The 72,089-nt window shown below is 36.6% G+C and overlaps 1 long non-coding RNA gene across 2 annotated transcripts; it reads left to right on the plus strand.

The window, feature by feature from the left end:
* The first annotated feature begins 9,591 nt into the window (after positions 1–9,591).
* LOC148940094 (uncharacterized) lies at positions 9,592–45,558 on the plus strand. 2 transcript variants are annotated; one of them, XR_016143467.1, is made up of 4 exons: positions 9,592–9,676; positions 30,547–30,665; positions 43,016–43,141; positions 45,135–45,558. It is a non-coding gene; the product is annotated as an uncharacterized LOC148940094 (long non-coding RNA). The 2 variants fall into 2 exon arrangements; XR_016143468.1 differs by lacking the exon at positions 9,592–9,676 and adding an exon at positions 24,985–25,063.
* The last annotated feature ends 26,531 nt before the right edge of the window (positions 45,559–72,089 follow it).

Below are 72,089 nucleotides of genomic sequence, written 5' to 3' on the forward strand. Positions count from 1 at the left end.
CTTTCAGTTAAAAAAACTTGTTTTTTTTATTTAATAATATAAGAGGTCCCTAACTCAGTACAAAAACAAGTTAAGTCTTGACTCGCTGCAATTTCCAACTAAATGCTGACTCGTAAAAAAGTGCATAATAAAGTGAAATCAAAGTTGTGGATTGATTCATTACAAAGGAAGGTGAATCTTCACTCTGTGCGAAAAAAGAATAGCTGGCATCATCAATTCTATTAAACTAAATTACTGACGGGATTATGGTATAAGCCTTGAAAAAAACGATGACATTGTTGTCATTTTAACACAAGAAACTATTGCGGACATTGAATAAGCGCAAAATGGTATTTCAATAGTAGAATATTCCCAGAAAGAACTAAATATGATACTGCGAGTAGCAAATTTAGTGAGTAAGAAAGGTCTTACGCTTATTATTCCCAAGGCCAAGTTTCTTTAAACAAAAATCTGGGGTCACGGAAAAATGTTAGAGATGGAGCTCAATATGAGATACAAAGTGAGATTAACAAAGATTGTTCTCTGTTTGCTCAGATCTGAAAAAAATATTATGGATTAAAAGGGAAATCTAGGCTCGTGACTAGACTCGTGATCTACTTAGCAGAAATGTGTTTTTTTTACATTAATTTAAAACCTAGTCTCTCAAGACACAGAAAACAGGCCAGCTTGATATTTTTGACCAAAAATTTCTTTGGTTCAGTTGTAGCACGACACTGTGACCAAGAATAGGTAACCAATGACTCATGCAAATATGGTACCATATGCTAAGATTTGCACTATAGTCCAGAAAGGCCGTTTCATTTTGCCAGGCTATGGAATGAGGCACTTGGAAAGGATCCTGGTACACCAGACACTGCAAGCTACCACTTCTTGTGCATGAAAAAGAAGATGAGTAGAATCCTTATAGACTCATTTATACACTCATTTATTTTATAAACAACTATCGTAGCTGTGGCCGAAGCTGTGACTAAATGGCGCTGTTTAGTACATTGCATAAAACTGGTCACTGGCGGCTTAAATAACTGACAAAAAAATCACGAATGAATTGCTGTGACCGGCTGTTCGACACTTTGGCAGATTTGAAATATACTAAATGTATATTTCAAATACATTTTACAAATGTATTTGAATAAAGTAAAGGTAACCCCAAAGCAACATGGCAAGTTGTGAATGATCTTCTAAAAGGTCCTATGAAGCCATCGGAGCCAAAAATTGTGCTAAATAATAGGACCTTGGAAGAAACTGTGGAAATCTGCAACGCATTTGGACATTATTTTTCTGAAATTGGCTGCAAGATTCAAGAAGAAGCAAGGAACTCCCATGTTTTCGAATCAAGCAGTTTTGTGGATGAGCGAGGAAAAGACTTTCAAATGAATTTCTAGCCTTGTACTGAAGAGGAGGTACGAAAAATTGTTAGCACAATTAAGTCAAACAGTGCAGGAGCTGATGGAACGAGCCCTAAAATGCTCAAGTTGGTACTGGTTTATTTGCTTCCTGTCCTCGTATACCTTATCAATATTTCTATGGAAAAGGGGATGTTTCCGAGTGTGCTTAAAATAGCTAAAGTTGTATCGTTGCACAAAGGTGGAGTCAAAACTGACATATTTAATTGGAGACCAATGTCAATTCTCCCGATTTATTCAAAAATTTATGAAAAGATTGTTCATCACCGACTTTATGTGTATCTGATGAAAATTGGTGTTTTACACGATGGTCAATTTGGCTTCCGGAAAGGACATTCGACGACGCAGGCAGTCCAGCATCTTCTGGAAAATATTAACTCAGCACTTGAGAATGGCGAGCAGTGCATGGGCGCTTTTATTGATTTTTGAAAGGCTTTCGACACTGTTGATTTTAAGATTTTATTGGAAAGGCTGTATTATTTAGGCATAAAGGGTAGTGTTTTAAATTGGTTTGAATCGTTTTAAGTGAAAGGAAGCTACTAGTGACTTTGAGTAACAAATCTTCTCAGCCGTTTCCCATAAAGTGTGGTGTTCCACAGGGCTCAGTTCTTGGTCCTCTCCTGGACCTGATATTGGTAGATAGAATGAGATTCTACATTTCTAGGGCTTCAGTTACTTTGTTTGCTGACGCCATGGCTCTAGTGATAACAGCAAAGTCGCTGCAAGAGCTCTTGTTCAAGGTAAATAAGGCGGTTGATGGCCTACATAAATTTGTTTCTTCTAGCCTACTTAGCGTCAATGCATCAAAAACTAACTTTATGATGTTTACGAGGACTGGTTCTGCTCCCACTCTCCCTGGTGCCATTATTTACAATGGCCTACCGCTCTCACAAGTCGAAGAGATCCGATATCTGGGATCCATCCTGGATCGAAACTTGAGTTGGAGAAAACACTGCGACATCAAAGCATGCAAGCTGTCGCGGGGCCATGGAGTTCTGAACCGTTTTCAAAATTTTTACCTTTGAAAATTCTGCTTTTATTGTATTTTTCATTAATTGCGCCTTATATAAATTATGGTTGTTTGATTTGGGCGAGTAATTTTAGTTGCAATTTTAGAAGAGTTCAAGTTCTGCAGAATAAGGCTATAAGGTTGATTGGAAGGTATGATCGTGGTATTGATAGCACTGAATCACTTTTCAGAAAGTTTAAAATTTTAAAGATTGGTGAAATAAGGGATTATCAAATTGGAATATTTGTATTTCAGTGTCTGAATGGTCTTGCACCGGATTTTTTTGTGAATATTTTTAAGCCTAATTCGTTTTATCACGATTATTCAACTAGGAGTGCAGATAGTCTTGCATCTGAGCCACGGAACACAACGAGAGCGAGTCAAATGACCAGACACATGGGCCCGTCAGTTTGGAATTCGTTCCCAGCTGTTTGTCAAGCTGAAAGTGTGCCGCAACTTCAAACACGTATTAAAAATCATTTCTTTTCAGGAATTTGGTAGTGTTAAAGGTTCGAGAGAAGGCTTTTGTTTTTTTTTTGTTTTTTTTTTAGATATTTTATTTTTGTTTTTTTATATTTTGTGCCATTATATATTTATCATTAATTTCAGTTATTTTTATTGTTATCCCCCTTTTTCATTTTATTTGGTATGTTGAATTGGCATGCATGATATCCAACCGGTCGCTTTTTCAAGCATCTTCATGCTTTAGTGCGACTTGTTGTCACATTGAGCTGTTTTTTTGTTAATAAAAATGTATTAACCTGAAACCTGAAAAAAAAACCTTATGGCAGATGTTGGCGGTGATAGGCGCAGGTGGGGGAAGCAACAAACGGTGTTTCTGGGACGGAAAAAGGGACTGCCCAAAATTGCACATCAACTGCAAGCACCTATCACGCAACGTTGGCAGTTGTGAGGGCCCACACAGGACATGCATACTCTAGGATAGGGCGCACATATGTGACGTAAACCGTCTTCAGCCGACTTTGTGAGAAACCCAGTCGGCACAAGATAATTAGCGACCGTAGCGCGCAACTACCTTTTTTCACCAGACCGGCGATGTGCACGCTAAATGAACAGTCAACACTGAAAGTAACCCCTTTAATCACTGAGGTTGAGGCGGTAGGATACAAAAGATCCGGGCATGAGAGGTCACGCTTAAGCGGATTTAACCTCATGACTTTTGTTTTATTCACATTAAGCTGGAGGTCATTAATGCTACACTGCTCGAGAAAGGATTTACTGATCTCACTGTTGAACTGGGAATACATGTCTGACCATTTCTGGGGGAGATTGTTCCTTTGGGTCTTATGGTTGGAATAACTGGATCTTTACATGATCATCCGTCTTCATTTTTTTTTTTTTTTTTTTTTTTTTTTGACATGCACCATGGCTGATTGATTGCACATCTGGCATCAGTTATTTTTAACAGAGATGATACAACAAGACTATTCGTTTTTTCACAAACGAGGATCCGCCCCGCCCCACCCCCCCCCTTTTTCATATATTACAATCGGAAGGTAGTTTTTTATGAAGCTAAATCCTTTGAAGCAACCTTTCCCCCTTTCCCAATAAGTATTTTTCTAAAATTTATCATAGAATTCGTTCTGGAACAAATAGACTAAATTTTCTTGCATTCTCATATAAGTTTTCTAATTCAAGTGGTTCAATTCCCCTGTCCCCTCTTTGCAGGCATTGTAATATGAATAATGAAACAATTGACCATTACCTATTTGAATGTAATATGCTGACGTCTGCACAACATACCTTGCTTTGTAAACTGTTAAAATGCTTCAAACACCACAAAATCTCACTATCAGCCAAGAGCCTAGCCAACTATACCTGCACACAGAGCACAGAAATTAATATCTATCATCTTATATTTGAACTCCTTGAGTCGAAAGAACTACTGAAAGATATCTGGGAATATCTAATAAATATGAGACAACCAACCCAGTAGCTCTGTTGCCCACAGAGTGAAGCAAAAAGAAAAGGGCTAAATAGTATCAACTGAATAGCCTGCCTGCTGTGAATTAGAAGAAGAAGAAGATACTTTTTTCTTTGGAATTCAGTACTCTATCCAAATATGATGATTATTCCCAATACTAATTTTTTGAAATAAGTTTAAAACTTTATTTGTTGACCATTATATCTCTTTCTACTTTAAATTGCACGCATTGCATAAGCCTTAAACAGATAGCCTTACAAATTTGAAAAAAAAACTAAACAAAACTCTCCAAAGCAGAGTTGCCAAGGGTATTACCAAATTACTACTTTTAGTACTTTTTGATCAAAGTAGTACTTCTTGAATACTTTCTGCATAAGCAGTACCTATTCAATACTTTTTTTCAAAATTAGTACTTTAGACCGAAAGGGGCAATTTTACAGGCATATTAGAAATGATAACCAACAATGATAACCAAGATAACAAACCAGATTTTTTTTTTATTGTTAAATTTCAATAAAAACCGATCTTAATAAATCCAGCTTCTTAAAAAGACCCAAAAAATCATTTTTAAATGCTCCCTTTCCGTTAAATTTTTTAGAGTGGCTTGGTCTGAGTCTCACTTCCTCCAGCTTTAAATTTGCATCGCTCCAACATGAAGATTTGAGGAGTTCTGAGTGACAGAATTTTTGTTTTGTTTTTATTTTATCAAACAAAAAATATTTCAATCATTTTTTTCAGTTCCTTTACGAAACATCAGTTATTTTACATAAAATGCCTTTTTTCCGTTTGTAATTTGAATCATAACTCCCAACCAAAAGAAAGCAAGAACTACAAGAAGATTATTTCTTCAACCACACAATTCATCCTTAAGAATACTAACCTAAAGCTGTTTTGATGGGTTTCACAGGTCCAGACGTACAAATAATTTTTAGGGGAGGAGGTCAAACAATAAAGAAAAAGTTAAACTCATTTTCAAAATGAACTAAAAAGTAGAGAATTATTTTTTTTCTCAAGAATATATGAATATAAATGAACACGAGGGGTACAAAAAGCATTGGATTTTACATAACATAAACACCAAATTTATCTAGGTTTTAAATTTATAAACGAAAAGTAGATGCATTGAGGAAAATAAGTAAAAAAGATCAAATTATGCAAAAACGAATCGATTTTTTGCCCGGGATTTTCACTTATGTTTATAGATTCTGGAAAAAAAATATTTTCAAATTTTAAATTTTCCAGTTAAAAAAAAAAATATCTAGTCTCATCCAAGATTAAAACCTAAGTTAACACAGCCTCAGGAAATGCTCTTACCGTTGTGCTTTACTGATAAAAGTGGAAAGTAACTGAACATTCGGGAGTGGTTGAAAAATAATTCACAAATTAAAAAAATTGTGGTACAAAGAAATAAATGGAAGATGGAACAGAAAGATCAGTGAGTTAATAAAATCGAACTGCAAATGATTTAATTAAAAAAATTAGAGGGGGATGATAAAAACCTATAATTTAATAAAGAAATGCCGAGAAATTCGAAGAAATTTACGTTTTCAGGTGCTTGGGGCTCCAGCCCAACCTACGTAGTCCCTATGAATCAGTCTTTAAGTAAACTTTAAGCCTACCCTAACAGACACAAGAGTGTTATTTTCTCCATAAAAATTGGCACTAATCTAGTTGTCTTTTTCTAATGCCAAATATCTAGTGATTGTCCTTTTCTGAAGAAAACACGTTAAACACACAAAAGCAGTACCATTCAGTTCTTTATTTTATACTATTTCCAAATATCATGACCCCTTTCTGAGAATACACCCACCCCCTGATGGTCCGGGATACAGCCCTAGGAATATATTAAAAAAATCAACCAATCAAATTCTCACTTTACAATATGAAAGAACATGTAAGAATATTACAAGAAAGAATGTCATCACAAGATTCGACACAACGATGAAATGTATTTATACAGTTATATATGGGACCTCAGAATGGGAGGGGGTTATAATGTCAAAAAAGTGACCATGACACTTGGAAAAAGTCTAGCATGAAATTGAAAAGTCTGGCTCAGCTAGCCCAGTTTTAATGTTTTCTTTAATTTAGCCCCTGAAACATCCTTGTCAGGAAGCAAATAATCTCTAAGAGCAATATTATGCAGCGAATATTCAAAAATTTTTGAAATTTAGGCTCTAGAGGTTTCTTTATCTCTTTTATTTCTCTTTCTTCCTCTCTTAGATACCTCTTTTAGAGAAGCAAATACCCATAAAAACTAAACTTGTGCTGCAAAGGGCCCCTACGTGTCCCCCTTAGTTACGCCACTGGTTTGATATATGGAAAATCGGTTAGAGTCACTGCTCTTATACAGATTCTTTATCTAGCTAATGACTCTGGAGACGAAGCCAATAAACCTGAAGCTAGTGCCAGCGACTGTGAAGAAACTGCAAATGACATTGAAGGTGAAGAGAATGAACTATTGAATATGAGAAAACGAAGAATCAGCAGAAATAAACCACCAAAGCCAGTGAAAATGCAAAAATTAAGTGCAAAATGTATAGAAGATAAAGACTCGCAGGTCTGGCTGCAAAAATATCGAAGGGATAGGACAAAATCTTGGTGTAGGTTTTGCGAAAAGATCATTACTGGTGGCCTATCCCATTTACGTAGACATACACTGAGGGAAAGTCACATATCCAAAGTTGTTAGTATGAAGAACCAAGTGCGTATTGCTGATGACCAGACCAATGAGTTTACTTTATCGGGAGTAGCAAAGGAAAGAGAACTAATTAGCCAACAGGTGACAGCTTTAGAGTTGGCAATGTCAGCCTGGGTAGCATCAAAATCCAAGAAGATGAGTATTATGGACAGCTTGCCCGAATTGCTGAAAAAATTTATCCCTGATACATCAGCAGTAAACCTTCTTGCATATGGAAAAACTAAAATCACTGGGCTAATCAAAAAAGTAATTGCCCCATACGCCAACAGCCAGCTGAGCTCAAGATTGTAAAAATCGCTCTTATCGCTGATGGTTGATGAAAGCACTGATAAGTGTGGGACAAAATACTTAGTCATCATCGTTCGCTACTATGACAACACTACATGTGGAATCAAGGAAGACTTTTTGGCCATTCCAGAAGTTGGGGATACAACAGCAATGGGCCTTAAAAACTTGGTCTGTAAGACTTTAAGTGAGAAGAAGATGACAAAAAAAACTACATAGGATTTGCATCTGATAATGCAAATGTGATGCTTGGGAAGAACAACGGCCTTGCAGCCCTCATAAAGAAAGATATTCCCTGGCTGGCTATTTTCGGATGCATCTGTCACAGTTTTGCACTATGCTCTGCTAGTGTTTGTGAGCAGTTACCTACAGAGATCGTCAGATTTAGCATTGATATATACACGTACGTATCGAATAGTGCCAAACGACTCCGTGAGTATAAGGATTTCCAAAAGTTCTGTGAAGTAGCCGAGCATGCACTCCTGTACCCATCTGCAACTCGCTGGTTAGCGTTTGAGGCCGTCTCTCAGAGGCTGGTGGAACAGTGGACTGCTCTGACGTGGACTGCTCTGACCTGCCTTGTTTTTCGCCTTACCTGCGAATGAAGCTCGGGATCAAACGGCAGTGAAGCTTTATACAGCTTTGATCGATCCCGAAGTCAAGCTTTATTATCTTTTTCTGAATTACGCTCTTCCTATTGTAAACGGCCTGAATCTTGAATTCCAGAGCACAGAAGTGAAAGTTCACAAACTTTTAAAAAGCGTGGGTAATACTCTCTCCGAACTGGTAAGGAATTATATCAAAGACGAGCTTTTGGCAGTTCGTTCAGTCTTCGAAATAGATTTTTCAAACCCAAGAAACTTCAAAGCTATGGAGACGGGTATGCATTTTGGAGCCGAATTTGAGCTCTTTGCAATTGATCAGATTGAAAGTCGGAAACTTCAAGACGAACAGCTAGCTGCGACAAAGAAAAATTGCCTTGCGTTTTATATCAAGCTGTGCTCTGAAATAAAGCGAAGAGTAAACAGTGAAGACCTTGCTTCGAATACTAGACTGGTTATCTCCGGAAACTGCTTTATCCGGATCAGTTCCTTCTATAATCCCTCTTTTCCGCATATTAAAGGACTGTTTCAATGGTTCGCTGGAAGTTGAAGCCCTAAACAGAGAGTGGAGGTGACTACCATTCTTGAAAAAAGAGCTAGGGGAAGGGAAAGTGTCAGTTTTGGAATTTTGAAATTCAGTGTCCGCCCTCAAGGATGGTGCTGGGGAGTCTGCTTTTGTTCACCTACCTATATTCATAAAGGGTATTATATCGTTGCCTCATAGCAGCGCTTCGGCCGAACGTCAGTTTTCGCTGTTAAAACTAGTTCGGACCTCCTCCGGAACAGACTACTGCCAGAAACAATATCCGATATTATGCATGTCAGGAGGAAGTACTGAATCCAGAGACTTTGGATATTCCAACAGAGCTGGTCAGGAGTGCAAGGAAGTGGAAGCGTGAGCTTAAATAATATTTTATTACTGTAAAGGTCTGTAAATAAAATTCTCTCACTGAACTTTTAGGGTCACGCCTTTAGCGCGTTGCCCCCGTTTAGTCCCATTTAGGCAAAATGAGACAGAAAATGATAGTGTGGACTGCTTTTCCTGAAAAAGTGCCAAAAAAGAAACAATGAGTGATGAATAAAAGTAGATTTTAAATGTTGTAGCTCTTAAACAGAAAAAAGGTTAATTGTTTAACTGATGATTGATTTTTTTTTCAGGTTTTGACTTAGAAAAAAACAGGCTTGATACAGATAACTGATAAACTTGTACAGATTTGTTTCAAAAAAAACTGCACATCTTGACTACTTTTCTTGCTTTCAGTTTTCTGTCCTTTTTTCACCGAAAACGGATAGTCTGGACGCCCTACTACCCTACTAGGCAGTTACGGAGCATTCATAGTGAACATCCAGACATAACTTCGATAATTTTGATTGTAGTTGCTTCCCATATCAGTGGCCCTTTTTTGCAATATCGGAAGTCAGTGTTCGACTAGCTATACAGAATTAACAAATAAAATTACTCTGGCTTATATGATAAGCCAAAGTGAAACTACGGGGCTAAAATACCGCGTGTTGCGCGAAACGCAACACGCGGCAAGTTTTTAGGCAGGGAGTTAGTACTTTTCTGTCGTGGTAGTACTTTTGAGCTACCCTGGCTAGTACCAGTAGTTTTGTTGAAGTGGCAACCCTGCTCCAAAGACAACCGCAACCCGGATGTAACCGCATGGTAGCAATTTATATATTTACTAAATATATTATTGTTGGAACACCCAAAGGCTTGCCTTTCATCAAGTATTATCTTTGTTATATTTACTAGGTTTAGTGCCTTTTAGATATATTGCTTTTTTGTGACTGATGTCCAAACAAGATCCACCTGACCCCTCTATGGAAGGGAACCAGGCTATTCCCTGTAGTGATGCAGCTATTTCTCCTCCCCATACTCCAGACCCTATAAACATTGAGAATCAAAAAATTGTAACAGCCACCTCTAGACTACCATCAAGTACATCTACTTCTAGTGATGGTACAATGATCTCTGTAGGATCACCCCAGCAGAGTGACCCAAATTGTCAACTACCAGGTAGTGTAAACCATCTGAAATGGGATGATTTCCAAGTTATCCTAAAACATAAGAAAAAGAATACCAAAAAACATAAGGATGACGGCCTTAAACTATCCGCAACTTCAGATGATTCAACAGCCCCAACCCCTGGTAATGAAATATCCATCCCAATGTTTGCTGTAGTAATTTGACCAGCTAAGACAAATACAAATACCCCACTCCCAAAATTTGAACCCAAAAAACATTGATTTTCTTAGAATGAATATTTTTAAGAAATTTGACCTATTCATTAATAGAAATGGAGAAGCTGAGTTATATGCAAATGATGCAGCTTGTCTGACCCCTTTGCTGGATCTGAAACTGATTCGTAACATGTCAGTAGGCCTAACCTGCAAACCAAAAGAACAAATTCTTCAAAAAGAAACTAGGTTAGTCATTTATAATGTATCAAATCTATACGGGGATAGTGATATCCAAGAAGGCCTTACTGATAATGCCCTTTCGAACTACCAATTAAAGTCAACAACAAGACTTAAGAAAAGAAATGATAAAAATGAACTAGTATCTAGCAACTCAGTTCTGTGTGTATTTGAAGGAGATTATTCACTAAAAAAGTTATTCTTATTTGGGAGAAGAGTTGCCTTTAGACACTATGATGAAAAACCAATCCAATGTTAGCATTGCTTAAAATTAGGGCACACACAAAAATTTTGCCCATTTGCCACAACTGATGTTTGTAAAAATTGCACTTTGAAGGGTCACTTGGAAACCAATTGCCAAAACCCTACAAAATGCCTAAACTGTGGTGGTTCACACTTTTCTGAAAACAGAAATCTATGTGTCAAATACAAACAAAGAAGTCGGATTATAAAAATAGCTCAGGAGAAAAATATACCAGTAGCCTACCTATAATTGCAAATGCTATTAGAAAAGGGACTAGACAACCTCAGCTAAACTTTTCCAACACACCCTCCAGAACATCAACTCCTGCCCAAGATCAGAAAAGACATCCACAGCAAGTACAGAAAAAATACCTTCTACTAGCTTTAATGAGACTTACTCCCTGTCAACTACCGAATTTCCCATAAGTTTGGCAAGCCCTTCTTTCCCCAGACTTGACCAAAAAGTAGGAAGACTTTCAACAGGTCCATCCTCTATGCAACCAATAAGACCTACCTCCTTATCTATTAGAGGCACTGAACCTCCCAGAAGAAAATTAAACCCCCAACACCCACAATTTTAGTTGGTAACCAACTTAGAAATTTGTCAAAATTCATTATTACCCAGGAACTTATTTGAACATCAAATTATGACATACATATGAAAGGCTTATTAAGTGAGAAAGCACTAGAGAAGCACTTTCCAGAGTCCTTGCTGAAAGAGTGACACATGAATTTATGGAGCTAGTTGCTATAGTTGCTGCCCAAAATGTTCAAATCCCCCAGTGATTAAAAAAATGCCCACCCAACTGACTAACAAGATTAATACCAAAGACAAACTGATTGCACTGCAGTGGAACACATTCTCACTGAATAAAATGAAAATAATGGAACTCAGCTCATATTTAAACAAAGAGAAAGTGTATGTAATTTGCCTCCAAGAAACAAATTTGAGTAATCTTAAAAGAGTGGCCATACCAGGATATAAATGATACCGCAAAGATAGAGATTCTGGCAGGGAAGGAGGGGGGGCTATTATTTTTATAGATGAGTGTTTAGTTCATTCACCATTACCATTAATGCAACATGATCACGAAGTTGATGTGGTGGGAGTATCAATTACTTTAAAATCAGGTGATACACTACAAATTAAATCAATGTATAACCCAAAGGGTGATGTAGATGTGTTTAATATTTTATCAACAGAAGTAGAAGGACAAACCCTCTTTTTTTGGTGACCTAAATGCACACAGCCCACATTGGGAAGATGTTGAGCTGGAAAAAATGTGGAAAGACTGTTATTGGAAAATAATCACATAGTAGTTCTAACACCATATAATTTACCAACATATTACAATTCCAAAAATAACAAACATTCAACCATAGACATCCAACTAGGTTGTGCTTCTGCTATTGATCAGGTGTCAATTAGTAGAGTAACAGATCTGCATAGTGATCACTGTGCTGTAAAGACAATTGTCTCACACATGTCTTGTGAAATAAAACCTTGTAAAAGGAAATTTATTAACAAGAAAGGTAAATGGCCAGTGTTCAAGCAAATGCTGCAAGAAGCTGATTATACTCTGCTGGAAGACTCTTTCCTAATTGATGATAAAGTGAAAATCCTAACAAACATTATCATGGATGCCGCCCAAAAAACAATCCCTAAGACAAACAATAATGATTGGACCTCCCCTGGCAATAAAAGAACTAAACACTTGTGGAATGATTTATGCACTGCTGCAGTGGAAGCTAAACACATAGCAAGAAAGGCATTCTAAAGACATCCATCAATGATCACAGTAATTGAATATAAATGCAGCTCAGCAATAGTGAAAAAAACATGTCTACAGGCTAAAAAGGAGGCATGGGATAAATTTATGACTAGAGTAGACCATTGCACTGCAGTATCTAAGATTCACCAATATGTAAGCAAGATGAATGGCAAGAAAATGACACTTGATGATCACAAGTATGGAATAAAAAACCAGGGTCAGCCAATAACATCTGACGATTTAAAAGCTGAGATATTTGCAAAAACATACATGAAGAATGATGTAGAAGCTTTTTTGCCAAACCCACCTGTATATGTCCTCTCTTCAGTAGCACAACAAAAAGTCTTTAATTTTACCTTTTGAATTATCTGAGTTAGACACAGCCATTGAAAAATGTAATCAAAACTCAGCACCAGGGTATGATGAGGTACACATCAAATGGCTTATTGAATCACCCCATACCTTTCGAAAAAAAACTTCTTGAAGTATGTAATATGGCATGGAGACAAGGGAAGTTCCCTAATTCCTGGAAAATTGCCCTTATTCACCCAATCCTCAAACCTGGGAAATCACCCGATAACCCAATATCTTATAGACCAATATCAGTCCTCTGCACCATGGGCAAGATATTTGAATGTATGATTTTAAAGAGATTAGAATGGTTTGCAGAGGTCAATCAAATGATACCCCAATCCCCAACAGGTTTCAGAAAGGGTCACAGTGCAATGGACAACATAACCAGAATTGAAGTAGATATAGCAGAGGCTCTGCAAAATGGTGAATTTGGAATTGCAGTGCTGTTTGATTCAGATGCTTATGGAAATGTCAAGCACAAAAAGTTACTAGAAGTTATGAATAATAAAAATTTTCTATCTATAGTGGTACCAATGATTGATGATCTACTTTGTGATTGTTCTTTTCAAGTTCAGATAAATGAAACTCTGATGGTCTCCCACAAGGAACTGTCATAAGTCCTCTTTTATTCACATTGTATATTTCAGAATTAAAACTTAGAAGTCAGTCAAAAAATGGAGAATTTGCTGATGATCTCCTGGTGTGGAATAGACACAAGGATATAAACATACTCCAAAGCATAATCCAGGAAGACATAGATGATGTGTGTCTGTTTTCTAAAGCTTTTGGTGTGTGCATTTTGGTCCCAAAAACAAAGGCAATAGTGTTTTATAACCAACAAAAAACCCTCCCTAAACCCTTAGTGATAGAAGGGAGCACAATAGCTTATCACAAATCTGTCTGTCTACTGGGTATGACCCTTGACTGCCGTTTAAAATGGCAACCACATGTGGAGATGTTGAGAATGTCAATCCTAAAGCGACTCATCATCTTAAAGTGACTTGCAGGATCTATATTAGGATCTTTGCCAAAACTGATTATTGATCTTTATAAACTGTATATCTGATCAAAAATGGAATATGGCATTCATTTCCTTGTAAATGTTCCTGCAACTTTATTTAAAACCCTTGAGGCACTTCAAAACTCAGCCATAAGAATTGCATTGGGACTGCATAAACATACTGCAGTAGACAAGCTAAAAGAGCTCCCTGGACTACCTGCTCTGAAAGATAGAGCTACTACGCAGAGAAACCGTTACTTTACAAAAATACAATATTATGGTGATAAACATGCAGTCTTTCCAACCACTTTTGCAAACCCTAGCAAGCCTCAGCACCATAAGTCTTCTTGGTGTCAGTATCTGAAAGATCATCTAAATTGGAAAAATAACATGCAGATAGCTACCCTTTTCCAAATTCCCTACCTTGGGAACTTGAGGCCCCAGAGTGCCATCTCCAACTGCTCCCGAAGGATAAATCTTTTTATACTGATCGCTTTGTTTGTCAGCTTTTTGCCAATAAAATTTCGTCATTATTCCCCAGATATACTCAAGTTTATACTGATGGATTAGTAAAGGGAACAAATACAGGAGCAGGGGTCTGCATTCCGTATGTTTCCTTGAATATTTCAGTAACTCTCCCATCCAATACTTCAACTTTGTCAGCAGAGTTGTTTGCCATTCTAAAAGCACTGGAAGTTATGGTCAACCTTAGACCAGCTTCCAAAAAAGTGTTAATTCTCACAGACTCTAAGTCTGCCATCCAACTAATCAAAAAAATAAATTATGAGGCTGCTGATTCAGATTTAAAATCTATTAGAGATTCTCTCCTAAGCCTTAAGAATATGGACAGTTCAGTTTGCTTCCACCATATTCCTAGCCATAAAGGACTGACCCAAAACATGACAGCCGATAGGCTAGCTAATGAAGGAGCAAATGTGTGCCCCCCTCCAGACTCAAAACTTGGGAACCTTCGTGACATTATAAAACACCATGGAAAAACAAAGTGCACTCCATTCCTGAATTCCCCATTTCAATCAAGGGAAGATTCGGTGTGGTATTATAGGTTAAAATCTGGATACCTGTTGTTGAATTCTCTTCGATTCCAATGGAATCTCCATCATTCACCACTCTGTAGGTGGTGTAAAACATCAATGGAAACCCCCAACATATCTTTTTTGAGTGTTTGGTACTGGCTTCACAAATCACTAAGATTAAACTAAGCTGCCAGAAAATGGGTGTTCCAGAAACATTTGATACCATCATCAATTTAAAACATCATCCTAACACTGAAAGACCAATTTATAACTTGATGATTCAGATCATGAAGACAACAAGAGAACATTGATAGAATTCTACAGTGCAGAAGAGAGCAAGAATGAGTAGGAAGCTCCGTACTGGTACCAGCCGGCCTATTGGCCTTAAATTGCTGGGAACAGGTAGCTCAGGTACTCGCGCTTCCCACAACCCATTATCAAAATTATGGCTTCAAATGAAATGCCTAGTGGAGTGTATTTTTAATTTTCAGGTGCTGCTTTTACAAAGATATAGAATTACTGCTGACCATTTCAAAAACATAACTGAGCTGAAGAAAAAGAAGGATTGAAGATACGAAATCAAAGGGGTGAAAGGACTTCATGGTAGTCCATATACCCTCATACAAATTCTGGAACTCAAGATAGTTTTTTCCTAATCTTTCAGGTCATTTTTAAGGGTCAAGCACCCCTTTGAGCTATCTATTCCCTGGTATAATCGTAATCAGCCTGTTTGATATGACTAGAAACTGCTTTCAAATTTCATGAAATAGATGTGTCATGACAACCTGAAAATAAGCATATTTTTGTCCATTGGTGCCTGTCTAAGAGGTGAAACAGCATTCATTAAGCAGCCTAAAACAGCAGCCTAAACTTAATCTTGACAAGTCAATGTTCATGAATTATACAATTTTACAAAATAGATGTATAATGAAATAGTAATTTTGAAACAAATGTTACAACCAATTTTTATACCCAAAAAATATAGAATAAAATTACCATTTTCAAGGGTCCTAAATGGGCTTAAAATTGAATTTGCAAGAAAAGCAATTATTATATTCTGGAAGAGCATTAAAAATTACATCTAGTGATAGGTTCAATTTATTTGTTGGTCAATAGCATAAACAACAAAAATATTTACCCTTCAAAATACCTTCCTAGGACATACTTTAGTCTCCATCAGTAGATCCATCCCTGAAAGTTTCATTTTCCTAACCTAACCACTATCTAAGATAGCAAAAAGCAGCTTGTCTAGAATTTCAAAGTATTACCAGTTAATTCATTACTTCCTGCTGCTTTTCAGCATAATAGTTGTTACCTTAATTACCTTAATTGCACTTTGGAGCAAAATAACATCCATGCTGGATCTGTTCTGTTTCTTGTTTTTCTGCACCCTCACATTGTATCCCCCCCCCACTGATGGACCCATATATAGCCCTAATAATATATCTTTTGTTGTTGTTTATAAGTTCTAATGTATTATATTATGTGTGGTAGCTCCTATGTAAACTCAAATATATAAAGTTTAGTCTCTAAGACTTATTGAATATAAGAAAAGAGGTAAAATCCTAGATAACCTGGTAAATATTGAGTAGTTTACATAAATCATCTATAAATAATGTGAAAATACCACTTGATGCCCTTTTTCATGCTCTTTCTAAGTATAATAATTGTTTTTGGTACAAATTCAACTATAACCTAACCTTTATAACCTTACCCAAGTATATAGCTGATATTATGTATTTCCCATGTATTTATTAATTCTCAATTTTGTCACCATTGATTCAATTCATGGGTAAACCTCTTTGGGAAAATTATAGACAAACTACTTTTTGCTATCTTGAAAAAGTGCTAGGTTAGGAAAGTTAAACTTCCAGAGATGGATCTATAGACTAAAGTATGTCCCAGGAAGGTATTTTGAGCTACCTACCTGCAATCCTTCTCTCTCTAGAGGGCACTAACCTTTGAAAATCTTTGTGCTATAGAAAGGAAATCCTGCAAAATATATCTTCTGCTTATCTGCTTATCCAATTGTTTTTTAACTTCATAAATTTGCTCAATCCTAATTTATGAGGTCTCAAAGATTTGCCAATGCACTTCCTAAATTTAGAAAAAAAAGGACTGATATGTCTATAAAATTCTACTCAAATAACAGGAATTGTATTTTCAAAACTAAAACCAAAGAGAAAAAAAATGAAAATTAAGCTATAATGTAAAGTTTCATTTTTCCTAACTTAACCCCTTTCCAAGATTGTGAAAAGTAGCTTGTCTAGAATTTAACATCAGCTTTAACAAGAGTGACATTAACAGAGGTATAATTCAAATATATCACCAAAGATCAACGACTCGCATCTTTTTTGCATAACTAATGAAATTATCAAAGTGAAAATGAGTCTTGATGATTGGTCCTTTTCTTTCCAACTAAAATAGTAGCAGTAAAATAGATCTTCTGCTTATTCAAAGTACAATTTTTTTTAACTTCACAACTTTGCTCAATCCTAATTTATGAGGTCTCAAAGATTTGCAAATCCACTTCCTAAATTTAGAAAAAAAGGACTGATATGTCATTAAAATTCTACTCAAATAACAGGAATTGTATTTTCAAAACTAAAACCAAAGAGAAAAAAAAATGAAAATTAAGCTATAATGTAAAGTTTCATTTTTCCTAACTTAACCCCTTTCCAAGATTGTGAAAAGTAGCTTGTCTAGAATTTAACATCAGCTTTAACAAGAGTGACATTAACAGAGGTATATAAGCTATATAAAAAATAAGAGAAAAAGGGATCATCTTTGAGTATCTGTAAGAGACTTAAAATTGAATTTGCACTTTAAAATTGAAAAGTGCATTGAGTGATATGTTCACTTTATTTATTGGTACTTTATATGAAATGTTCAATATATATTTAAAAGCTACTTTTTGCTATCTTGGAAAGTGGTTAGTTTAGGAAAATAAAACTATATGCCTGCTTGACAGGTCTGTGCCTATTAAAATTCAGACAAAACAACATAAGACAAAACATCCAGTTTCTTTCTCTGCTTTTAGTTTTGAAAATGCAACTCCTGTTATTTTAGTAGAATCCTGTTACTTTAGTAGAATTTTAAGCAGTATTAAAGTTTTTTTTTCGAAATTTAGGACATGTATTTGCAGATCTTTAAAACCTCATAAATTAGGACCGATAGAAGTTTTTCTACTAAAAAAACTTGCCGTGTACTTCATTTAAGCAGAAGATCTATTTTGCAAGGTTTCACTTTTAAAACACAAAGATTTTTTAAGGCTATTAAGGCCTTCCTGGGACATACTTTAGTCTGCTTAAATGATCCCTGAAAGTTTTATTTTCCTAACCTAACCACTTTCCAAGACAGCAGAAAATAGCTTATGTAGAATTTTACTGATAAAAACTGCATTTTGAATGGTTTAAAAGGATAAGATATGCAGTTTCAAAACAAATCCTGTATTGACCTTAATATCACTCCAAAGTGCAAATTAAGGAAATTAAGTACTCAGACAGTTAGGCAAATTATCACTTCAAGAAATTAAATCACTATAAAACTTCTATTATACCACCTAGAGAATAGACAGTTTTCTGTCAACATTTGTCTGATGTCATAGCCACATTATAATTACACTTTTTGATATAATTAAAGTTATGCACAACTACAGCACTGATTATGTTTACTAATTGTAATTTATTGAGTTGAACATTGTTCAAATTTTAAGCATGAAATTCTTGATTGACCAATCAGAGTTAAGATTTAAGGTATAGCTTTTTAAAACTAGAGAGAATGGAAACTTAGAAGAGCAGTTTTCTGTCAAAACTTCACTCAAAGAAGAAATCTTAATATCAATTAATGATATCAGAACACAGATGTTGGCTCTTGAACATCAAGTCACTGAAAAATGCTTGATTTCTGATGTGTGTGCTGAAATTCAAACCCTTTTGCAACAAGAGAATAATAATTTTGGTTGAATAATAATTTTGCCCAACATCTCAATAGTGAGGTTCAGTGTCTTTTGCTGAAAAGCAGGATAGACAACAAAGAGCTCTAAACATAGTTGTATATGGTATCCCTTCACAACCAGACAAACAACTCTACATCCAGTCATACCTCTGCCAAAATTACAAACTCCAAGGGATTCAAATTACAAATGTGAAAAGACTTCCATCCCTGCAAACTCACAGTCTGTAAATGCATGTCCACCACCTATCCTCTTCTCTGTTCCCAGTGTAGACATCAAAAGGAAAATCATTAACCATTCTTGTGAGCTCTGTGAAGATATTCAATTTTGTAGTGATGCATCAAAGGCCAAGCATGATAAACCTAAGGCTCTCATAGATGTGCTAAAAAGGTGAACAAACTCTGGTGAAAAGGATATCATCATTTTCAAAGGCCAAATTGTGACAAACAACATTGCTATGGAGATATAACAGTTTGCCCCTCTCCTCCTGTAAATAGCTTTGATTTCTTGCAGTTATCCTCTTCACTTTGTAGAATTTCAAGTGTTAATACTTGAAATTCTAGTCTTCTTTATAAGGGACTTGTGCATCCTAATCTTGAAGTTGGAATGTTACTTGCCTCTCCATATTCTAAAAAAGATATAAAATTTCTTGAAGATGTGCAGAGACGTGCCACTAAAGTGATATCTAGCATGCAAGAGCTTTCCTACCCTGTAAGACTATCAAAGCTGAATCTCTCTACACTTGTATACAGGAGAAATAGACGCTATGCTATTTTAGCCTTTAAGTTATTGAGAGCTAACATTCTCCCAGCATTATTCCCCACTGTTAGTACCAATTCAAGAACTAGAGGTGTTCAACTGAAACTTGCCAAGCAGTCTACAACATCCAGAGTTCATACTCAATTCTTCTCAACATGTATTGTCAACAATTGGAACAAATTATCTAATGAAACTGTTACTGCTGAATCTGTTGATATTTTTAAATGAAGGCTAGATTCTTCTTCTTCTTCCATTTAACAGCAAGTGGGCTTTTCAGTAAAACTATTTAGGCCTTTTCCTTTTGCTTCACTCATTGGGCTACAGAGCTACTGGCTTGATTGCCTCATATTTATTACATATATTCATATATCTTTCAGCAGATCTTTTAACTCTAGGAGTTCAAATATAAGATGATAGATGTCGATTTCTATGCTCTGTGTGCAGGTATATTTGGCTAGGCCCTTGGCTGATAGTGGATTTTGTGGTGTTTGAAGTATTTTAACAGTTTACAAAGCAAGGTATGTTGTGCAGACGTCAGCATATTACATTCAAATAGGCAATGGTCAATTGTTTCATTATTCATATTACAATGCCTGCAAAGAGGGGACAGGGGAATTGAACCACTTGAATTAGAAAGCTTATATGAGAATGCAAGGAAATTTAGTCCATTTGTTCCAGAACGAATTCTATGATAAATTTTAGAAAGATACTTATTGGGAAAGGGGGAAAGGATAGGATTAATCTTATTAAAATTAATATCTGATAGCCTCCATTGGTAGATATCTCTAATTGGGATTGGTCTCCCACTTGGCTGGTCAATATTTATAGCATTTTTTGCTATTTCATCAACCTGATGATTACCGCTTATGCCAGAGTGGCTAGGAATGTACTGAAAGTAAGTTTTAATGCCACTTGAAGCAAGATTATCAATAATACTGAGACAATGATAAGTGTCAATGTCCAACTTATATTGAGGAGCTGAGGCCAGCAACTCAAGGCTTGATAAAGAGTCGGAATAGATGATAATATTATTCGAATTTTCAATCAAAGGTTGGTTTTGCTTAAGGTGTTCTAATGCCATGATTATGGTATTTAACTCAGCAGACATTATAGATAAATTCTTAAATAATCTCTCGCCCATTGCAATTTTCAGGTGAGGAAGGAATACACCACTTGCTACCTTCTCATTCATTTTTGACCCATCAACAAATATTTGGAAGTGGTTTTTATATGTAATTGTATTAAGTTCTGCAAATTTTTTCTGGACAAAAGCAATGGGGGTTAAATCTTTATTCCATTTTGAAAATTCAGTATTTATTATGGGGAATGACCAATTCCATGGAGGGGAATGGGGGAAAGTAGGTGCAATAGACTTTGCTGGTACAGGGAACTTCTTTTGAACATTGGCATACTCATCTGCAATTCCTTTATACATGGCTGGATTTCTTAACCAATTATGTAATGTTTGTGAGCTATTTGATTCAATTTTTGTAAGATGTTTTGTCAAGAGAAAGCTATGTCTCTCCCTTATTGTTGTTAATCCACTCTCCATAAGCAGAAACTTGGTGCTTGTGGGTTTCCTAAGACCAAATGAGACGTATTATATCATTTTGTGTTGTTTCAATTTTTTGCATCTGGGTCTTTGGACATGCACCATAGACAATGAGCCCATAGTCAATGTGGGGTCTTATATGTGATTTATAAAACTGGAGTAAGGTTTTCTCCTTACAACCCCAGGGTGTGGAAAGAAGTCTTTTTAGTATATTTGCTTTTCTATAACATTTTTTTATTGTGTTTGAAATGTGGAGGTGGAAATTAAGTTTTTGGTCAAGCATGAGACCTAGGTAATTAATATGATTATCTTCTGGAATATTTGTTTTATTTAGAGTTAGTTTTGCATTAATATGGTTTCGCTTCCAGTGAAATTGGATTATTTTTGACTCGGTGGGTGCAATGGGTAAATCCGAATGTTGAGAGAATTTTTCAAACTAGAAAAAAGACTTTTGCAAATTTGACTGTGCTATCTGAAAGGGGTTGCCAGATGACCATAGCACCAGATCATCAGCATAATGTAGATTCGTGTGGGGTAGGTTCATGTCCCAGAGATATAGGGCAAATAGGAGGCAACTGAGGACTGCTACCTGAGGTAGGCCTTTGGATATTGTCTTTTGGGGTGAAGAGGCTGAACCAACACAAACAATGAAACTCCGCACTTCTATGGAGGATTTGATAAAAGATACTAACTTAGGAGGTACTCCAAGGCTTGCAAGTTTGTTTAAAAGGATTTGGTAGTTCACATTGTCATATGCCCCTTCAAAATCTAGGAAAGCTGCCACTAGGATACTATTTTTTGAGAAAGATTCATTTATTGCATTTGCTAGCGGAATGAAAGCATCTGTTGAGGAGTGGTATTTCCTGAATCCAGTTTGAGTGTGTGGGATCATGTTATTTTTCTCAACAAACCAGAGGAGTCTGTGATAAATCATTTTCTCCATTATTTTCCCCATCACAGGTGTAATCATTATGGGCCTATAAGACTCAGGGTTATCTTTTGGTTTATTTTTCTTTAGGATTGGTAGGAGGGACGAACATTTCCATATATTGGGGAACCTAGAAGATGCCCAAGCGTGATTATAACAATTTAGCAGTTCTTGTTTGTATGAAGGTGAGAGATTATTTATCCATGTAGGGTGTATATTGTCATAGCTGCTGCTAGTTTTGGTCCTAATATGATGTATTGCATTATTCAATTCCTGGATTGAAAATGGATTAGTTATGCACTCGGATCCTGGGCGTGGTTGGTAACTTGGGTTCAGAGGAATTGTGGCCAGTTTGCTTTGATTATTTGATGTTAGCTTATTAACAAATAGAATTGCAAATAGGTTAGCCTTTTTATCATCATTATCATAATGGGTATTATTTTGTATAAGCTCCTACAGGAGTGGACTGGGGGAAGTCTTTTTCCCACATATGTGACTTATGACTTTATGTATAATTGGCTCATGCGTTTCTCTGGAGAGATTATTTGCGAAATTATTCCAGTAATTATATTTAGCATCTATTATAGTCCTTTTTAGATTAGATTCTGCTTGTAATTTTTTTAAATATGTAATAGGTGTTGGTTTTTTTTTTATGAATTCTGTCCTAGCTGCCTTTTTTATCATCCATTTATTTAGGCACTCATTTGTCCACCATGCGTTAGGAATTTGTTTAGAGAATGTTTTCTTAGGTATTGTCCTGGGGATAGCATGATTAGCTGTATTTATTAGTAAAGATGTCAAGGCTTCAGCATGTGTGTTAACTGTTGTGTTAGAAATGCATGAACTTTGGGTGAAACTTGTAATTTCATCATTTAGCTTATTTTGGAACTTAGACCAATTTGCTTAAGTGTTGATATATTTGGAGGTATGAGATAAAGTTTCAGCAGGTTCATTTAGGGAGCAAACTATAGCGAAGTGGTATGTACATAGACTATCAATTTTATTTATGTAAATTTTGTTCAAAAAATTTAATGACACAATTTGTAGGTCAATTGTGGAGAATTTGCCACTTTTGGGGTTAAAATATGTATTCAGGTTTGGAGGGGTAGCAACAGCTAAATCATTATTATTTGAAGTCATATGCTCAATAAATTTACCAGCTTTATTTGCTGGTTTATTCCCCCACAAAAGGCTGTGGGCATTGAAATCATCACAAATACTAATATTTTTTAACATATTAGAATTATTTATATAATTAAAGAAATCCTTGGCGTCTGTAGTTTGGCCATTAGGGTTATAAAAGCTTATTATGTAGGTTTTTAAATTACTCAGCCAAACACTTATACCAATTACATCAACATCATTTTCAAAATCTAGAAAATTGATGCCACAAAATTTTATAGTATTATTAACTATTAACTAAAGCTACACCTCCACCTTTTCTCTCTGAAGATCTATCCTTTCTCAGGATATTATATCCGAGAGACTTAATTTGTTGATTTTGGGTTAAATGAGTTTCCTGGAGGCAAGCAATATTAATGGAATTATTATTCATAAATGATATTAGTTCATTTAGCTTATCTTCTGTGAGTGATCTTACATTCCATTGGAGTATTGATAAATGTTGTGTTGTTGATTTATTCTTCATATGACTGTGTATCAATGTTCAGCTTTGTTAAAAGTAAAGCAAGATCTTTTTTTGCTTGAATGAGCATATCATATCATCTGGGATGTAGATTTTTGCCAATTCTGCAATAATTTTTGTTTTCTGTAGTTGATGTATGTTCATGGCCTGCACTGCATTACAGTTTAGAATGAATAAGCATATATTTGGGGATAGCATTTTTGGTTGTGCATCCTGTTTGTTGGTTAAGGGATTGATTCCTGGTAGTGTTTCTGGTTTGTTTCTTCTTGGGAGGGGGGGCCAGGCTGACCTCATCTCACCGGACAAGGGGGTTTGTTGGCTTGGTGATTCCTTCTGATAGGGATTTGAGCTAGGGGGCTTAGAAGATGGTATTTTATATGGGGTGCTTGATGCATTGGGGGCATTTGACTTGGGAGTTTTAGTTGGTTTCATTACAGGCTTTATTTGGTATTGTTGGGCAGCATTTGCTTCAATTGCTGCAAAGGGGTATGGGATGGCCTTCTCTGTTGCTATTCGGAGTGTTAGAGCTCTTTTCTTGTATGCAGGGCATAGTGATTTATTTGTAGATTCATGTGGGCCTTTGAAATTGATGCATGTAGGCTGAGTGTTGCTGCAAGTTGTCAGCTCCTTAGGGTGGAAAGATTTACAATTACTACACTCTTGGAGAATTTTATTGCATTTGTTTGTCGTGTGTCCCAATTTGAAACACTTCTGACACTGAATAGGCTTAGGTTTGTATTCCTTGTGTGGTTTGATTTGCCCAAATAGGAATAATTTTTCTGGGATATCAATTTTATCCTTCAGTGTGAATAAAAATGATCTACTAGTTTTTAGACCCTTAGAGTTAGGTTTTCCAAGTTGAGTAACATCCTCAACTGGGATAAATGCTGAGTGGTCCTCCAAAGAGTGCAAATTCAATTGGGATGCTATTGAAGAGGGAGCAGCACCTGGTCACCAGTGATTCTTGCATACTACTAGTCATCACTCCAGAGCTCTACAAGGAGAAATCCTTAGATTGCTTTAGCTGCAATTTAAGGTAATACTAGTGTATCAACTGAAAATGAACTTAGTGAACTTCTCTTTTCATGTGATAGTTCAAGTAAATTGTGCTTCCTCAGTGCCATCTCTGAATTAACATCTACCCCACCTATGTCAAACACAGTAGCAGCTACAGGGCCTCTGCTGCTGGATGATTGGTTACAAGAGCCTCAAGATAATAATACCTGCATGTCATCTCTAGCAATTTTGATTCTCTTACAAACAAGCTTCTAAATATCCAAGTGCTCTTAAAAGATGAAGAAGCAGATATTACTGGGTTAGTGGAGATTCTGCCAAAGTTTACTACAATACCTGTTACCAAGTTTGTTGTGGATATCTGGTTTTCAGTACTTAACTAATCTGGGGCAGCAAAACTGCAGAAGAGGAGTTGGTATCTATGTCAGAGAAGGTTTCCAGGTTAGTTGTATTAACCATCTAATCTTCAATGTACCCTGGGTAAAAAGTTTATGGCTTGATATTACTCTTTAAGAAAAAAAAAATCTGTTAGGTGTGTAAATAGAAGCCCTAGTGCACCCAGTCTTGATGATTGTGAAATACATCTGAAAACTATCATTGATGAAATGGCATCTATGGTATCATCTGATTTGATAATTATTGGTGATTTCAACTTCCCATTAATCAAGTGGGTTGATGGTCTTGGTCATGCAGTATCTAGTAATGAAAATTCCCCCTTTGTGTATTGCTTATCTGACAACTTCCTTCATCAAACAGTTAACACGCCAGCAAGGTATCATGGCAACCAGAATCCGTCCCTGTTCGACCTTGTAGTTTTGAGCAGTCCAGAGTCCCTTGTCAGAAATGTATTTCTTCCTCCAATTGGCAATAGTGACCACTCAGTCATCCTCTGTGTGTTATCCTTGAACATATGTCTGCAACCTAATGTTCATCCTCAAAATTTTATTGACTATCAAGCAATACAGAAGGAACTAGCCTCAATAAATTGGTCAAAACCAATTATTTCTCATATGAACTTATCATGGACAAATATTAAAGAAGCCCTCCTATCAACTGAAAAAACAGCACTCCCTTGTCATCTACCAAAAGGAGCCAAAAACACTCCCTTTCCTCACAAAGGATGCAAAAAGAATAATCAATAGGAAAGCCAGAGCCTGGAAAAGGTACAGCAAGGATAAAACACAGGAAAATTGGATAAGGTATGCAAAGGCTTGGAATCTTGTCTCCAATGTAGTTAGGAAACTGAAGTCTCAACATGAGGAGAAACGCGTCACAGATATCAAGGCAAACCCCAAATTTTTCTGGAGACATATTTCTGCTAAAAATCCTAACCATCAAACCATTCCTGACCTCAAACATAATGGCATAACCCACTCATTACCAATAGATAAGGGTATAGTTTGAATATCCAGTTTGTCTCTGTTTTCACCATCCAATTTTGTTCAACTATCCCTGCAGCACCATCAAACTTAATATGTCATCCAATGCCAAAATTATCAATTTCCAAAGATATGGTCTTAAATAGCCTGGAAAATAACATGTTAATAAATCCAAAGGATCAGATGGAATACACCCAAGGCTTGTCAAGGAATGCTGAATTGTTGTCACTTTTCCCTTGTGTAGACTCTTCCAGCTGTCCCTACAAAATTAAGAACTACTGTTGAATTGGAAAACATCCTATATAACACCAATCCACAAAAAAGGCCCCAAAGATCATACAGAAAATTACCATCCTCTCAGCATCACTTCTGCAGTTATAAAGGTGCTTGAGAGATTTGTCAACAGAGCTCTAATTCAGAACTTGGAAATTAACAACATCCTCACTTCCACTCAACATGCCTTCAGATCTTTAAGATCTGTTGATTCTAACATAACACACACATATGAGTATTTACATCATTGCTGGATAATGGTTTACCTGTCAATATAATGGTCCTGGACCTCTCAAAAGCATTTGACAGGGTTTGCCATGAATTCCTCAGCATCAAACTAAAAGCAGCAGTTGTTGATGATGTTATTGTCCAGTGGATGCAGAGTTTCCTTTCTGAAAGAATGCAAGTTGTAAGAGTTCACAACTCTCAAGGTGTCCCTCATTTCCCCTTGTCTACAACTGTTTTAAGCAGCATTTCCCAGAGGACCATTTGTGGGCCAAGTCTCTTCTACTTATGTATAAATGATGCACCCAATCTTCTCTCAAACCTCCTCACTCTTTATGACGATGATTCAAAGCTTGTTGATAAAGCAGCCACAGCCTCTGACCAGTAATCTATCCAAAAGGACCTTGAAATTCTTGGGACTTGGGCTGATACATGGCTACTCTCGTTCATTGCTGATAAATGCCATGTAATCCCCTTTGGCAATCATAATGCACATCAGCAGTACCCTCTCCAAGGTAACCCCCTTTTTGCAGTCTCTGAAGAAAGCAATCTTGGAGTCATTGTTGATCATCAACTTAAGTTCAGAACCCATGCAAAATCTGTATTGTTGTCTGCCTTCCAATCTCTCGGAATGATCAAAAGAACTATCTCTAGCAGACGCCCCAAGCGTGCTTATGAAGCTCTACAAGGCACTTGTTTGACTGCACCTAGAGGTTGGAATGTCCCTGGCATCAACCTATTTCAAGGAGGACAAAGAAATTCTAGAAAAAGTTCAATGAAGAGCAACCAAAATGGTCAAAGACCACAAACAAATGCCATGCAAAGAGCGTTTACATCACTTGAAGCTTCCTACTCTTGCTGGAGGAAACGTGTTGACATGATATTGACCCACAAAATTATTTCCTAAAATGTTCTCCCTAGTCTCCTTACCCCCCAGAACGTTCTGTGACTAGAGGGAATTCCAAAAAACTTCAAGAAATGCCTTTTAGTCCAAGAAAGAAGCCATTTTTTCAGCCAACAAGTAACAAACTTGTGGAATCAACTCTCTGAAGATACAATGGCTGCTGATTCGACACATGCATTCAAGACAAATCTGGACAAAGAATGGCTACAGCAAGAGTTCCTGTACAACTGGAAAGCTGCTGAGCCCTCATCCCAAATTTTGAAAACAGCCCACAGAAGTCATAAAGGAGCATTACAAGGATGAAAATCCTTAAATTTGCTCCAAGCTGTGACTTAAGGTAATTACAGGATTCTGACAGAAGTTAAAAAGAGTTAGTTGCCTATTAATAGAGAGAAGTTGGAAACAAATCTGTGCTGATGCAAACATTTTATACCAATTTCTTTCAATTTTAATTCTCTTATTCAATACAATTGTGCCAAAATCACAAAAACCCATGTCATTGATGAAGCTTAGCTTTTTTTTCATAGACTGGTGTAACTATGGTTTGGCTTGGGCATGATTTTCCTTAATTTAGAATGTTACTAGCTTGAATATTTTATCCATAAACAATACTAGGTACTGCCCGAGTACTACCGAGGGCTTTCCTTTAGAGGCTCATGATCACTGGAAAGATATTTTTATGTACTTATCTCTCTTCCCCCTTTTTGGGGCACTGACGTTTTGTTACATTTCACCCATGGCTCATATTTATGTTTTTCCTAATCTTGTTGTGCAGCGAGTGTGTACCAACAATTAGCCTAAAACTGTTGGCCATGTTTATCTTAAGTGTGGACTGTGGCCTATGGGAGTGGCCCTGAGACAGAATTGGAGGTTTGGGCCAATTTACCTGTATAGATATCAGCATAAACAAGTAAGATATGTGATTATAAAAAAATAAGTTTTACTATGTGGACTTACAAGTTACGAAGGTTTCAAGACACAAATAGTAGACTCCTGGCAATACTCTATGAATGAACAGTAATGAAATTACCCCAATAATTATACAAGATTGAATGAATCATTGCTCTAATAATAGCAAACAAATAATGACCTCCTTCTTTCCTATGTCCACTGCTGACCACTGAAAAAGGAAAATTCTATTCCCAATTCATTGAGGCAGGAAGCATTTTAAGTTTGAGCAGAAACATTACTAGAATTTCTGAAGGAATGCTTACTGTTTTCTTTTTTCAGAATCTTCCATGATTTTGGCTTTAATTTGAGCTTGAGTTTTAAGGTAATTTTTTGACTCTTAGTTTCCCTTTTTTTTAGCTCTAGAAATGTATTGAATATTATGGCACCATTGCCTATCTTATTACGTTTGAGTAATTTTTGTGTTGTTTGAGGGGAAGTTTGAGAAGTACATCTCCTGCTAAAATGAGGCACAAGAGAAGTGTGTGGAGTTCTTAGTGTGGGCTCCTTGCTATCCTGACGTATATTTGTGCTCCTTGTTCAACAACTAACTATAGCACCAACCCACCAAAGCCAGCTCAGCTACACATACTTCTCCCTCATCCCAATTTATTCAAAGCGTCCCTCTTTAACCCCTCTCAAGAAGTTCCCATTTCCCTTATATTTTTCCTTCCAACATCCTCCCATCCCATTTGGGGGCAACCTGCTTTTTGTTGGACCCTAGAAGGCTGGTCAACAAGGATAATCTTTGGTTATCTGTCATCCTTCATCTGAAGAATAAGTTCTAGCCATCTCAACCTTTCCCACATTATAGCCTTAGGAAGCAGGATTGATCCACATTTTTGTACAGCTTACTGTTTGAGATATGGTCAGTCAATTGGGTACCCAAAACAGCCCATAGGCAATTTCTCTGGAAAACATCCAGCAAACTCTCCCCTGTTTTTTTAGTGCCTATATGTCAGAACCATATTTGACCACTGTCATCACTGTAGCTTCCAATATTCTGAGTTGAGTTTTCAGGCACAGGGCTTGAAGTAGGAGAAGGTTTGGTAGAAATCGTTTTCAGGTTCTCCTTGTTCTTCTTAACCTAGCCAAACTATAAAGCCTTTTCATCTTATGAGTTCCAAGCATGTTGGACATGAGCTCTTCAGAATTGTCAGAAATGAAAATGTCAGAATACCTTGGTTGAACACAGGTTCTGAGAAGGCCCAAACCTGTGTTAAACACAGCACTCAAAATAATAATCTCCACAACTCCTGTTGAACTCTGTTGGATGTGGATAGTCTGAAAATTGAGTTGTCTTCTTCTGTTTCAGTGAACATGGGCTTTTCAGTTGAGACTATTCAGCCTTTTTCCATGTGACTCACTCTGTGAGTTGAAATGAGATAGTGCAAGTGGTTGCTCCTTATTTAACTTGCAATGGCTTAAATCTGATTAGATGTTGTGCAGTAAATCTTTTGATTCCAGGAGTTGAAATATTGGAGCATATACATTGAGTTTAGTGCTCTGTGTGCAGGTATGGTGAGCTAGACTCTTAGCTGAATGTGAGATTTTATGGTGTTTGAAGCACTTTAACAGTTAACAATGTAAGTCAAGCTGCGCAGACGTCAGCATATTACATTCAATTAGGCAATGGTGATTTGGTTCTTTTTTTATATTGCAACGTCTGCAAAGAAAGGCTGAGAGAACTGAGCCATTTGAATTTGAAAACTCATGCAAAAACGCCTGAAAATTTACCCTATTTAAGCCTGAACAAATTCTATTATATATTCTAGAGAGGTACTTGTTGGGGAAGGGAGATAAATTTGGTTTATTCTTATTAAACAGTACCTCTGAAAATTTCCAGCATTGTATATCTCTAATGGGGATAGGTCTCCCTCTTGGCTGGTCAATATTTAGGGAATTTTTCGCAATTGCATCAGCCTGATGGTTACCTGTTATACCTGAGTGGTATGGCATTTAACTCAGCAGACATTATAGATACATTATCATACTGTCTCTCATCAATAGCAATATTAAGGGATGGGAGAAGAAGTTCATATCTGTTGGTGTTTTTTGTTAAACAGAGTATTATTGCTGTCTTAAAATAAAGAATAACATAGAAAACTACCAACAGATTTAGAAGATTAAAATTACGATATACTGCTCAGTTTGCTAGTACTAACCATTTTACTGTTATAATTTTTTTTTGTCAGGTTCACAAGGAAACGTTAGACAGATTCCAAATCTCCAAGTAGAAGTAATACTGAACTAGAGGTATAGAGAATGGAAGGAATTCCTGATGAAGATTGGAAGAATCATGAAAAATATAAAGGTTTATTTGCTATATGATTTGTAGTTTGTAGGGTAATTGTAGGGTATGTTTTGATATTCCCTAATGGATACTTGAAGAATTGGAGAAAAACCGTTGTTTTTCTAAATCCTTCATATAATAATAATAATAATTTATTTATTACCCACTATAAAAATCAAGAACAAAAAAAAAAAATAAACTCGTTACACTTAACAATTATTTACATAAAACGACGTAAATTATGGTGCGCAGTAAGACCAGCAGATAACGACAGCTTTCCCGCAAGCACAGTCACTTTTTCACGTAAATCAGGGAGGCCGAATCGCGATATTAGATGCTGGTTCCAGAACCACGGAGGGAGGCACAAAAGGTACCGAGAAAATTTAAAATAATAAGTCTGGATGGAATTCAGATCTTTAGGAAGGAGGTGGAAGAAAAGATTAACCGTAGGATATAAAATCTTTTGCTTCAAGTTTTCAATGTTTCTGTGAGGTAGGTGACTAGAATGACATTTCATAAGTTTTGAAGGATAAATTTTGAAAATAGATTTTGTGCTCTAGGAAAAATGAACATTCAATCTGGCTCCCAAGGGGGTCATGGTGCAGTTGGAAGTGGTACAGGTCAAGGACAATCATTTTTGCAAATGACCCCACAGTTTTATGGAGCTAATAATAATGCAAGTCAGAACCAAATGATAGTTCCATGGTCCCATGATGTGCCAGTAAGCTGGCAACCCGGTTCATATAACCCAAATATATTTTATGGTCAACAACAAATTGTCCAGCAGGTGCAAAGAGCACCAGTTCAGTTAGTGGGAAGTGGTTTTTATCCTCCAAATTATAATTTGCCAGGGATACAGCCCATTCCCTTGGCAAATAAGTACTCTTGTGTTATGTGGTGAAGGAAGTTAACCCCCATTACCATCTGATAGTGAGGAATAGATGAGACCTGTCAACCCTTGTGTAGTAGAAGGGTTGATTCAAGAAGACCTGCAAAAGCCAAAACTGGGACTGAACCCCAGCCTAGGACGTAAAAGGAGAGACATTTCTCCAAATAGTGAAATCGCTCCACAACAAGCTAAGAGGCAAAATGTACACCAAAACCAATCACTACCATCTCAGAAAGTGTCCTTTAAAAATTAAACTATTGAGATACCACAGACCGAATTATTATCTTCAATGATTGATTTGACAGTAAGTGATGAAAATGAACAACTGCCTGATGACTACCAAATAGTGAAATCTCTGAAAGAAGTACTGAAATTTAGGAAATTTGAATTTGAAGTAAACAGAGTAAGAGACAAAATGACAGTATACCTCATGGATGAAGAATCATCAAAAATTGTCCAAAAAATGAACATTGTTGCTGGAGGGAATGTTACTGGAAGTGTTAAGCAGAGATTGAGCTGAGGGATCATAAAAGGAGTCCAACTAAGCATGACAGATGAAGAGATTTTAGAGTGTATGGAGTCACCTATTAAAGTAAAAGAAGTTCACCGGCAAAAATGGTACAACAAAGAAACAAAAAAGCTATCTGACAGTTACGCAATAATGGTGGTTTTTGAAGGTAATTGTCTTCCCCCAAGTGTGTGGTTTTGTGGAAGAAAAGAGAAGTCCAGGTGTATAACAGGAGATTATTGCAGTACCATAAGTGTCAAAAATATGGTCATAAACCGGATGTTTGTTTAACTCAAGTTCATACATGCCTAAGATGCTCAGGAAATCATTCATCTGATATGTGCCATCTCAAAAATACTGATAGTACCTCAAGGCCCAAATCATATATATGTGCCAATTGCAACGGCAATCATTCTTGTACATCATTTGCTTGCCCTGTTAGAATCCAGAATAAAGAAATCCTGCAAGTGGCAGAGATATATCACATGGGTTTTAAGAGAGCCCAAGTAACCTATAGAAGCTATGCAGATGTGGCCAGCAAAAAACTAACTGTGAGTACCCCTTATTTCAATCAACATCATAAAGAAATTGAACAGAAGGCAGCAAAATCCCTAATAATTGGATTACTTCTAAGACCAGAAATGCTTAAATTAAGTGAACTATCATTAATAGAATGTATAAATAAATTATGTAACCTTGTGCATAAATTGCAGCTTGGAGAGCTAAACAAAGATGAAATTAGAAGTGTTTGTTTAATTAATGAGACAGAAGCACAACAATATGGACCTTAAAATATTGTCATGGAACTCACAATTAGTGAGGAATGAGAAGAAAGATCTTGTTGTTGAATTTTGTCATAAAAACTGTATTGATGTCTTATGTCTCCAAGAAATCTGGCTAAAACCCTAAATAAATATGAGTTCCCAGGGCTATAATATTTTGAGGAAAGACAGAATTGAAACAGGAAGAGGCGGGGTGTTGATATGTATTAGCAAAAAATACCACTACACCGAAGTGCATATTGAATTAGGTGACAATTGTGAAGAGTATGTTGAAATAGTTGGATGCAAGCTCCATTTGGGAAATAGTAAAATCTTCAATGTTATAAATGTTTACAACTCGAATGGGAATAATAAAGACATTGGTGGCATTATAAATGAACTACTTCATAAAATACCAAACGCAGAACAGGTGGTTTTAATGGGGGATTTTAATACCCATAGTAAAGTCTGGTGTAATTGTGATTTTATTAATGCTTCAGGTAAAAGCCTTGAAGATATGTTACTGGAAAATAATATATGCTTAATTACACCAAAAGGACTGCCAACCCGAAAAAATCTTATTACAGGAGTTTCCACCACTATAGACTTGACTTTCACTACCCCAGATCTAGTGGCATCAGCAACTGTGTCAACCTTAGTAAATACATCTTTGTTTAGCGACCATGCCCCAATTTTATTAAATGTTTGTGATGGTCGGTTTGAGATTTCCGATAAATTTGAGACAAACAAGATTACTAAGTTTCAAATCAAGAAGGCAGATAGGAGAAAGTTTAAAGAATTTCTTGAACAAAAAGACATTTTGGCTGTAGTAGAAAGAGAGCAACGTGTTGATGACAAAGTGAAGGTTTTCCGGGACAGCATAATTGAAGCAGCAACAAAAGCTGTTCCACTGAAGGCCAAATATAAGGGGCAAAGGAATTCATGTATATGGTGGAACAAAGATTGTGATGCAGCTAAAAAGAAATATCTAAGAAGAAAAAATGAGTATGAACAAGCAACAATAATATACAACTATCTTGAGGTGAAAAGAGCTTATGCAGCATTTAAGAGAGCGATTTCACTAGCCAAGAAAAAGAGCTGGGAAGAGTTTATTGAAAATTTGGATTTCTGGAAACCAGTAAGTAAGGTCTGTTTTCATCAAACAAATGCAAAACAAAACCCCACCCAGAAAATCCAACCTCCTGTAGTGTACAATAATCAGTTACTAGTGACAGATCAAGATAAAGCAAATGCAGGTGCCAATTATTTAAATAAGACAATAGGAAATACTGATCCAAATGCTACAGAAGTGGCCAGAATGATAGCTAAAGTTAAAAGAATGGCAAATCAGGATTTGCAGAGCCCTTATAATCAGCCATTTACTAATGTTGAAATTGACAGTGTAATAAGAAATCTCCCTATTACCTCACCAGGAGAAGATATGATTTATCCACAGTTTGTTCAAGCTTTGCCAAAGCAGTGGATTATGGTGTTGCTTGCCATCATCAATTTGGCTTGGAATGATGGATATTTTCCAAGTGCATGGAAAAGGGGCCAAGCAATTATGATCCCAAAACCAGGAAAGGGCAATTCAAAACTGGAAGACCAGCGGTTCTTAACTTTGCTCCCAGTTTTAGGGAAAGTATATGAACGACTTATTAAGAAAAAACTTAACTATGAAGTACAAAAAGGGGCGGCCTTAAAGATATACAATGCGGCTTCAGGAAAAACAAAAGTACCATAGAAAATTTGCTCTGCTTTAAACAGGATGCTTTATATGCTCTCCAGAATGGACTTATAATGATTGCAGTTTTTCTTGACGTCAAGGACGCGTTTGATAACATTGTACATAGCCAAATATTGTCAGGAATAATTGAGGCTGGAATTAGAGGTAGAATGCTGCTGCTAAGTAAAAATTATCTTGAAGACCAAGTAGTGACAGTGAGAGTAGGAAATACAATGTCAACAGCCCTAGTAAGAGGAAGAAGGGGAGTACCTCAGGGGTCAGCCTTAGGATCTGATTTTTACAATATGGGAGAGTATAATATCCCTATTGGAGAAGGAGATTCAAACGCGGGAATTTTCGCTGATGTTAACACTTTGTGGGTTATAGCAAGGACATTGAAAGAGGGAATCAAAGCTATTTCAGAAGTATTAGTGCAAGTTGAAAACTGGGCAACTGATATTGATCTCAAATTTTCAACACATAAAATAAAAGCCATGTTAATAACTCGGAAGAAAACGAAAGTTACCCCAATAATTAGATTTTATGGCCAGCAGATCGAGTTTGTGAGTGAAACAAAGTTCCTGGGTGTGAATATAGAGAAAAATTTGAATTGGAAACCACATATTGAAATGACCAAGGCTGCTATCGTTAAAAGGCTGAATCTTATGAAGATACTTACAACTGTTAGCTGTGGGTAAAAACCCAGTTTTATGATGGAGTTTTATATAAAATATATTAGGTCTAAGATAGAATATGCTTCCGTGATTTATTCCTCAGGCAGTGATACAACCCTAGCAAAGTTGAATTCCTTACACAATGCAGCTATACGCATTGCCTTTGCAGCCTTAAAGACTACCCCTATTGTGTTTTTAATGTCAGAGTCAGGACTTGAAAGCCTGGAAACCAGGAGAAAGGTAAATGTCCTGAAATATGTAAAAAAAATTGTGGACAACCGATAATACAAACCCAGTTAGATCAAGAATAGTTAAACTAGGAAAAATTGTTACATCAAATAAGTTAAAAAGAGAAACCAGGAAAATGTCTTCTCGTATCGGTGAACAGTTTGGAGTGACACTAAAAATGACAGATATGTTAAAAGTTCCAGAAATTGCATTACCTGCTTAAAGATATACAATGCGGCTTCAGGAAAAACAAAAGTACCATAGAAAATTTGCTTTGCTTTAAACAGGATGCTTTATATGCTCTCCAGAATGGACTTATAATGATTGCAGTTTTCATTGACATCAAGGACGCGTTTGATAACATTGTACATAGCCAAATATTGTTAGGAATAATTGAGGCTGGAATTAGAGGTAGAATGTTGCTGCTAAGTAAAAATTATCTTGAAGACCAAGTAGTGACAGTGAGAGTAGGAAATACAATGTCAACAGCCCTAGTAAGAGGAAGAAGGGGAGTACCTCAAGGGTCAGCCTTAGGATCTGATTTTTACAATGTGGGAGAGTATAATATCCCTATTGGAGAAAGAGATTCAAACGCGGGAATTTTCGCTGATGTTAACACTTTGTGGGTTACAGCAAGGAAATTGGAAGAGGGAATCAAAGCTATTTCAGAAGTATTAGTGCAATTTGAAAACTGGGCAACTGATATTGATCTAAAATTTTCAACACGTAAAACAAAAGCAATGGTAATAACTCAGAAGAAAACGAAAGTTACCCCAATAATTAGATTTTATGGCCAGCAGATCGAGTTTGTGAGTGAAACAAAGTTCCTGGGTGTGAATATAGAGAAAAATTTGAATTGGAAACCACATATTGAAATGACCAAGGCTGCTAGCGTTAAAAGCCTGAATCTTATGAAGATGCTTACAACTGTTAGCTGGGGGCAAAAACCCAGTTTTATGATGGAGTTTTATATAAAATATATTAGGTCTAAGATAGAATATGCTTCCGTAATTTATTCCTCAGGCAGTGACACAGCCCTAGCAAAGTTGAATTCCGTACACAATGCAGCTATACGCATTGCCTTTGCAGCCAGAAAGACTACCTCTATTGTGTTTTTAATGTCAGAGTCAGGACTTGAAAGCCTGGAAACCAGGAGAAAGGTAAATGTCCTGAAATATGTAAAAAAAAATTGTGGACAACAGATAATACAAACCCAGTTAGATCAAGAATAGTTAAACCAGGAAAAATTGTTACATCAAATAAGTTTAAAAAGAGAAACCAGGAAAATGTCTTCTCGTATCGGTGAACAGTTTGGAGTGACACTAAAAATGACAGATATGTTAGAAGTTCCAGAAATTGCATTACCTGCTTAAAGATATACAATGCGGCTTCAGGAAAAACAAAAGTACCATAGAAAATTTGCTTTGCTTTAAACAGGATGCTTTATATGCTCTCCAGAATGAACTTATAATGATTGCAGTTTTCCTTGACGTCAAGGACGCGTTTGATAACATTGTACATAGCCAAATATTGTCAGGAATAATTGAGGCTGGAATTAGAGGTAGAATGTTGCTGCTAAGTAAAAATTATCTTGAAGACCAAGTAGTGACAGTGAGAGTAGGAAATACAGTGTCAACAGCCCTAGTAAGAGGAAGAAGGGGAGTACCTCAAGGGTCAGCCTTAGGATCTGATTTTTACAATATGGGAGAGTATAATATCCCTATTGGAGAAGGAGATTCAAACGCGGGAATTTTCGCTGATATTAACACTTTGTGGGTTACAGCAAGGACATTGGAAGAGGGGATCAAAGCTATTTCAGAAGTATTAGTGCAAGTTGAAAACTGGGTGACTGATATTGATCTCAAATTTTCAACACAAGACAAAAGCCATGTTAATAACTCGGAAGAAAATGAAAGTTACCCCAATAATTAGATTTTATGGCCAGCAGATTGAGTTTCTGAGTGAAACAAAGTTCCTGGGTGTGAATATAGAGAAAAATTTGAATTGGAAACCACATATTGAAATGACCAAGGCTGCTTGCATTAAAAGGCTTAATCTTATGAAGATGCTTACAACTGTTAGTTGGGAGCAAAAACCAAGTTTTATGATGGAGTTTTATATAAAATATATTAGGTCTAAGATAGAATATGCTTCCGTAATTTATTCCTCAGGCAGTGACACAACCCTAGCAAAGTTGAATTCCGTACACAATGCAGCTATACGCATTGCCTTTGCAGCCAGAAAGACTACCCCTATTGTGTTTTTAATGTCAGAGTCAGGACTTGAAAGCCTGGAAACCAGTAGAAAGGTAAATGTCCTGAAATATGTCAAAAAATTGTGGACAACAGATAATACAACCCAGTTAGATCAAGAATAGTTAAACCAGGAAAAATTGTTACATCAAATAAGTTAAAAAGAGAAACCAGGAAAATGTCTTCTTGTATCGGTGAACAGTTTGGAGTGACACTAAAAGTGACAGATATGTTAAAAGTTACAGAAATTGCAATACCTGCTCCTTGGGAGACAATTAAGCTACAGTGCAATCTTAAGTTTGAAACAAATGGATACCATGATTCCAGGATAAACTTTAAATTAATAATGGCTGAGAAATACAGGGATTCCTTGATATATATACAGACGGATCTAAGAAAAGTAACCCAATTTCTGCAGTAGGGGCCGCCTTTGTCATTCCATTGATACAAGTGTCAAAGACATTTAAACTGCATTCAGGGGCAACAATCTTCCAGGCTGAAGTATTAGCCATAAAGGAAGCAATTGTATTTGCTAAAGAAAATCTTAGCAACCAAAGAAACATTGTATTGTTGTCAGATTCAAAAAGTGCATTGGAGGCACTTGCCAATTTTTATCATAATGGGAAAATTTCAAGAGAAGTTGTATTGTGCTACACGGAAATAGTTTCATTTATGTCAACAGCAAACATATGTCTTCAGTGGATCCCTGCCCATGTTCAGATTCAGGGGAATGAGAGTGCCGACACAGCTGCTAAAATGACATGCGAAACAATAAAAGTATTTACTAGTGGTTCAACTCCTAGATCTCCAATGCAATTAGATCAATTGATACATTCAGTAAGAACGTATGATTTTGAGGATAGCAGAAATCAATCCGGAAATTGGTTTGTTACCCGAAAAGTAGCAAGAAAGTTTGAGAGACATGCGTACCAAGGATTAAGTAGGAAAGAGGGAAGATTTGCTAACTTTCAGCAGTCGTTAGAATCCGAAGTACGACAGATCATCCATGCTGAAAAAGACCGAAAGTCACGGAAAAACAACATTGTTGCATACGATATTGATGCTTCCATTGATGATACTAGCATTGTCAAGCAGTTTTTATCAACCGAGTACGGAATCAATTGCGGATCCATAACCAACGTCCGTCGCCTCAAGCAGAATGTACAAGCTAGTGATCCAACCCACAATACGAATCCACCCCTTATGTTTGCTGTTTCATTGTTTCAGATAAAAAAAAACAGATCTTGAAAAAGTCTTACTGAAGGAAAGGAGCGGTACAGGTATTTTTCTCAATTTATTAAACTCAGACCAGAAAACCACCCTCTGGGTAAGAAAGGTGGCGGAATTCTGTTCTTTATCCGTAATTATTTATATCCAAGTGAAATCCCAATTCAGTGTCTTAATCCCTTTGATGAAGATATGTGGGTGTGTGTTCGACCTAAAGTCTTGCCGCGTCCTTTTAATTTAATTGTCCTTTGTTGTTTTTATTACTCCCCTAATCAGAGATCCGCTGACAAAATAAATTTTATCGAAAAATTACATGCAAGTGCTGACTTTGTACAATCAAAATACCCAAATACAGGAATTTTCCTGATGGGTGACGCAAACGATATAAGACTTGATTCTACATGTAACGCTTTTAATTTAAAACAGGTCGTTAATGTCCCTACTACAAAAGGCAATACTAATTTGCACTAATCTTTCGAAGTTTTACAAACCCGTCTCCAATCTGACCCCTCTAGTGGCTATTTACCACTTTAGCCTTTTGCTATCTCCACTGGCTAAAGTTATACAGTCGTTTTATACAACTGAAAAAACGTTTATACCACTAACAGACTCATGAAATTTAAAATTTTGCTCCGGAACTAATACAGAAAATTGTTACACAGTGTATAACACAAATGACGTTGACTACATGGCTTTGTCCCTCCAAAATCTATTGAGGAGTAATTACGAATTCCACTTCCCTGAGAAAAATTTTAAAACCTGTTCTACAGATAAGCCTTATGTTACTGAGTCTTTTAAAAAAACTTATAAGAAAAAAAATCAATTTTTTCAATGCAGGTCGCATTACTGAGGCTAATAGTCTAAGGAAGTTCCTAAAGAAAAAAATTAAGAAAAGCAGCTTTTGATTATTATAATAATAAAGTCAGATCTATGTTCTTACAAGCCCAAGCAATGGTATAGAAAAATTAAAGAAGTATGCGGAAAAAGTCCTTCCGAGGTTGATTTTCAACTCCCTGAACCCCCTAATAAGACTGCCAATGATTTAAACTTGTACCTTGCTTCCATCGTGCAAAGTTTCCCCCTTTCACTGGCTCAAGTCCAACTATTCCTCCCAATACTTCCTTTCCCTTTATTTCTCCCTCTGATTTTATAATTAAAATTCTAAAGCTTAGAAAATCAAGTATTTGTCCCTTGGACATCCCAGTTGACTTAATTAAAGCCCTTTCGGACAAAATTGCTGAGCCTTTATCAAATATTTTCAACCTCATCACAAAATTTGGTAAATTCCCAAGTTGCTGGAAACAAGGTTTTATAACACCTGTCCCTAAAAAATGCGCCAGTCTGACTTTCGCCAACATTTGCCCCATTACGCTCACTTCTGTTTTTTCCAAACTTTATGAAGGTTTCCTCTGTGACTGGCTTAAGGATAAAATTTGTCCGCGTATTGACACCCGGCAGTTTGGTAACTTAAAGAAAACTTCCACCACTCATTACCTTGTGCACTTAATGCATACCATCGTAAGTAACCTTGATAAACCAAATGTCTGGCTGAACCTTGTCTTAGTTGATTTCCAAAAAGTTTTTGACACCACCCTAATTCGTTCACTACTGGTTAACTTTAAACTTGATCCTCTGTTAGTAAATATTGTTACATCGTTTCTTTCAAATAGATCCCATGCTATAAAATACAAAATATTTTCTCTAGCCCCCTCCCCATATATTGTGGAATTCCTCAAGGAACCTTATTGGGGCCACTTTAATTTCTAGTTATAATTAATGATATTGGTAAAGAATTCCCCTAAAGGTGGAAATACGTGGATGACTTGATGATCTTCGAAGTATGTCAAAGGAACATTAAAAGTGACCCCCTTGAAATTTTATTCCACATTTAGGATGAAGCTAAGAACCTAAATATGAAAGTAAATTCCACTAAATCAAATATAATAACGATAAATTTCTTGAAATCTATTCCCGCCTTCTTTGACCCTATCCCCCCAGATATCTCTGTGTCTTCCTTTAAATTACTTGGGGTTGCAATTTCCTCTAATTTAAAGTGGGATATCCACGTAAAAGATATTGTCCGTAGAGCTAATGCGTCCATTTCTCTCCTTAAGCTCTTGAATAAATTTAACATCCCCCCCTCCCATTCTTTAAGGATTTATGCTTCCTTTGTCCGCCTGCATCTTGAATATGCTTGTCCAGTTTAGCATCCTGGCATCTCCCGTGAATCAGATAAAATTGAATCTATTCAAAAAAGAGCCCTAAGAATAATTTTTAAAGAAACTTTGGTACCATATTCACTCCTTCTAAAAATGGCCAAGCTGGAAACTCTTGAGCTTTGGAGAGGAACGCTGTGTCTCCATTTTGCAAAAAATTTAATAATAAACCCTTGCACGGAAAACATTTTCCCCAAAAGACAATCCCCATCCAGACACCGCCTGCCACGTACTATATCTGAACCCATCCCTATCTTGTCCCCCATCCGTTGTTTAACCTCCAGATATGAAAAAACCCTTTGTCCCCTTCATTACAGATCAAATAAACCACTAGTTTTTTTTTTTTTTTTTTTTTTTTTTTTTTTTTTTGTTTTTTTTAACTTGTGATTCCCATGCTGGTGTCCGTTTGGCTCTTCCGTTCCCTCCCCTTTTTATATACTGTCTTTTTAAAATTATTTTTATATCAATTTTTTTTTTGGTTTTGTTTTAATTTGTGCCTTTTTAACTTTCTTACATTTGACACTTTTTGTTTTCTAGACTAATGAATGGCTTTGCCTTTCTGATATTGTTGTTTTTGGCATTGTTTAGTCAGTTTTTTAGTTGTTGTGCTATTTCTATGTATTTTTTTATTATATGACCCCGAAATGCGAATTCGGCCCTTCGGGGCTTGTGATAGTCATTTTTTGAAATAAATATCTCTCTCTCTCTCTCTTATGATCGATCAAAACAGGATCGAGAGAGATATGAAGCACTTGTTGCAGAGCTTAAGGACAGAACAGCTGTAGGTGAACAAAACCTTGTTATCCGCGAATTCTGTATTGTGTCGAAAAAAACCGGAAAGCGGAGGAGAATACCCTCCTCCGACCCCGATGTAGAATTACAAGCTTTGAACTGTGTAAATAATGTAAATATGTGTGTTACCAAACATGTTAGGGCTATTTCTACGGAAAGACTCTCATCCATGACCATGGACGTAGGGAGAGGGGGCAGCTGCCCCCGCCTAGACTTTCAAATTTACAATAGATATGGCTGAAAAAGCAGATGGTTGGAAAAGCAGTTGATAAAACTCCATCACACTATCGACTGCCCCCTCCCCCTAGACAATATGCTGCCTAATGCTGCCTAAGCCCATGTCCATGACAGCTCATTGGAAAGTGAAACAAGCTCTGAAAGCTACTACACTGCTAACTCGAAAGCAACAGTGACCACTTTAAGCGGAACAGATGAGGACTCGGGTCAGCCGAGCAACAGGAACAACGACCGGAGTAAGCAACACCAAAAACGAGTAAGTCCAGATTTTCTGCTCTAATTACTAACCGTAGACCAACTTCTTAACAAATTAAATGAGCTGAAATCCGTGATTTAGTCAAAAAATTATTATCTGGTCCTATTGACTGAGGTTTGTCTCAAGTCTAGTAGCAACAAGCTCGAAGATTCCCATGTTAAGATTCCAGGGTATGGTGTTGTGTCTAACCTACATTCTCCAGAATGCAGGTGTGGTATGTTAGTGCTATTCAAGACATGTTATAGTATACGGTCATTATGTCTCCCAGGTAATTCACAATTTGTTGAATCTGTATGGTTCGACCTGTGCTGTAAAAACTCAAAGCCTTAAAAATGGTGTTATCTTAGACTAATCTTTTCTTTAATAAAACAAAACAAAAAATCATAGGAGTATATGTTCCTTAAAAACCGTCTGAAAATATACTGCATTCATAAAATCTATTTTTTGTCAATTTCCTGACACCCAGTCAATATCGCTAGTTTTAATTTACTGTTTATAAAAGATTTTGTTGCGTAGCAGACGTAAAAAACAGAAGTTTGTTTATATAACCTATGTTATATTAATTGTAACACAAAAAATAAATCTCTGTTATTCTTTTATTTTAGGGAGACATGTTTTTCGGAGCAGCGAAAGTTCGCACTTCTTAGGTGGTCAGCTCTCGACAGAGAATTGAAGTGAGCCCAATCTTGCTGCAAGCAAGACTTGGTGGCAATGTTGCCACCAAATTATCAGTAAGCTATAATTATTGCCTATTATAATTTTACCTGTTAGATTTAGAGATATCAGCATCCAATAACAGTTTTGTAATTGACTGTGTGGATAGTTGTTCTATGTGTCAAAAACACAGTAGTTAAAACGCATTAGTAAATAAACCAGCACATGTTTAGTTTTTGCTTCTGATTATTTAAAAATTTCTTGTCCAAGAATAAAAATTCTTGTCCATGAACCATGTAAGGAGCAAAAATTTCTAAGCCAAAATTTCGCATAAGCATTAATGGAACACGTTTTTTTGTGTTACACATGACATAAATTATTGCTTAGATTTATCTATCATTGCTATTTAGAAGGAAACTTTTCGCATTGTTTCAAAGGTTTATGAATTCTATGGGAATTTATTATTGATTCTAATCCATGCATCAATGACATTAATAGTATCCCTGATTTTTTTTTATGGGTAGATATCAGAGACTAAATAATAACAAAATTTCGAAATAACAAAATTTCGTTGTATTGTTTTTTTTTTGCGTTTTCGGTGGGGTATTTGTTTTTGAAAAAAAAAATATTATTTTACTAGCATGAACTTCAAAATATGCTGATTTCTGCAAAAACAGCCAAAAGATTTTACATAATCCTTTTACCAAAAAATACGTTCAAATATTTTGAGTGTATTTATTTTCGCGACCAAGAGAAATCCTGGCTATCATCTTACGGGGTTTTTCCGCCGTCCAATTGTTAGCTAACAAAATTTGTTTGGACGGTGAAAACAGAATTGTTAGCTAACAGAAATAGTTAGCTTATAATTCGCAGAAATATGATATTGGGCAGGAAATTCAAAGAAAAATTCGGACCAAGATAGTGTTGCTGTGATTTTATCTCAGCTTGATAATACCCAACTGACACCAAGGTTTTGAAATTCAATTAATAGAATATTTCAAAGTGTTCATATCTTATAGAAAAAAATATATATAACTATTAATGCTAGCAAGTGAAACAAAGGCAGAAATTTTTTTATTAATTGGCAAAGTACATTGAATTTAGGCGAAAATAAAAATACCAGTGCTTAAACTTTCCTAATGTAACTGTTTAGTGCATTTACATAAATTATCCCATGTATGGAGGAAGTGGATCAACCTAGTAAAAAATGTAATTTGATTACAAGTGAAATTGTTATATTTTTGGTCATTTCAAATTGCTATGACTACGTGGCAATTTCGTTGTTTTCCTTTTTTTTAAAGGAAGAATTGATTTTTTTTTTTTCAATGAGATTACCAGAAAAGATATTTCTAAAAAACTAGAAGGGGAAACGAAGAAAAAGAAGAAATAGCAGCAGTCCTCGATTCTCTATCAATATTGTAAGCATAAAAAGTACCTATCTTGCTTATTTTTTTAAAATTTCGCTTTAAATTCCCCAATAATTTCTTTCCACAAGTATTCAATTTGTTAAAGAAATCTTCTAACAATGTTAGCTAATGAAAGGTCTAAAAACACAGTTTTGTGCACTTTTGCAGTTTTCGAACATTGAATTGATTTTTTTAGGTTGATTTATTACTGATTAACTTGATGGGTTCAGTACTCTTTCTTTTACTTTAAACCACTATTTTATTGAATGAACCAATGGAAGCTTCTGGAGAAACTTTTTCTCCACTAATGTCACCTTGTTCTCATTTGAAAATAGCTCTTCAATTTGTTCGGATTTGATGAAAAGCTTTGGTCGATCGTGCAGTTTACATAGCACTATAGCTTGAAGAGAAATTCAAATTTTGAAGTCTTGGCCTTCAACTGCTCAAGACTTTCTTCCAGGGCTCAGTAGGCAGTATCGACTAATAAAAAAAATAATTCAATTTAAATTGTTTCTTGTGATTCAGTAAGATATTCGTATCTACCCTCCCAGTCAGAATGTTTCTTGTGCGTTTTCAGCGTAAAAGTGAGCCTTTTCCTCCTCGAATGGGGCAGGAAAACTTTCTTTGTTTATCTTCGCTTTTTAAAATCTCATTTTTATTCCAGTTGCTATCGCCAAACAGAGAAAGAAGATTTTTTTGTATGTGTCTTTCAAGTGCTCAAGGAAATTGTATACTGGCAATTGAGTGTGTATGTGTTTTTAATAAGTTACCATGTTACGAAGACTGCGTTTGTAAACGCTGTAAAAACAAGTTTTAAAGATTTTGATGTCTGTTTCCTATTGTTTTATTTTGTTTAACATTTATATAAGAAAAGGAAACGGTTAAAATTGGGGGTTTTAAGGCCAAGCGAGAATACTTAATAAACAAACAAAGTGAATATTTCTAGAGGACAGTCGCGCGTGGCCGTAAAAACCCCATAATCTCGTGTGGCCTTAAAAACCTTAATTGTGATCGTTTCCTTTTCTTATTTTATGGAAGGCCAAGGTGGTTATAGAATTTAAATTTAAATAAAGCTTTTCTGAAGTTTGTCTGATGTCTCTATTGTTGATGAGGCAAGGACATCAGTTTGATTTTACTATTTTACCTTGTGATTTAAATAGAAGTGATTGATTAGAGTCTCTATGAAAGCAATTTGAGTCTTCATAAGATAACACTCTTAGACTATTTAAATTCAGAAAGCCAATAGCCTCATGTTTCAAAGCTCAAGACTCATGAGGCTATTGAGGTTTTGGGCAAAATTAATTTATTCGTGGCCCTATTTGAAAAATAAGCGAGGCTTATTTTCTTAGTATGGAGAAAACTATCCTAATATCGGCAAAGACATTCGAACTAAGAAATCACGATAAAATGGCTGCAAACAGAGAGTCTTCCATTGCGGAGTGCAGGAGCACTCTGGCAGTCAAGCAGTTCGTGGTAGCGAACTGTAAGTAAGGAGCAACCTGGCTCAATAGTAACCGAAACTCTAAAAAACGAAATTTTTATACACATAGATACATCAAAAGAATCAGATTTTTGTGCTGATTTCAAATATATAAGTTTCATCAATTTTAGTTTTGACCATCAAAAGTTACTTGCCTGAGAAAATTTGCCTTATTTTTGAAAAAAGGGAGAAATGACCTGTAAAAGTCAAAACTTTTAATGAAAATCACGCCATCTGATTCAGCGTATCAGAGAACCCTGTTATAGAAGTTTCTAGCTCCTATCTGCAAAATGTGGAATCTTGCATTTCTTGCCAGAAAAAAGATCGCGGATGCGTGTTTATCTGTTGTTGTTATTTTTTTGTTTTTTTTTTGTTCCCAGGGATGATCGTATCGATCCAGTAGTCCTAGAATGTCGTGAGAGGGCTCATTCGAACGGAGATTTACAGTTTTAGTACCCTTTTTGAGCGACCAAAGACATTGGAGGGCGACTTGGCCCCCTCCGACGCTCATTTTCTTCCCGAAGTCACCCAATAAAATTTTTTAGATAGCCATTTTGTTCAAAATAGTCGAAAATCTAATAAATGTCTTTGAGGATGACTTAATCCCCCACAGTTCCCGGGGGAAGGGCCGCAAGTTATGAACTTTGCCCATTCTTTACATATGGTATTGGTTGATGGGAAGGGGTATTGGTTCTGGTGGGGGGGAGGTCAAAGGAGCACGTTTTGGAAAGTTTTTTATTGATTTAAAAATGAAGCTGTGAGACAGAGTCAAACTTTAGCGTAGAGACCGAAGCGTTGATGAGGGGACAGCCCCTTTCATACACAGAATAACTTCTTTTCCTTTTAAGTTTTAATGCCGCTCCTTACTCTCAGTTTAAAAATTTTGCTTTTTTTATTTATAAATAATATGACTGCCGGTGGGACAAAAATAGAAAGATGGTCTTATAGTGCTAAAAGAATTTGCCCAGAATTAGTTTTGAAAAGTTTTAGTCGAATATGTCACTTACACTTTCAAAAGACAGATTTTATTAAAATTAAGAAACATGACAATTTTATGTAGAGGAATAATGCTGACCCTGTTTTTATTCGTCCAAAGGAGGTGAATAATGCCCTAAGAAAACAGCATTGTGGACCACACGGCTTGGACTATGTTGAGTTTTTCAGGTAAGTTGGCCTGAGAAGGGTAGACAGAAGTGGTATGGTAGGCCTATCAATGTAATCATGGGCCTGTTTCTATATAGTAAAGTAGTTAAATTGGGCAAAGAATAGCCTACTTCCAGGATTGGATTCAGATCATAAATTAGGTGGTTAGTGTTCAGGCCTACTAAGGCTTATAGGATGAAATAGGAAAAATAATATGATAATTATATACCAAGATCCCATTCTGAGCAAATCACTATAATAACAAAACATTATGACCGTGTAACTCCATTCAGTGCTCTCCAAATATAATGGTTCCTACCATGACAGTTAAGCCTCGAAACCCGTTAAGGCACGTGGTATTTCTTCTGATTAGCCCTAATGGAAGGTTCTACTTGGCAATATTTCGCTAGATTTAAGGTGCTTTTGCTTGATTTACAACGACTTACATTTATTGATGACGACTTTGCATGGATTTGGACATTTCTATTTGGTTGATGGTTCGGTTATACTGTTTGGTCCTAGGTAGTTGGATAGATGAGTAAGGTCAAAACCTCGTTCAATTGCTGGATTAGGACGACAGTTTTTTTTTTTTTTTTTTTTTTTTTTTTTTTTTTTTTTGCCAAGTAATTACCTCTTAAACATAATATGAATCCAGGTTGGATCTAGTGCTGGTGAAGGAATCATCAAATATTCCCCCCCGGCGGACCTTAACCCTGGTCCAGGTTTTACCTGAAATTGATGATTATTTTGCAAATTTTTTACTTTTTTTCAAATGGTAATATTACGCAAAAACTGTATTTAGGGTAGTGGTTTTTGAAGGTATGTGTTTTTTTTTTTTTTTGTATGATTAGTTAGAGTTACCTTATTACTTGTGGACTTTTGGCTTGGCTTCAGGAGATGTTTTTGACTTTGTATTGTTTGTCGTTTTGGTTTTATTTGATTTCTGATTTTATATTTAATAATAATGGTAATTATAATATTAAAATGGGTCTGCCAAATATTAGTAAGTGCAATTGTCGTTTTTTTATTTGTCAAGATCACTTCATCCCTTGAAATTATGTTAAAAGCACTTTATATAATAAAAAAGTTTCAATGTTTATTAACTGGACAGGAAAATTGTAAAACAAATAATGTTATCTATTTACTAGAATGTAAAAATTGTCAATTACAATATGTGGGGAAACGATTAATAACATATATAAGAGATTTTCGGGACATAAAACTACAATTACCAGGGAAAAAACAAACAATTATCTAGTTCATCATTGTAGTAATGGTACTTGCTCAGTATCTAATCTAACTATTACAATTTTAGAACATCTGGACCTAGAAAACCTTACCCAAGAAGAGAAAAATAATAAATTACGAAGACGAGAAGATTATTGGATCCATGCTCTGGGTACCGCGTATCCTTTTGGGCTAAATGATCGAGTTGCGAAATACGGAGACATGTCTAATGTAGTTACTAACTGTATTAACGGGTTAACTGAGCACCCTTCTTTTAATTGCCCCATGAAACGTAAAAATTGATCAAGATGAACGAGGAAAAATAATAAAAAGAATTATTTACGTTTACATGAAATTTTCATCTATTTATGTCACATATTTGAGACCAAGTGAATGGCTAGTTGAATAAAATCTTAAAATAAATTATCTAGGAATAATTTAATAAAAGTATTTTGGATTTCAAAAAAATAGTACAACATGTAACTCGAAAATTAAATTAATTTATGATGCAGTTTGCATTTTAGCTAAATCAAAATTTATTTCAAAATATAATAAATCCGATAAAATTGTTAATAAGGATAATAGATTATATTTGTCTATTAATTTTAGTTCTAAACAAATAGAAGATATTAATTTACCCGGAATCTTAAACCAGCGGAGAGTGAAGAATGCTCTTCCATGTAATTTGGTGTATAAAGATAGTCTATTTTTGAAATATAAATTTTCAAAAACGATTGGTCAAATGATTTGTAACTATAATTTAATACTTAAAAAACTTAACAGGGAGAGTAATTGGAAACCAGTTTGTAGTTGCGAGCAATTTTTACCTTAATTAAGTCAAACTTAAGAGCATTTGTTAACAGGGGATTTGTCCATTATAAAGCATATTGATCTACAAAAAATAATGAAAATGAGGTATAAATTTTGTCTTTGTAACGAGATAAAGCCAGCAGATATTCTTAGGGGATTAAAGAATGATTTAAATTTATTTATTGATAAATGGTGCAAGAAGGAAAAAATTACTAAAGACAGATTTCAGAATTGGATAAATTTGGTTTTGACTAGTGTACGAAATAGCATGTATAGAATTAATCCAACAGATTCTGAGAAAAATTCAATATTTTATAATTCCAATATGAAACAAGTAATTGCTAATATACAGAATGAATTTGTAATTGTACCATTTGATAATGCTGGCAATAATTTTGCCATAATTTGTCAGAAACTATTGTGATATTTTATCAAAAGAGTTACAAACAACAAATACATACGAAAAGGCTCACATAGAGGAGAATAGTTTAATTGAAAATATAGAAGAAAGAATTTTGAAAAAATTCAATATTAAAATAAATGATAATGATAAAAAGTTTCCTTTCTTATATTGGGCGATAAAATTTCATAAATATCCACCAAAACCACGTTTTATTGCTGGGGCAGCAAGATGTCCAACCAGAATTGCGGCTACTGATCTATTTTTAATTTTAGGAGAAATTGGAAATAAATTTAAAGCATATTGCTCCGGAATAAAAAATTTTTCTAACTTTAACCCATATTGGAGCGTTAATAACTCGTTACAAGTGATAGATTCTTTGGCGAATGTTTCAGCTAAAAGAGTCGATTCATTTGATTTTACTACTCTATATACAAATTTTTCCCTTAATTTAGTATTCGAAAAATTGAAAATGGTCATAAAGAAATCTTTTCTTTTGTCTAATGTCGGATTTTTGAAAATTGATACTTAAAATAAAAAAGCCCGATGGACGATTTTTTTTAGAAGTACTATTAATTCAAGATGTTATAGCTTGGATATGGTATGTGATTTATTGGAATTTGTTCTATTTAATACTTTTATAAGATTTAATGGGAATTTATATAAACAAACTGTTGGCATTCCTATGGGTGGGAACGCGAGTCCATTCATAGCGGCCCTTTTTTTAAGTCAATTAGAATACGAATTTATGATTAATAAAAATAGCCCAATCAATGTAAAATATAACCTTTCAAGTAATAAAAGATATCTGGACGATCTCTTAGTAATAAATTGTGCAGAGTTTATTGAGATTTCAAAAAATATTTATCCACAAGAGTTAGTTCTGGAGCCTAGCTGTGGGATAGGACACTCTGACCATTTCTTATATTTAAATATTAATATTTCAGATAATAATAAATTAGTTTTCAAAATATATAATAAAACGGATGATTTTAATTTTGAAGTAATTAATTTTCCATTCCTTGAAAGTATTATACATTCAAATATTACTTATTCAGCTTATTATTCCCAATTATTTAGGTATGCAAAAATATGCAGTAATTACACAGATTTTAAAAATAGATGTAAAAAGCTGAGCGAAAAACTGATCTTAAGAGGTTTTTCTGCCAAAATCTTAGTTGGCAATTCAAAAAATTTAGTTTTATGTATCATGAACTTTTAGGTAAATATACAAAAAATTATAAAGAAATACTGAATGATATTTTAATATAATTTCTCTTTCGCTTTTCTTTTTTGGAATTTTGAATTTGTAGACTGTTTTCAAACAAGCTTGAGGATCTTTAAATCAGTAATTGGTTCCGGATACCAATAAAAGACACATCTGGACCAGTCTTCATGTGTTCCAGAATGGTCTTAGCTCAGTGACCTCTGGGATTTTATTAAGGAAACAATGAAACGCTTTTTGTATGTAATTTTTAATAGCTTTACTAGTATGCATATATTGCACAAGTCTTACCTGACGTAGGGATACCATATAGATCTTATGGTAGAGGCTCCACTGCCGGGTAAAGAAAGTAAAGCCTCGAAACCCGTTAAGGCACGTGGTATTTTTTTCTGATGAGCCCTAATGGAAGGTTCTACTTGGAAATATTTCGCAAGATTTAAGGTGTTTTTGCTTTTAAATTTACAACGACTTACATTTATTGATGACGAATTTGTATGGATATGGACATTTCTATTTGGTTGATGGTTCGGTTATACGGTTCGGTCCTACGTAGTTGGATTGATGAGTAAGGTGAAAACCTCGTTCAAGTACACATTTGTCTCAATTGCTTGATTAGGACGACAGTTATTTTTTTTTTTTTTTTCCAAGTAATTCCCTTTTAAACATAATATGAATCCAGGTTGGATCTAGTGCTGGTGGAGGAATCATCAAAAATTCCTCCCCGGCGGACCTTAACCCTGGTCCAGGTTTTACCTGAAATTGATGATTATTTGCCCAATTTATTACTTATTTTAAAATGGTAGTATTACGCAAAAACTCTATTTAGGGTAGTGGTTTTTGAAGTTATGTTTTTTTTGTATAATTAGTTAGAGTTACCTTATTACTTGTGGACTTTTGGCTAGGCTTCTGGAGATGTTTTGGACTTTGTATTGTTTGTCGTTTTGTTTTTATTTGATTTCTGATTTTATATTTAATAATAATGGTAATGATAATATTCAAAGGGGTCTGCCGAATATTAGTAAGTGTAATGGTCGTTGTTTTCTTTGTCAAGATCACTTCATCCCTCGAAATTATGTTAAAAGCACTTTATATAATAAAAACATTCAATGTTTATTAACTGGACAGGTAAATTGTAAAACAAATAATATTATCCATTTACCAGAATGTAAAAATTGTCAATTACAATATGTGGGGGAAACAATTAATAACATATATGAGAGATTTTTGGGACATAAAACTACAATTACCAGGGAAAAAACTAACAATTATCTAGTTCAACATTGTAATAATGGCACTTGCTCAGTATCTAATCTAACTATTACAATTTTAGAAAATCTGGACCTAGAAAACTTTACCAAAGAAGAGAAAAATAATAAATTACGCATGGATTTGGACATTTCTATTTGGTTGATGGTTCGGTTATACTGTTTGGTCCTAGGTAGTTGGATAGATGAGTAAGGTCAAAACCTCGTTCAATTGCACATTTGTCTCAATTGCTGGATTAGGACGACAGTTTTTTTTTTTTTTTTTTTTTTTTTTTTTTTTTGCCAAGTAATTACCTCTTAAACATAATATGAATCCAGGTTGGATCTAGTGCTGGTGGAGGAAGCATCAAAATTCCTCCCCGACGGACCTTGACCGTGGTCCAGGTTTTACCTTAAATTGATGTTTATTTGGCTAATTTATTACTTATTTTAAAATGGTAGTATTAAGCAAAAGCTCTATTTTGGGTAGTGTTTTTGAAGGTTTTTTTTTTTTTTTTTTTTTTTTTTTTTTTGTATGATTAGTTAGAGTAACCTTATTACTTGTGGACTTTTGGCTTGGCTTTTGGAGACATTTCTATTTGGTTGATGGTTCGGTTATACTGTTTGGTCCTAGGTAGTTGGATAGATGAGTAAGTTCAAAACCTCGTTCAATTGCACATTTGTCTCAATTGCTGGATTAGGACGACAGTTTTTTTTTCCAAGTAATTACCTCTTAAACATAATATGAATACAGGTTGGATCTAGTGCTGGCGGAGGAATCATCAAAAATTCCTCCCCGACGGACATTAACCCTGGTCCAGGTTTTACCTGAAATTGATGATTATTTGGCTAATTTATTACTTATTTTAAAATTTTAGTATTAAGCAAAAGCTCTATTTAGGGTAATGTTTTTTGAAGTTATGTTTTTTTTTTTTTTTTTTTTTTGTTTTTTTTTTGTATGATTAGCTAGAGTAATCTTATTAGTTGTATACTATCGGCTTGGCTTCTAAAGATGATTTTGACTTATTATGGTGTATCGTTTTGTTTTTAATTGATTTACTCTTTTTTTTTTAATAATAATTCCAATTGATACGATAAAAGGGGTCTGATAGGCATTCGTAATCTCACTGGTTGACTTTTGACTATCAGCTATACCTCAATACCACAAAGAGGTGCTAAAAGCACATTATGAGGTAAAAATTTTCTGATTGTATATAAATGATATATAAATTGTAAAAAAGCAAAAGAAATATTCTTAATATAATTCAAAAATTGTCAATTACACTACGTGGGTGAAACAATTAACAACATATATAAGAGACTTTCGGGACATAAAACTACAATAACCAAGGAAAAAACTAACAATTATCTAGTTCAACATTGTAATAATGGTACTTGCTCAGTATCTAATCTAACTATTACAATTTTAGAAAATCTGGACCTAGAAAACTTTACCAAAGAAGTGAAAAATAATAAATTACGCAGACGAGAAGATTATTCGATCCATGCTCTCGATATTGCGTGTCCTTTTGTGTTGAATGATCGAGTTGTGAAATACGGAGATATGTCCAATGTAGTTGCTAACTGTATTAATGGGTTAACTGAGCACCCTTCTTTTAATTGCCCCACTATTCGTGGACTTGCAAACACTAACCCAGACATGCAAACAAATAGAATCAGACACACAAACAGAGAAAGACAGACATTTTAGACATTCAAACCAACAAAGACAAATACTTGGACTTGTAAACACTTATCCAGACATGCAAACAAATAGAATCAGACACACAAACAGATAAAGACAGACACTTTAGACATTCAAACCAACAAAGAAAAATTCTTGGACTTGCAAACACCAACCCAGACATGCAAACAAATAGAATCAGACACACAAACAGAGAAAGACAGACACTTTAGACATTCAAACAAAGACAAATACTTGGAATTGCAAACACCATGCAAGACATGTAAACAAATAGAATCAGCCACATAAACAGAAAAACAGACACTTTAGACATTCAAACAAACAAAAACAAATTCTTGGCCTTACAAACACCAACCCAGACATACAAACAAATAGAATCAGATACACAAACAGAGAAAGACAGACATTTTAGACATTCAAACAAGCAAACACAAATACTTGGACTTGCAAACATCAACCTAGACATGCAAACAAATAGAATCCGACACAAAAACAGAGAAAGACAGACATTTTAGACATTCAAACCAACAAAGACAAATTCTTGGACTTCCAAACACCAACCCAGACATGCAAACAAATAGAATCAGACACAAACAGAGAAAGACAGACACTTTAGACATTCAAACCAATAAACATACAAACCAACAAAGACAAATACTTGGAATTGCAAACACCAAGCAAGACATGTAAACAAATAAAATCAGCCACATAAACAGAGAAAAACAGACACTTTAGACATTCAAACAAACAAATACAAATTCTTGGACTTACAAACACCAACCCAGACATGCAAACAAATAGAATCAGATACACAAACAGAGAAAAACAGACAATTTTGACATTCAAACCAACAAAGACAGATGCTTGGACTTGCAAACAACAACCCAGACATGCAAACAAATAGAATCAGACACACAAACAGAGAAAGACAGACACTTTATACATTCAAACCAAAAAAGACAAATACTTGGACTTGCAAACACCAATCCAGACATGTAAACAAATATAATCAGACACACAAACAGATAAAGACAGACAATTTAGACATTCAAACCAACAAAGACAAATACTTGGACTTGCAAACACTAACCCAGACATGCAAACAAATAGAATCAGTCACATAAACAGAGAAAGACAGACACTAGGTAAATCACGACAAAACATTACTGAAATAATCCAAGTCTTGCATTTCAATGAAAGAAATTCAAAATGAACTTTATAAAATCAAGAGAATGTAAAAATCCAAAATAAACTTTGAAAAATCAAGAGAATGTAACTGTAACAAGGTAAACCACGACAAAACACTACTGAAATATTCCAACTCTTTGCATTTCAGGGAAATAAATTCAACATGAACTTTGAAAAATCAAGAGAATGTTACTGTGACAAGGTAACGCACAAAAAAACACTACTGAAATATACCAACTCTTGCATTTCAATGAAAGAAATCAAAATGAACTTTGAAAAATCAAGACAATGTAACTTTGACAAGATAAACAACGACAAAACACAACTAAATTTAAGTACGTTTCATCTCATTCGAAGACATGTAAAAATATGTTGAAGAAAGTATATCATGTTAAAAAAAATAAAAAATAAAAAATGGGTAGGGGGGGGACAAAAAGTTGGAGGGGAGGGGGGCGCCCTTCGAGTTTGGGGATAGGGGACCTTTGGGTGGTTGATGTCTGCTGGTTAGGGTCGTTGGTACTTATGATCCTTGATGGTTCGTACTCACATACACCTTACTACTTGATTAGCAATGATTTCTAAGGTTTGTTCTGAATTTCATTATTAAAATTCTTTTCTTGCCATCTACAGCTCTCTTAGTATCAACTTTTAGTATACTGTAACGTTAGACTCTATTTTAAACTGACAACACTGTTCAAACACCACTTATGTATTATACAGAACATCGGAGAGGTAGAGGTAGGTCAACTCGCAATGTCATTCTATCATCATTAACCATTTTCATAGATTTATGTCGTCTCAAATTTATAATAAATAAGGTATGAATTAACATTCTCTTCAGGGTTACCTTAACTGCTAATCACTTTAACCCTTTTTCTCCACCTTCATACCATCCAATTCGCAAATACTATGTAGCTCTGTCTTTTTTTCTCTATTATTCAATTAATATCGTTTGTATAGTCCAATTCGCGAACCCCTTATCCCTTTTTGCAAATGTCAATCAAACAATTCTAGACATGTTACATTCTTAATCAAACTACTCTCGAGTTAAGGCAATTGTCCAAAAAAATCAGAAACCAGACCAGTGGGGAATCCCCACTCATACTGCTCGCTTTTTTGCAATGTTTAGGAACCGGTGGGGAACCCCCGCTCGTTTGGAAAGGTACCAAGGGGACATAAGCAGAACGTGTTAAATCACGTGTAGAGGTCCCATAGAATAACATTGGAAGGAACATAAACCCTTAGAATACTATGGGATGAACATAAATCCTTAGAATAGCATAAGAAGGAACATAAACCCTTAGAATAGCATGGGAGGAACGTAAACCCTTAGAATAGCATAGGAAGGAATATAAACCCTTAGAATAGCAGAGGAAGGAACATAATCCACCCAAATCCATAGGTACATGCTCTGGAAAGACGCCAAGGAACAGAAGGCAAGCAAATCCATACGTACATGCTCTGGAAATGTTTTTCCTATAGCTTCAAGCAAATAGCATGGTAATTCCTATAGCTTCAAGCAAATTCAATATAAGCACTCTACTATTACTACAGAGATCTCAGAGAGTTTCGTGAACTTTGATCTTACATCTCACTGTTTTCACTGGGTCGCTTCGTGCCTTTCATCGTGTTATGCAGAGCGCTTTCACTATCAAAGGATGTCTAGTAAGAGATTCTTCAGACCTCAAAACACTCTCGAGGAGCAAGCTCCAGCGTTTGGTTAAGAGCTGATTAGAGTATATAGACGCTGGAGTTCCACAAATGGGATCATATCCCATCAAAATTTCGAGATGGCAATTGATTCAGCATAGTTAAAATGTTCAATAACTTGGATTTCTTGGTATTTTTTGAAAAACGGTCAGTAATTAAATAAAAGCATAACGGCTGTTTCAATTGAAACAGCTTTAGACAACTAGAAATTAACCGCAAAACGAGCAGTTAATTTCTGCTCGTTTTGAGGTTTATTCGGTTAGTTATTGTAATTTCTATTCGTTTTGGTTTTCCTTTATTTATCGATGCTGATTTGTGGTAGTTTCACGCTTGGTTGATTATTTTATTTTATTTTTGTTCATTTTTGGTTTATTGGAGTTTTTTACTTTTCTTTGAAAAACTTTTTTTTTAAAGTTTTTTTTTTAACTAATTTGCTTTTGTTTTATATTGACGTAGTCTTTTTAGGGGAAAAGAAATTAATTCTTTAAATCTTTTCTTGTTTTTTAAGACTATAGTTTGGCCTGCTATTTGTATGCTGGAAAAAAATTTCAGCAATTTTTAACCACATACGCCCTTTTAAAAATATGGACACAAATAGTAGTGTTTAGTTTAGTTTTATTCCTCCTCTAGTTGACCTGAAATAGAAAACTTGATATCATTCGCAAAAAAAAAAAAAAATCTGTTGACTTTCTTTGATAGCTTTGATGTACTTACAGTATTTTGATTTGGTTAAATCTTAAGAGCAGAAATAGCCCCGACAGTTTGAACATATTACCCTCTGTCGTTCTTAGGATAGTGCTGGGATGCCTTATTAGGAATTAGTATAAACACAGTGCATTTTGATTTAATCTTAAGGCAACATTTCATTTTTAAACATAATAGGCAAATGGGAGGGTGGGCGTGGGAGGGGGACTAGTTGCCCTCCAATCACGTTCGACTATTAAAAAGGGCATTAGCCCTTTCTATTTTTAATCAAATGATCCTTTTTCGAAGTTCATAAGACAAGTCATTCGATACGAAGTGCCCTGGTCTAAACATTAAAAAATAAAAAAAATAATAATACATTGTTCCCACATCGATCTTTACTATAAATTAATTAAAAAATAACTTTTTCCACAAAATAAATCTTTCAAAGAAAAGTAAAGAACTCCATTAAACAAAAAATGAGCAAAAATAAAATAATCTACCAAGCTCGAAACTACCATCGATAAATAAATGAAATCAAAAGTTTTCTTTGAAAAACTTGTGTTGTGGAAAAGGGTTTTTTTAAATTAATTTTTGTTCGTCTTATATTGACATAGTCTTTCCAGGGAAAAAGAAAATAACACTAAATCTTTTCGTTTTTTAAGACTTTATAGTTTTGCCTGCTATTTTCATACTGGAGAAAAACTTTCAGCAATTTTTAACAACATACACCATTTTAAAAATCTTGACTCAAATAGTACTGTTTAACTTAGTTTCATACCTCCTCTAGTTGACCTGAAACGGAAAGCTTGATACAATTCGCAAAAAAAAATCTGTTTACTTTCTTTGATAGCTGTGGTACACTTACGCTACTTTGATTTGGTTAAATTTTAAGAGCAGAAGGAGCCTAGAAAGTTTGAACATAATACCCTCAGTCGTTCTTGGGATACTGCTGAGATGTCTAATTGGGAATCAGCATTATCACAGTGCATTTTGATTTAATCTCGAGGCAACATTTGGTTTTTAAACATAATGGGCAAAAGGAAGGGTGGGAGTGGAAGGGGGATTAATTGTCCTCCAATCGACTATTAAAAAGGGCATCAGCCCTTTCTATTTTCAATCGAATGAGCCCCTCTCGAAGCTCCCACGACAGCTCCTTCGATAGGAAGTGCCCTGGTCTAAACAACAACAACAAAAAATATTACTGATCACTTTCGACAATTAAAAAGGACACTAGCCCTTTGAGTTTCAAATCGAATGAGCCCTTTTCTGAAGTTTCTACGACGTCTTCTATAAAAACCTTACATGCCCCCAGGGCATAATTTAAAAACCTCGCCCTGAGGGCTTTGGTGGAGTATCCTCTTCAAAAACATATTTTCTTTCTGTAAATCAACTACGCTGAACAAAATGGCTATCTCAAAATTTATATTGGATGTGTTTGGGGGAATGATGGGCGTGGGGGCTAGTTGCCCTCCAATCACTTACGACTATTAAAAGGGCACTGCCCGTTGAATTTTCAATCGAATGAGCTTTTTTTGAAGATTCTACTACAACGCCTTCTATAAAAACATTATATGCCACCTGGGCATAACTTAAAACCCTTGCCCTGAGGGTTGTGGGGGATTGTCATCCTCAAAAATATATTTTTGATCGGGAAATCAACCACGCTGAACAAAATGGCTATTTCGAAATATTGATTGGATGTGTTTGGGAAAATGATGGACGGGGGGGGGGGCTAGTTGCCCTCCAATCACTTTCAAATATTAAAAAGGGCTCTAGCCCTTTGAATTTCCTATCAAATGAGCCCCTTTTGAAGTTCTATGACAACGTCTTCTATAAAAATCTTATATACCCCAGGATATAACTTAAAACCCTTGCCCTGAGGGTTGTTGGGGAGCATCCTCCTCAAAAATGTTTTTCTATCTGGAAATCAACTACGCTGAACAAAATGGCTATCGCAAAATTTTAAATGGATGATTTTGGGAGAATGATGGGCGTGGGGGAGGGGCTAGTTCCCCTCCAATGACTTTCGACTATTAAGAATAGAACCAGCCCTCTGAATTTCCAATTGAATGAACCTGTTTTGAAGATTTTACGACAACGCCTTCTATAAAAACCTTATAAACCCTTGCCCTGAGAGTTGTGGGGGAATGTCCTCAAAAACCTATTTTCTATCAGGAAATCAACTACGCTGAACAAAATGGCTATCTCCAAATTTTAATTGGTTGTATTTGGGGGAAGGTTGGGTGGGGGGGGACTAGTTGCCCTCCAATCACTTTCGACTATTAAAAAGGGCATTAGCCCTTTGAGTTTCCAATAGAATGAGCCTGTTTTGAAGTTTTACGACAACAGCTGCTATAAAACCTTATATGCCCCCAGGGCGCAACTGAAAACCCTTGCCCTGAGGGTTTTGGGGGAGTGTTTTCCTCAAAAACATGCTTTCTATCAGGAAATCAACTACGCTGAACAAAATGGCTATCTCAAAATTTTGATTGGATGTGTTTGGAGGAATGATGAGTGAGGGGTGGTCTAGTTGCCCTCCAATCACTTTCAACTATTAAAAAGGGCAGAAGCCCTTTGAATTTCCAATAGAATGAACCTGTTTTGAAGTTTCTACGACAACGCCTTCTATAAAAACATTATTTGCCCCTGGGCAGAATTTAAAACCCTTGCCCTGAGGGTTGTGGGGGAGTGTCCTCCTCAAAAACCTATTTTCTATCTGGAAATCAACTACGCTGAACAAAATGGCTATCTCAACATTTTGATTGGATGTGTTTGGGGGGATGATGGGCGTGGGGGGCTAGTTGCCCTCCAATCACTTTCGACTATTAAAAAGGGCACTAGTGCGTTGAGTTTCCAATCGAATGAGCTTTTTTGAAGTTTCTACGGCAACGCCATCTATAAAAACATTATATGTCCCCTGGGCATAACTGAAAACCCTTGCCCTGAGGGATGTGGGGAAGTTTCTTCTTAAAAATATATTTTCCATCTGGAAATCAACTACGCTGAATAAAATGGCTGTCTCAAAATTTGGATTGAAGGTATTTGGAGGAATGATTGGCGTGGGAGGGGGGGGGCTAGTTGCCCTCCAATCACTTTCGACTATTAAAAATGGTACTAGCCCTTTGAATTTCCAATAGATTGAGCCGGTTTTAAAGTTTCTACGACAATTTTCTTCTATAAAAAACTTATATGCTCCAAGAGCATAACTTAAAACCCTGCCCTGAGGGTTGTGGGGGAGTTTCCTCCTCAAAAACATATTTTCTATCTATTAATCAACTACGCTGAACAAAATGGCTATCTCAAAAACTTTGACTGAATGTGTGGGGAAATGATGGGCGTGGGGGGGGGGTTCTAGTTGCCATCCAATCACTTTTGACTATTAAAAGGGGCACTAGCCTCTCCAATTTCCAATCGAGCTCTTTTGGAAGTTTCTACGACAAGTCCTTCGATACAAAGTGCCTGGGTATGGAGACAAAAAAAACAACACATTGTGCCCACATCGTTTTTTACTTAGGCAGTGCTAGCGCACTGCCTATGAAAAGGTGGGCGTGAGAGGGGGGTTAGTTATCGTCCAATCACTTTCAACTATTAAAAAAGGCACAGCCCTTTGAATTTCCAATCAAATGAGCCTTATTTGAAGTTTCTATGACAACGCCTTCTATAAAAACCTTATATGCCCAAAGGCCCTAACTTAAAACCCTTGGCCCATGGGCTCTGGGGGAGTGTCCTCCTCAAAAATATATTTTCTATCTAGGAAACCACTACGCTGAACAAAATGGCTATCTCAAAATTTTAATTAGATATGTTAGAGGGAATGATGGGCAGGGAGGGGGCCAGTTACCCTCCAATCACTTTCGACTATTATAATAGCACTAGCCCTTTGAATTTGCAGTCGAATGAGCCTTTCTTGAAGTTTTTATGACAATGCCTTCTATACAAACCTTATATGCCCCCAGGGCCTAACTTAAAACCCTTGCCCGAGGGTTGTAGGGGAGTGTCCTCCTCAAAAACATGTTTTCTATCGAGAAATCAACAACGCTGAACAAAATGGCTGTCTCAAAATTTTGATTTGATGTGTTTTGGGGAATGATGGGCGCGGGGGGGCAGTTTCCCTCCAATCATTGTAGACTATTAAAACGGGCACTAACCCTTTGAATTTCGAATCGAATAAACCTTTTTGAAGTTTTCACATCAACGCCTTCTATAAAAAACCTTATATGGCCCTTGGGCATAACTTAAACACCTTGCCCCGAGGGTTGTGGGGGACTGTCCTCCTAAAAAAGATATTTTCTATTTGGAAATCAACTACGCTAAACAAAATGGCTATCTCACAGTTTTGATTGGATGTGTTTGGGAGAAAGATGGACGGGGGGGGGCTAGTTGCCCTCCAATCACTTTCAACTATTAAATAGGGCACTAGCCCTTTGAATTTCCAATCAAATGAACCCCTTTTGAAGTTTCTATGGCAACGGCTTCTATAAAAACCTTATATACTCCATGATATAACTTAAAACCCTTGCCCTGAGGTTTGTTGGGGAGTGTCCTCCTCAAAAATATATTTTATATCGGGATATCAACTACGCTGAACAAAATGGGCATCTCAAAATTTTGATTATATGTATTTGGGAGAATGATGGGCGTGGGGAGGTGCTAGTTCCCCTCCAATCACTTTCGACTATTAAGATTGGAACCAGCCCTCTGAATTTCCAATTGAATGAGCCCGTTTTGAAGATTTTACGACAACGCCTTCTATTAAAACCTTATATGCCCCCAGGGCATAACTTAAAACCCTTGCCCTGAGGTTTGTTGGGGAGTGTCCTCCTCAAAAACATATTTTATATCGGGATATCAACTACGCTGAACAAAATGGGTATCTCAAAATTTTGATTATATGTATTTGTGGGAATGATGGGTGTGGGGGGGACTAGTTGCCCTCCAAATCACTTTTGACTATTAAAAAGGGTACTAGTGCTTTTAATTTCCAAACGAATGAACCTATTTTGAAGTTTTTATGGCAATAGCTTCTATAAAAGCCTTATATGCCCCCAGGGCACAACTTAAAACCCTTGCCCTGAGGGTTTTGGGGGAATGTCCTCCTCAAAAACATACTTTCTATCAGGAAATCAACTACGCTGAATAAAATGCCTATCTCAAAATTTTGATTGGATGCGTTTGAGGGAACGATGAGTGAGGGGTGGTCTAGTTGCCCTCCAATCACTTTTGACTACAAAAAAGGGCACTAGCCCGTTGAATTTTCAATCGAATGAGATTTTTTGAAGTTTCTACGACAACGCCTTCTATAAAAAACATTATATGTCCCCTGGGCATAACTTAAAACCCTTGCCATGAGGGTTGTGGGGTAGTGTCCTCCTTAAAAACATATTTTCGATCTGGAAATCAACTACGCTGAACAAAATGACTATCTCAAAATTTTGATTGGATGTGTTTGCGGGAATGGCGGGTTAGGGGGGCTAGCTGCCCTCCAATCACATTCGACTATTAAAAAGGGCACTAGTCCGTTGAATTTCCAATCGAATGAGCTTTTTTGAAGTTTCTATGACAATGCCTTCTATAAAAACATTATATGTCCCCTGGGCATAACTTAAAACCCTTGCCCTGAGGGTTGTGTGGGAGTGTCCTCCTCAAAACATATTTTCGATATGGAAATCAACAACGCCGAAAAAAATGGCTGTCTCAAAATTTGGAGTGGATGTATTTGGAGGAATGATTGGCGGTGGGGGGGGGCTAGTTGCCATCCATTCACTTTCGACAATTAAAAAGGGTACTAGCCCTTTGAATTTCCAATCAAATGAGCCTGTTGTGAAGTTTCTACGACAAAGTCTTCAATAAAAACCTTATATGCCCCCAGGGCATAACTTAAAACCCTTGCCCTGAGGGTTGCTGGGAAGTTTCCTCCTCAAAAACATATTTTCTATCTGGAAATCAACTATGCTGAATAAAATGGCTGTCTCAAAATTTGGATTGGAGGTATTTCGAGGAATGATTGGCGTGGGAGGGGGGGGCTAGTTGCCCTCCAATCACTTTCGACTATTAAAAAGGGTACTAGCCCTTTGAATTTCCAATAGATTGAGCCTGTTTTAAAGTTTCTACGATAACGTCTTCTATAAAAACCTTATATGCTCCAAGGGCATAACTTAAAACCCTGCCCTGAGGGTTGTGGGGGAGTTTACTCCTCAAAAACATATTTTCTATCTATTAATCAACTACGCTGAACAAAATGGCTATCTCAAAATCTTTGACTGGATGTGTTTGGGGAAATGATGGGCGTGGGGGGGGGGGTTCTAGTTGCCATCCAATCACTTTCGACAATTAAAAGGGGCACTAGCCTCTCCAATTTCCAATCGAGCTCTTTTGGAAGTTTCTACGACAACTCCTTCGATACAAAGTGCCCGGGTATGGAGACAAAAAAACACAACACATTGTGCCCAAATCGTTCTTTACTTAGGCAGTGCTGGCGCACTGCCTATGAAAAGGTGGGCGTGAGAGGGGGGTTAGTTATCGTCCAATCACTCAACTATTAAAAAAGGCACAGCCCTTTGAATTTCCAATCAAATGAGCCTTATTTGAAGTTTCTATGACAACGCCTTCTATAAAAACCTTATATGCCCCAAGGCCATAATTTAAAACCCTTGGCCCGTGGGCTCTGGGGGAGTTTCCTCCTCAAAAATATATTTTCTATCTAGGAAACCACTACGCTGAACAAAATGGCTATCTCAAAATTTTAATTGGATGTTATAGGGAGAATGATGGGTAGGGAGGGGACTAGTTACCGTCCAATCACTTTCGACTATTAAACAAGGCACTAGCCCTTTGAATTTCCAATCGAATGAGCCTTTTTTGAAGTTTCTACGACAATGCCTTCTATAAAAACATTATATGCCCCCAGGGCCTAGCTTAAAACCCTTGCCCCGAGGGTTGTAGGGGAGTGTCCTCCTCAAAAACATGTTTTCTATCGAGAAATCAACTACGCTGAACAAAATTGCTGTCACAAAATTTTGATTGGATGTGTTTTGGGGAATGATGGGCGCGGGGGGGGGCAGTTTCCCTCCAATCACTGTAGACTATTAAAATGGGCACTAACCCTTTGAATTTCCAATCGAATAAACCTTTTTGAAGTTTCCACATCAACGCCTTCTTTAAAAAACCTTATATGGCCCCTGGGCATAACTTAAACACCTTGTCCCGAGGGTTGTGGGGGATTGCCCTCCTAAAAAAGATATTTTCTATTTGGAAATCAACTACGCTAAACAAAATGGCTATCTCACAGTTTTGATTGGATGTGTTTGGGAGAAAGATGGACGGGAGGGGGGGCTATTTTCCCTCAAATCACTTTCAACTATTAAACAGGGCACTAGCCCTTTGAATTTCCAAGCAAATGAGCCCCTTTTGAAGTTTCTATGACAACGCCTTCTATAAAAACTTTATATACCCCAGGATATAACTTAAAACCCTTGCCCTGAGGGTTGTTGGGGAGTGTCCTCCTCAAAAACATATTTTTTATATGGAAATCAACTACGCTGAACAAAATAGCTATCGCAAAATTTTAAATGGATTTGTTTGGGAGAATGATAGGCGTGTGGAGGGGCTAGTTTCCCTCCAATCACTTTCGACTATTAAGATTGGAACCAGCCCTCTGAATTTCCAATCGAATGAGCCCGTTTTGAAGATTTTACGACAAAGCCTTCTATAAAAACCTTATATGCCCCCAGGGCATAACTTAAAACCCTTGCCCTGAGGGTTGCTGTGGAGTTTCCTCCTCAAAAACATATTTTCTATCTGGAAATCAACTACGCTGAACAAAATGGCTATCTCAAAAAAGTTTGATTGGATGTGTTTGGGGCAATGATTGGCGTAGGGGGCTAGTTGCCCTCCAATCACTTTCGACTATTAAAAGGGGCACTAGCCACTCCAATTTCCAATCGAGTGAGCTCTTTTCAAAGTTTCTACGACAACCTTCGATACGAAGTGCCCGGGTATGGAGAGAAAAAAAACCCAAAACAACACATTGTGCCCACATCGTTCTTTACTTAGGCAGCGCTAGCGCGCTGCCTTTGAAAAGGTGGGCGTGAGAGGGGGGCTAGTTACCGTTCAATCACTTTCAACTATTAAAAAAGGCACTAGCCCTTTGAATTTCCAATCAAATGAACCTTTTTGAAGTTTCTATGACAACGCCTTCTATAAAAAACCTTATGTGCCCCCAGGCCATATCTTAAAACCCTTGCTCCGTGGGGTGTAGGGGAGTGTCATCCTAAAAAAACATTCTCTATCTGGAAAACAACTACGCTGAACAAATTGGCTCTCTCAAAGTTTCGATTGGATGTGTTTGGGGGAATGATGTGCTTGGGTTGGGGGGGGGCTAGTTGCCCTCCAATCACTTTCAACTATTAAAAAGGGCACTAGCCCTTTGAATTTCCAATCGAATAAGCCTTTTTTGAAGTTTCTACGACAATGCCTTCTATAAAAACCTTATATGCCCCAGGGCCTAGCTTAAAACCCTTGCCCCGAGGGTTTGAGGGGAGTGTCATCCTCAAAAACATATTTTCTATCTAAAAATCAACTACGCTAAACAAAATGGCTATCTCAAAGTTTTGATTGGATGTGTTTGGGAGAAAAATCAACTACGCTGAAAAAAATGGCTTTCTCAAAATTTGGAGTGGATGTATTTGGAGGAATGATTTGCTGGGGGCTAGTTGCCCTCCAATCACTGTCAACTATTAAAAAAGGCACTAGCCCTTTGAATTTTCAATCAAATGAGCTCTTTTTGAGGTTTCTATGACAATACCTTCTATAAAAACCTTATATACCCCAGGATATAACTTAAACCCTTGCCCTGAGGGTTGTTGGGGAGTGTCCTCCTCAAAAACATATTTTATATGTGGAAATCAACTACGCTGAACAAAATGGCTATCTCAAAATTTTGATTGGATGTATTTGGGGGAATAATGGGCGTGAGGGGGGGGCTAGTTGCCCTCCAATTACTTTCGACTATTAAAAAGGGTACTAGCCCTTCGAATTTCCAATCCAACGAGCCTGTTTTGAAGTTTCTACGACAACAGCTTCTATAAAAACCTTATATGCCCCCAGGGCAGAACTTAACCCTTGCCCTGAGGGTTTTGGGGGAGTATCCTCCTCAAAAACATACTTTCTATCAGGAAATCGACTACACTGAAAAAATGCCTATCTCAAAATTTTTATTGGATGTGTTTGGGGGAATGATGAGTGAGGGGTGGTCTAGTTGCCCTCCAATCACTTTCGCCTATAAAAAAGGGTACTAGCCCGTTGAATTTCCAATCAAATGACCCCCTTTTGAAGTTTCTATGACAATGCCTTCTATAAAAACCTTATATACCCCAGGATATAACGTAAAACCCTTGCCCTGAGGGTTGTTGGGGAGTGTCCTCCTCAAAAACCTGTTTTCTATCTGGAAATCAACTACGCTGAACAAAATGGCTATCGCAAAATTTTAAATGAATGTGTTTGGGAGAATGATGGGCGTGAGGGAGGGGTTAGTTCCCCTCCAATCATTTTCGACTATTAGGATTGGTACCAGCCCTTTGAATTTCCAATCGAATAAGCCTGTTTTGAAGATTTTACGACAACGCCTTCTATAAAAACCTTATATGCCCCCAGGGCATAACTTAAAACCCTTGCCCTGAGGGTTGTGCGGGAGTTTCTTCCTCAAAAACATACTTTCTGTCTGGAAATCAACTACGCTGAACAAAATTGCTATCTCGAAATTTTGATTGGATGTATTTGGGGGAATGATGGGCGTGGGGGGTACGCTGAAAAAAATGGATACCTCAAAATTTTAAATGGATGTGTTTGGGAAAATGATGGGCGTGGGGGAGGGGCTAGTTCCCCTCCAATCACGTTCGACTATTAAGAATGGAACCAGCCCTCTGAATTTCCAATTGAATGAACCTGTTTTGAAGATTTTACGACAACGCCTTCTATAAAAACCCTATATGCCCCCAGGGCATAACTGAAAACCCTTGCCCTGAGAGTTGTGGGGGAGTGTCCTCAAAAACATATTTTCTATCTGGAAATCAGCTACGCTGAACAAAATGGCTATCTCAAAATTTTAATTGGTTGTATTTGGGGGAAGGATGGGCGTGGGGGGGGACTAGTTGCCCTCCAATCACTTTCGACTATTAAAAAGGGCACTAGCCCTTTGACTTTCCAATAGAATGAGCCTGTTTTGAAGTTTTTACGACAACAACTTCTATAAAACCTTATATGCCCCAGGGCACAACTTAAAACCCTTGCTCTGAGGGTTTTGGGGAAGTGTTCTCCTCAAAAACATGCTTTCTATCAGGAAATCAACTACGCTGCACAAAATGGCTATCTCAAAATTTTGATTGGATGTGTTTTGGGGAATGATGAGTGAGGGGTGGTTTAGTTGCCCTCCAATCACTTTCGACTATTAAAAAGGGCACTAGTCCTTTGAATTTCCAATAGAATGAGCCTGTTTTGAAGTTTCTACGACAACGCCTTCTATAAAAACATTATTTGCCCCCTGGGCATAATTTAAAACCCTTGCCCTGAGGGTTGTCGGGGAGTGTCCTCCTCAAAAACCTATTTTCTATCTGGAAATCAACTACGCTGAACAAAATAGCTATCTCAAAATTTTGAGTTGATGTGTTTGGGGGACTGCTGGGCGAGGGGGGCTAGCTGCCCTCCAATCACTTTCGACTATTAAAAAGGGCACTAGTGCGTTGAATTTCCAATCGAATGGGCTTTTTTGAAGTTTCTACGACAACGCCTTCTATAAAAACATTATATGCCCCCCGGGCATAACTGAAAACCCTTGCCCTGAGGGATGTGGGGGAGTGTCTTCTTAAAAACATATTTTCCATCTGGAAATCAACTACGCTGAATAAAATGGCTGTCTCAAAATTTTGATTGGAGGTATTTGGAGGAATGATTGGCGGGGGGGGGGGGCTAGTTGCCATCCAATCACTTTCGACTATTAAAAAGGGTACTAGCCCTTTAAATTTCCAATAGATTGAGCCTGTTTTAAAGTTTCTACGATAACGTCTTCTATAAAAACCTTATATGCTCCAAGGGCATAACTTAAAACCCTGCCCTGAGGGTTGTGGGGGAGTTTACTCCTCAAAAACATATTTTCTATCTATTAATCAACTACGCTGAACAAAATGGTTATCTCAAAAACTTTGACTGGATGTGTTTGGGGAAATGATGGGCCGGGGGGGGGGGCTCTAGTTGCCATCCAATCACTTTCGACTAATAAAAGGGGCACTAGCCTCTCCAATTTCCAATCGAGTGAGCTCTTTTGGAAGTTTCTACGACAACTCCTTCGATACAAAGTGCCCGGGTATGGAGACAAAAAAAAAAACACATTGTGCCCACATCGTTCTTTACTTAGGCAGTGCTAGCGCACTGCCTATGAAAAGGTGGGCGTGAGAGGGGGGTTAGTTATCGTCCAATCACTTTCAACTATGAAAAAAGACACAGCCCTTTGAATTTCCAATCAAATGAGCCTTATTTGAAGTTTCTATGACAATGCCTTCTATAAAAACCTTATATGCCCCAAGACCATAACTTAAAACCCTTGGCCCGTGGGCTTGGGGGAGTGTCCTCCTCAAAAATATATTTTCTATCTAGGAAACTACTACGCTGAACAAAACGGCTATCTCAAAATTTTAATTGGATATGTTAGGGGGAATGATGGGCAGGGAAGGGGCTAGTTACCCTCCAATCACTTTCGACTATTAGAAAAGGCACTAGCCCTTTGAATTTCCAATCGAATGAGCCTTTCTTCAAGTTTCTACGACAATGCCTTCTATAAAAACCTTATATGCCCCCAGGGCTTAGCTTAATACCCTTGCCCCAGGGGTTTTAGGGGAGTGTCCTCCTCAAAACCATGTTTTCTATCGAGAAATCAACAACGCTGAACAAAATGGCTGTCTCAAAATTTTGATTTGATGTGTTTTGGGGAATGATGGGCGCGGGGGGGGGGCCGTTTCCCTCCAATCACTGTAGACTATTAAAACGGGCACTAACCCTTTGAATTTCAAATCGAATAAACCTTTTTGAAGTTTCCACATCAACGCCTTCTATAAAAAACCTCATATGGCCCCTGGGCATAACTTAAACACCTTGCCCCGAGGGTTGCGGGGGACTGTCCTCCTAAAAAAGATATTTTCTATTTGGAAATCAACTACGCTAAACAAAATGGCTATCTAACAGTTTTGATTGGATGTGTTCGGGAGAAAGATGGAGGGCTAGTTGCCCTCCAATCACTTTCAACTATTAAAAAGGGTACTAGCCCTTTGAATTTCCAATCAAATGAATCCCTATTGAAGTTTCTATGGCAACGCCTTCTATAAAAACCTTATATACCCCAGGATATAACTTAAAACCCTTGCCCCGAGGGTTGTTGGGGAGTGTCCTCCTCAAAAACGTATTTTTTTATATGGAAATATACTACGCTGAACAAAATAGCTATCGCAAAATTTTAAATGGATGTGTTTGGGAGAATAATGGGCGTGGGGTGGGGCTAGTTCCCCTCCAATCACTTTCGACTATTAAGATTGGAACCAGCCCTCTGACTATCCAATCGAATGAGCCCGGTTTGAATATTTTAAGACAACGCCTTCTATAAAAACCTTATATGCCCCCAGGGCATAACGTAAAACCCTTGCCCTGAGGTTTGTCGGGGAGTGTCCTCCTCTAAACATATTTTATATCGGGATATCAACTACGCTGAACAAAATGGGTATCTCAAAATTTTGATTAGATGTATTTGGGGGAATGATGGGCATAGGGGGGACTAGTTACCCTCCAATCACTTTTGACTATTAAAAAGGGTACTAGTGCTTTGAATTTCCAAACGAATGAACCTATTTTGAAGTTTTTATGGCAATAGCTTCTATAAAAGCCTTATATGCCCCCAGGGCACAACTTAAAACCCTTGCCCTGAGGGTTTTGGGGGAGTTTCCTCCTCAAAAACATAATTTGTATCAGGAAATCAACTACGCTGAACAAAATGCCTATCTCAAAATTTTGATTGGATGTGTTTGGGAGAATGATGAGTGAGGGGTGGTCTAGTTGCCCTCCAATCACTTTTGACTACAAAAAAGGGCACTGGCCCGTTGAATTTTCAATCGAATGAGATTTTTTTGAAGTTTCTACGACAACGCCTTATATAAAAAACATTATATGTCCCCTGGGCATAACTTAAAACCCTTGCCATGAGGGTTGTGGGGTAGTGTCCTCCTTAAAAACATATTTTCGATCTGGAAATCAACTACGCTGAACAAAATGACTATCTCATAATTTGGATTGGATGTGTTTGGGGGAATGATGGGTTAGGGGGGGGGGGCTAGCTGGACTCCAATCACATTTGACTATTAAAAAAGGGCACTAGTCCATTGAATTTCCAATCGAATGAGCTTTTTTTGAAGTTTCTACGACAATGCCTTCTATAAAAACATTATATGTACACCTGGGTATAACTTAAAACCCTTGCCCTGAGGGATGTGTGGGAGTGTCCTCCTCAAAACATATTTTCGATCTGGAAATCAACTACGCTGAAAAAATGGCTCTCAAAATTTGGAGTGGATGTATTTGGAGGAATGATTGGAGGGGGGGGCTAGTTGCCCTCCAATCACTTTCGACTATTAAAAAGGGTACTAGCCCTTTGAATTTCCAATCGAATGAGCCTGTTTTGAAGTTTCTACGACAAAGTCTTCTATAAAAACCTTATATGCCCCCAGGGCATAACTTAAAACCTTTACCCTGAGGGTTGCTGGGGAGTTTCCTCCTCAAACACATATTTTCTATCTGGAAATCAACTACGCTGAACAAAATGACTATCTCAAAAAACTGATTGGATGTGTTTGGGGCAATGATTGGCGTGAAGGGGCTAGTTGCCCTCCAATCACTTTCGACTATGAAAAGGGGCACTAGCCACTCCAATTTCCAATCGAGTGAGCTCTTTTCGAAGTTTCTACGAAAACTCCTTCGATACGAAGTTCCCGGGTATGGAGAGAAAAAAAACCCAAAAATAACACATTGTGCCCACATCGTTCTTTACTTAGGCAGCGATAGCACGCTGCCTATGAAAAGGTGGGCGTGAGAGGGGGGCTAGTTACTGTTCAATCACTTTCAACTATTAAAAAAGGCACTAGCCCTTTGAATTTCCAATCAAATAAACCTTTTTGAAGTTTCTATGACAACGCCTTCTATAAACAACCTTATATCCCCCCAGGCCATAACTTAAAACCCTTGCCCCGTGGGCTGTGGGGGAGTGTCATCCTCAAAAAACATATTCTCTATCTGGGAAACAACTACGCTGAACAAATTGGCTCTCTAAAAATTTCGATTGGATGTGTTTTGGGGAATGATGGGCTTAGGGGGGGCTAGTTGCCCTCCAACCACTTTTGACTATTAAAAAAGGCACTAGCCCTTTGAATTTCCAATCGAATGAGCCTTTCTTGAAGTTTCTAAGACAATGCCTTCTATAAAAACCATATATGCCCCCAGGGCCTAGCTTAAAACCCTTGCCCCGAGGGTTTGAGGGGAGTGTCATCCTCAAAAACATATTTTCTATCTAGAAATCAACTACGCTAAACAAACTGGCTATCTCAACGTTTTATTGGATGTGTTTGGGAGAATGATGGGTGGGGGGGGCTAGTTGCCCTCCAATCACTGTCAACTATTAAAAAAGGCACTAGCCCTTTGAATTTCCAATCAAATGAGCTCCTTTTGAGGTTTCTATGACAATACCTTCAATAAAAATCTTATATACCCCAGG

Source organism: Artemia sp. Qi Xiang Cuo, chromosome 20 (assembly GCF_049724085.1).
Source record: "Artemia sp. Qi Xiang Cuo chromosome 20, ASM4972408v1, whole genome shotgun sequence".
In the NCBI taxonomy this organism is placed as follows: Eukaryota; Metazoa; Arthropoda; class Branchiopoda; order Anostraca; family Artemiidae; genus Artemia; species Artemia sp. Qi Xiang Cuo.